This window comes from Phragmites australis, chromosome 14, assembly GCF_958298935.1.
Source record: "Phragmites australis chromosome 14, lpPhrAust1.1, whole genome shotgun sequence".
In the NCBI taxonomy this organism is placed as follows: Eukaryota; Viridiplantae; Streptophyta; class Magnoliopsida; order Poales; family Poaceae; genus Phragmites; species Phragmites australis.
Genome location: NC_084934.1, coordinates 20,485,625 through 20,557,389, shown reverse-complemented (window position 1 = coordinate 20,557,389; position 71,765 = coordinate 20,485,625). Strand labels below are relative to the sequence as shown.

General features: G+C 43.5%; 4 protein-coding genes, 1 long non-coding RNA gene and 1 pseudogene across 8 annotated transcripts in view; 3 read left to right on the top strand and 3 right to left on the bottom strand.

The window, feature by feature from the left end:
• Positions 1-4,140, top strand: part of LOC133891291 (autophagy-related protein 8A-like) — an 8,306-nt pseudogene extending 4,166 nt beyond the window's left edge.
• Positions 4,141-16,029: 11,889 nt separating this feature from the next.
• LOC133890061 (uncharacterized) lies at positions 16,030-19,100 on the top strand. Its single transcript, XM_062330500.1, has 2 exons — positions 16,030-17,659; positions 18,625-19,100. Exons 1-2 carry the CDS (start codon positions 16,175-16,177, stop codon positions 18,964-18,966), a joined length of 1,827 nt encoding a protein of 608 aa, XP_062186484.1. The 5' UTR covers positions 16,030-16,174; the 3' UTR covers positions 18,967-19,100.
• A 29,264-nt stretch (positions 19,101-48,364) lies between these two features.
• LOC133891799 (putative GPI-anchored protein pfl2) lies at positions 48,365-52,683 on the top strand. The gene is made up of 10 exons (XM_062332554.1): positions 48,365-48,588; positions 48,725-48,931; positions 49,234-49,515; positions 49,628-49,662; positions 49,747-49,836; positions 50,431-50,560; positions 50,646-51,283; positions 51,377-51,673; positions 51,769-52,068; positions 52,163-52,683. The coding sequence occupies exons 1-10, from the start codon at positions 48,483-48,485 to the stop codon at positions 52,571-52,573; spliced, it is 2,496 nt and encodes an 831-aa protein (XP_062188538.1). The 5' UTR covers positions 48,365-48,482; the 3' UTR covers positions 52,574-52,683.
• A 3,196-nt stretch (positions 52,684-55,879) lies between these two features.
• On the bottom strand, positions 55,880-57,454 carry LOC133891761 (uncharacterized). Its single transcript, XR_009904257.1, has 2 exons — positions 57,195-57,454; positions 55,880-57,107 (listed from the first exon to the last, which is right to left on the bottom strand). It is a non-coding gene; the product is annotated as an uncharacterized LOC133891761 (long non-coding RNA).
• Positions 57,455-57,605: 151 nt separating this feature from the next.
• LOC133890122 (uncharacterized) lies at positions 57,606-63,243 on the bottom strand. 2 transcript variants are annotated; one of them, XM_062330568.1, is made up of 2 exons: positions 59,681-63,243; positions 57,606-59,539 (listed from the first exon to the last, which is right to left on the bottom strand). In XM_062330568.1, the coding sequence occupies exon 1, from the start codon at positions 62,508-62,510 to the stop codon at positions 61,452-61,454; it is 1,059 nt and encodes a 352-aa protein (XP_062186552.1). In that variant the 5' UTR covers positions 62,511-63,243; the 3' UTR covers positions 57,606-59,539; positions 59,681-61,451. The 2 variants fall into 2 exon arrangements, with proteins under 2 accessions (XP_062186552.1, XP_062186553.1); XM_062330569.1 differs by having other exon boundaries at positions 60,239-63,243.
• Positions 63,244-70,662: 7,419 nt separating this feature from the next.
• The window catches only part of LOC133890820 (uncharacterized), a 10,789-nt gene continuing 9,686 nt past the window's right edge, over positions 70,663-71,765 (bottom strand). For all 3 annotated transcript variants that reach the window (XM_062331395.1, XM_062331396.1, XM_062331397.1), the window contains one exon: positions 70,663-71,765. This exon is cut by the window's right edge and continues 1,014 nt beyond it. In XM_062331395.1, coding sequence (XP_062187379.1) covers positions 71,244-71,765 — 522 coding nt within the window. In that variant the 3' untranslated portion in view covers positions 70,663-71,243.

Genomic DNA, 71,765 nt, shown 5'->3' with positions numbered 1-71,765 from the left:
GCTCCATTAACAAAACTACTGAAGAAGGAAGGCTTCACATGGTCTTCTAAGGCAACTCAGGCATTCTTGATGCTCAAGGCTCTCTTTACAGCTGCTGTTTTGCAGTTGCCAGATTTCCGTCAGGTCTTCGTGGTTGAGTGCGACGCATCAAGCTCCGGCATGGGTGTTGTACTTCATCAAGGTGCTGGACCAGTGGCTTTCTTCGATCGTGTCATGGCACCTCGCCATGCTGGCTTAGCTGCGTATGAGCGTGAGTTGATCGCCCTCGCCCAGGCTGTGAAGCATTGGAGACCTTACCTTTGGGGGTGTCACTTTGTGGTTCGCACGGATCATTTTTCTTTGAAATCTCCTCGATCAACGATTGTCGACCATCCCTCAACATCGGTGGATTAGCAAGCTCATGGGTTTTGACTTCGTTGTGGAGTACAAAGCACGAAACACCAACATCGTGGCGGATGCCCTCTCCCAACGTGATGCTGACTTACCTAATGCAACGATTTCTGCAATATCTGTTACGTCCCTTGCTCTCTGGGACGAATTGCGGCAGTAGTATGCGTCCAACGCTGAGGTGTGCAAGTTGCAGGAGGATATTACAGCCGGCAACAAAGGTCCTGACTGGGAATTACGCAATGGCCTGATCATCAAAGGTCACCGGGTTTATGTTCCTTCTTCATTTCCGAGTGTTTCTAGCCTTATTGCAGCTGCACACACAGGTCATGAAGGTGTTCAACATACGCTGCACCGTCTTCGTGCTGATTTTTACATTCCGGGTGATAAGGCTTTAGTTCAAGATTTTATACGCTCATGTTATGTCTGTCAACGCAATAAAACAGATCACATTCATCCTGCTGGTCTTCTACAGCCTTTGATCGTACCAACTTAGATATGGAGTGATGTTGCGATGGACTTTGTCGAGGGCTTGCCACACATCAATAATAAGTCTGTCATTTTAACAATGGTGGATCGTCTCTCCAAATACGCACATTTTATTCCCTTAGGACATCCATACACTGCTAGCTCGGTTGCTCGAGCTTTCTTTGATGAAATTATGCGACTTCATGGACTGCCGGCGTCCATTGTTAGTGATCGTGATTTTGTCTTCACCATCAATTTCTGGCCAGAACTCTTCCGTCTATCCGACACCCGGCTGCACATGAGCTCAGCTTTTCATCCTCAGAGTGATGGTCAATCGGACGCCACAAATAAGGTAATAATCATGTATCTTCGTTGTTTAACTGGTGATCGCCCCAAACAGTGGCTTTGTTGGCTTCCTTGGGCAGAATATTGCTTCAATACAGCTTATCATTCGGCACTTCATGACACTCCGTTCAGTGTAGTGTATTGTCGTAACCCTCTAGCATTACGTGCATATGAGAAAGGCGAAGCTCGTGTTCCGGCTGTCGAGCAGTCTCTATTGGAGCGTGACGAGTTCTTGCGTGATGTGCGTGAACGCCTTTTACAAGCTCAAGTACACGCCAAACTGTATTATGATGCCAAGCATATAGAGGTCAGTTTTGGTGTTGGAGATTGGGTGTGGCTAAAACTTCTTCATCGACCTATAGCTTCTTTACCTTCACATGTTAAGGGCAAGTTGGCACCATGATTCTACAGCCCTTTTCAAGTGTTGGAGCGCGTCGGCGACGTTGGTTATCGTCTGCGACTTCCGGTCAAAGCCAAAATACATGATGTCTTCCATGTAGGAGTGCTCAAGAAATTCAGTGGACAACCTCCTCAAGCAACACCTAATCTACCATCATTGCTTCATGGTCGTGCTGTGCCAACTCCAATAGCAGTGGTGCGTAGCAGGTTTGCTCGTGGCAAATGGCAGGTTCTTGTCCGTTAGGCTGGTTTGTCAGACGCCAACACAACATGGGAAGATGTTTCTGACTTTAAGCAACGATATCTTGAATTTCAGCTCGAGGACGAGCTCTTTCTGAAGAAGGGGAGAGATGTCATGTACGGTATACAATACCGCCGTAGAGCCAAAGGAAACGCGCAGGCGCAGGTTCTAGAGTCCTAGTTTCTTTTGAGTTTGTTTAGATATAGTTGGAAGGAGTATATGTCGGTTTAGGTAACAAATCAAGTTGGTTTAGGAAACAAACTCTGGTTGGACAGCTATATATACTAGTTAATGTATCAGTTTGAAGGCAAGAAAGAAGTATTCATCTACTTACTCATCTCTTTCTCTACATCTCATCCCCTTGCTGCACTCGACGATCTCCATCGTCGACAACTCCACCACGGGGAGGAAACCGGCCAAGGATAGGCCGGCGAGTTCTCACACTTATCCTATACGTTCATTGCCACACAGCCGTGACAGATGGTCTACCTTTTCTGTTGATGCTAACGTAATACATTGGTTCTTGGATGGATGCACAAGATTTGAATATATGATTGCCATTATGTTTGGTGTTTGGTATTTTGCACCTATCTTTTTCTGGGATAGGCTACTATTGATTCTGTACAATTGTACCTAGTTTCATGCTATGTCCTGGCCTAATTTATTTGCACCTTCTTTGTGCATCTTTCAATACCTTTTTTCTTAACTTGTGTTCCGAATCTTGATTAATATTACAGAGAGGAGGCAGTCTGAATCTGCCAGGATCAGGGAGAAGTACCCAGACAGAATTCCTGTAAGATATATTTCCTAATGCTTCTTTTCTTTTTCTGCATACATGCTTCCTCGGTTGCTCATGTCTGTGATCGATAATTTCAGGTGATTGTTGAGAAAGCTGGCAAGACTGATGTCCCAGAGATTGATAAGAAGTAAGTTCTCATCTAGATATCTCCTGTATTTTGTTGAGAGCTGTCTACTGCTTTGTTCTGTTGTTTGCTTAGCTTGATCATGCTCAGCATATTGAACATATTGAATAATAATGTTGAGCATAGTCAGTCGTCAGATGGTATACCATAAGTACTTGGTCCCGTATTTTTATATGTTTTAAGTGTTGGCCTGATTGGGTCCTTGAAAATGTCTTAAGCCATCTATTTCTTTGGTTTCTGGGTCTACTTGTTTTTATTCACATTGCTGTTATCTGTTAACACCTTTCTCTTATGCAGGTACTTTGTTCCTGCTGACCTCACTGTCGGCCAGTTAATCTACGTGGTGAGGAAGAGGATCAAGCTTTAGCCCAGAGAAGGCCATCTTCGTCTTTGTGAAGCAAACCTTGCCTCCAACTGGTATTACTCACACATTGTTTATGATTCATCCTTGACCATATGCCTCCCACTATGATCTTTCTCCTTATCTCAATTTTCTCCGGGAAAAATGCAAAAAAAAAACCCCAAAAATTTGATTTTGTTGCAAAAAAAACCCCAAAAAATTCAAAAAAATAAAATAAAAATCGAAAAAAAATTCAAAAAAAACTAGAGACAATTCTAAGACCTTCTGTGAAATTTGTTTTCAAAAATAATATCCTTTGCATCATATTTCATGGAGAGGAAGTTTGGAAAAAAGAAGAAAAATGTGCAGCTCATTTATTAACTCATGTTATTTTAACTTTTTAATGTCTACCATTATTTTTTCTACATAAATAATTATTTAAGTAAACTAATAAAAGTGGTTTCACTAATTTTAGGGGTGTTATGGATTAGTTATGAATTAATCTATCTGCAACACATTTACTCAATCATGCACGTTACAATAACTATTTCAAAATTTCATGTATTTTTAGAAGATAGAGGATCATGTAAGAAGACTAAAAAAAATTGTTTCATGATTTTTGGATTAGTAAATAATTAACTATGCATTTAACTCGAATTAATAAATGAGTTGCACGTTTTTCTTTTTTTCAAACTTACTCTCCATGAAATATGATACAAAGGATATTATTTTTGAAAAAAAAAATTCACAAAAGGTCTTAGAATTGTCTCTAGTTTTTTTTAGAATTTTTTATGATTTTGTTTAAATTGTTTTGAATTTTTGGGTGTTTTTCAACAAAACCAAACTTTTAGGGGTTTTTTCAACTAAATAATTTTCAGGGAAAGTCAAATTCCAAGTGGCTTTTGGGGGGTTTTGCATTTTTCCCATTTTCTCCCTTGGCAGACTCTTTGATGTCTGCGATCTACGAAGAGAACAAGGACGAGGATGGCTTCCTTTACACGACTTACAGTGGCGAGGGCACGTTTGGCTCTGCTTAATGCAGGCACCCGCTACCGCCACTGTAAATAAACGAGCATGATCAGGCTGTTGCCGCCATAAACATGTGTACATATATCTCGTCTCTTATGCTGCGGGATTGCTTCCATGGTTTAGTGCGTCCTTAGCTTTTCAATTGTCTGGAATTCTCATATTACTGAATACTTATTTCTTTGGGATCGATACATTTACCTATTCCACTATTCGTGTTCTCGCCTTTGGGTCTGGTCTGGTGTGTGATTGGCATTATCTGTGTTCCTAAGATTGCAATTTCTGTGGACAAGTGCTCAAAGTATACTCTTGGTTTGATAGGTGGATTCCCATTTCCTGATATAGGTCGTATTGCTGTTGTGTTGCTGCTGATGACAAATTTAGTCTGTCGTGTTGCTATTGGCTTGACATAGGTCGCGAATAGAGAATCTGCAATGTTCACTATTCAAATTGTAGGAGCCTAAGCTGCATGTTGGAGAGGTTATATTAGTCTGTTTTAGCTAAGAATAGCAATCGGTGTAGTGGATATAGGCAGTACTCATCTATATTTATTAATTTTTATCTGTCAGCGGGTATACCCACGAATACCCATGGTCGAAGAGTCAGCATCAAACCTGTTGTCCGTGAGGTACCTTCACAGATGTGCCTGTTTACTCATTGGCCATTTAAGTATAGCATTACAGCAATAACAAAGTACTCCCTCTGTTCTTGTTTATTTGACAATTATGACTAGAAAGTTATTTGCAAACACTCCCTCCGTTTTCAATTAATTTATAGCTATGACCCTGACACGGAGAAGTAGGTAATTATTTATTTGTAATTTTGTGACAAAATTGCCCCTGAGCAAATTAGCGGCTGTTGAAATTTCAGAACTGACAGGCAATTCTTGCGCTCGTTTTCTCTGCTTTCCTAGCTTACGTGCACCACACAATCTAGCAGGCTATTCAAATTTCAGAATTGACAGGCAATTCTTGCGCTCATTTTCTCTGCTTTCCTAGCTTCTCCTCTCCCCCTCACCTTCCTTTCTCAACCATGGCTTTCTTTGACTTGAACAAATACCCTGATGAACATCACGATGGGCAAGCAAGGAGTGATGTTGTACAATACTTTGATTTGAACAAATACCCTGAAGAACAAATACCCCATCAAAACTATACCTGTCAACTGGTTCTGAGAGATTTCGATTTGAACCTTGTACCCCAGTAGGAAATAGAGGTGGAGCATCCCTATCAAGGTTCGGCAGCTTCCACTGGTAAGCTCTGTTTTCCTAGTTTGCCCTCCGTATACATTGCTCTTCCCCGCACGGAGCTTCGATGGCCACCCAGCTCGCCTGACGCATACATCAAAGTGGAGGCAAATCGGCGTGGCAAATCACATCCCCTGTAGACACGCAACGACGCAGAGGTAGCTCGATGCGGCAAATCGCACATCCGCGACGGAGCTGGTCAACTAACGGGCCTATGCAATCTCAAATCATGACTTGGTCTTGCAAATTCTACATCTCATTTGTTAATGTAATTGTGGTTACGTACATCGTGGTTCTATTATGGAGCGTTGCAAGGCATAATCAGTTCTATTTTAGTTTCAGTGCCCTGCAGCGCATGTTCCTATTGCACTCTGTTGTTTTCTTATCCTATTTGATCTTTTCTTCAGGTTATGTTATCCAATATTCTTGCAAGAAGAAACTCACTAATGATCAGTGGAAGGAAGTGTATAAAGCTCTTGCTTTGAGAAGTACAAAAGGAAAAATATCACGACAGATAGTTAGAGAGATTGCCGCATCATTCTCAGTTAGCCCTCGAATAGTTTGGCGCATTTGACGGTGTGCAAGTCAAGTTTCAAGCAGGGTGAAAACATAGATGTCACTAAAAAGAGGTATAATTGTGGTCGTAAGGATGTCCTGGTTGATCTAAGCATGCTGCAAGATATCCCTGTTGCCAAGAGGACAATATTGGACGATCTGTCAAGACATTTGCATGTTAGCAAAACCAAACTTTGGAAGCTTAAACAGCAAGATCAGATAAAGAGACACTCAAACAGCATAAAGCCGTTGTTAAAGGATAAGAACAAGAAAGAAAGACTGGGGTAGTGTATTTACATTCTTGATCCAAGTAGCATAAATTGTGACCCAATTTTTAAGTACTTCTTTGATATTGTATATATAGATGAAAAATGGTTTTACCTTACAAGGAAGACTGAAAGATATTATCTTCTTCCAGATGAAGAGAGCCTATTCGGACATGCAAAAGTAGGAATTTCATCCCAAAGGTAATGTTTTTGTGTGCTATTGCTCATCTAAGGATGGATAGTGAAAGAAATTGCACATTTGATTGGAAAATTGGGTGTTTTTCTATGGTTACATATGAAGTTGCCAAAATGTCAAGTAAAAATCGGGTGACGGGAACCTTAGAGATGAAACCTATTATGTCTATTACGAAAGAAGTAATGTGGTCCTTTATTATTGAGAAGGTTCACCGTGCAATTCAAGCAAAGTGGTCATCCGAGGACATTAGAAAACCAATATTTATCCAACAAGATCATGCCCGTCCTCATGTTGATCCTGGTGAACCAATATTTTAGATTTTTTAGCCGATTTATTAATGTAACTAATATTAATTTTGCTATTTTTCTAGAATTTCTAAAAAGAAAATTATATATATATATATATATATATATATATACACACATATATACCTAGGAGCACTGCTACACTAGCAAGGGACTCAGAGCTAGCGGATTCCGCCTTATTGATTCCAGACACATCTCTGGAGGCTCCAGACGAGGCCATCTTCCAGAGGCAGCTGAGGGATTGGCTGCTTCTGATGCTTTACAGGCTCCAGGCACGGGAAGGCCGCGTGCTGAAGCTACGGCACGGGCTGGAGGACGGCAAGTGCAGGTCGCTCGAGCAGATCGGCGGCATCTACCGTGTGCCATATCGGCTCTACCGTGGTTCAGAAACTTTCAGCTAAACAAAATGGAAAATTTGACTGGGTTTCATATTGCTTTCATTCTTGGCACGAACCCTGATTCAGTTGTGCTTATTTTGTTGTTCATGATTGTATTTTTGGGTGAGCACGCGCGAAAAATAGCTGATGATGATTCATTGTCAGCATACTTATCTGGAACGTTAACTCGTCATCAATCTTGTAACCAAAGCAGACGAGCTGGTAGGTGCTTGGCACTAGGTGGGCATGAATAATTGCTGCCGGTGCAGGCTCTCACTAGTCACTTCCCCCTAACAATGGCGATGGGCACGGCAGGCCATGCCACCTCGGTCTTGTCTCTTTCAAGAAGCAGTGCTGGTAGTAACCAAGATCTCCTGCGCCGAACTCCCCCTAAGCCCATGGCAGCAGCTGTGGCAGCCGGCGAGTTCGCATGCGAGCACAGGGGTGAAATGGGAGAGAAGATCCAGGGTGTGAGGACTGAGGTGGAGTGTGTGCAGAGTGCAGACAAGGCCGGCCCATTTCCATCGTGCAACGTCTATCTCCAACCCCTGCCTCAGTTTCCTACTACAGTACAAGTATTCTATCCATCATCCGGTCATTCATCTCCCTCTGATTTTTTTTTTACTCGCTGCTCCAACCTGATTTTTTTTACCCACTATTGTTGTGTACCGCTAGTGCTACTTCTAACCTACTGCTACTACAGTTGGACCTGGTACAGTGCCTATTTTCTCTTGAATGAAATGGTATATATTGTAACTTGTAAGCACGCCTTGGTTAGAATAACATGGATTCCATTTCCAATCATTCCCCTCGTGGATGGTATTGATATCATATATGGTTGGTAATTTGGAAAAATCCAAAAATAGACAATAAATGATATCGTATTTATCAAAATAGATAATATATCGGTGTATTTGCAAATTTAGCATTTGTATTTGAGATCTTAAACATCGAAAAATCGATTCTGACACCTAAGGTACCAACCACTCCTGTATTCGGTACCTAAGATACCAAATACGACATTGTTATCGTATTCGATCCAGGTGCCGAATACGATATACAATATCATATTTGGCACCTCAAGTGCCGAATATAGGTCGGTTCAGCTCAGTCTCATCACGTCACGTCGCGTCTGTCGTGTGTCATTTCGGGGCCGAATAGAATACAGTACCGTAACTTTGTTCCATTAGAACACAAGCGAATAAATAAATAAAGAAATTTAATAAGTGAATATGTGTCATTTTATGTCTTCTTTCTGTATAAAGTGCAGTAACTAATAGTGATAGTAGGGTTGAATAGAGTACAGTGGCATAATTTAGTTTTATGAGGGTATGAGCAAATAAATAAAGAAAGGGACCGGATGAGTGAGTGTGTGTAAATTTGTTTTAATGTAATTTTGTCGATATTTTATTATTCATTTAATGTATTTACGTAGGTAACTTGTTGTGGAAGTAACGTCTGGAAGATATAAAATCTAATTTATCGAACAATAATAGTTGTGAAGTATGATTACTATATAACCCGATATAGAGGTTACATACGCTGATAAATATTATATGGGATATAGGGTTTTTCATCATTATGCGAATGAACCTTAGCCATAAAGAGACGACGATAATAAACGTTGGCATGTACGGTATGACTAAAGGCTAACTTAATAGTATGCTGCTGCTAAACCAAACATACCTTAGCGAATAAAAATAAATTGGGTTGCAATAGATGCTCTCTACTAAGTGCATCTAGGATATTTGCCTTTTCGCAAGGCATCAGGACCCTCTGCTTTAGCACGATGGACCCTCTCCCGCTTCTTTTCCCTCTTTGCTTCACGTGCCTCAGCCGTAGCGTGCTCCTTCACTGCATTTCTCATACACTCCTCCTGACGCTTTCATGAGTCATAGTTCCTCCTGTTGTTACTCGTACTCCCAGCGTTCGTACGCTTCCCTCCTCCACCGCATGCTCATATCAACCCATCACTTCTGGTGCGTATTTTGCTCTATGTCCAGCTATTTCATGAAGTCATAGATAAGTGGAGGAGACTGAAAAAATGAAACAAGAGGGTAGATTAGTAAGACAATGCATAAAGTCGTATGGAAAGTATCACATTAGTGATATACGTCGTTATATCAGTGGGTACTAGTACGATCCATGTTGAGGTTTATCGTACTGATAGTTGGCACACATGAAGAAACGTAGACCATATATGTAGTAGATGTCCTGGGACTCACGAAACCTACAAGGGTCGTCACAGAAGCACATCGGTGGTTCGACACCCTAGGGAATAAAAATCCTCCAATGTTTCTTGGGTCGGCTTGGTGGAGCTGAGGAAGATATTGCAGTTGAGAGAGCTGAGGAATGAGTGGTATATCCATGGATGAGGGTTGGGTTATTTATGGTGGTTGTGGGCTGGTGCATAGACCGAGTGTATAGGCTTAGCTGGGGGTTGGAGCATAGGATTCCCTTTGAAAGCTGAAAAAGATGTGGCATTGATGCTTAGCAGAGATTCCCTATGGAAACTGTTGCTTGGTATGATCATTTCATTCTACAAAAATTTAGCAATGAGTTATTGTTACTTCTATATGGAGGCGTAGAATCCTACAAAAACATTCCCTGTGGAAGCCGTTGATTTTGAGTGGGTGTAGAAATAACATATATCTCTTTGATCTTAATTCAAAGTCAAAGCCTGCTTTAAGCATTCATCCTAAAGCAAGCACAAGCTAAGATTGAACGGTTCATACAATCACATTATTAATTTTAGAGTTGTAATTAATGTTAATCCCCGAGGTGTTGGTGATATATTGGCGTATCTAAAGCCTGAGTTCACAAATACCGTTCATATGTTAAAAATAATTGTGTTTGCGTAGTATATTAATATAATAAACTTATCATCATATTGATTAGACAAATAGTTTATAACAAAATAAATAGTCATGTCGGTCATTTGCATAGTTCATAATGTATAGATGTTGAATACCTAGATCATCTCAAGATGACAGAGAAAAGTGGCAACGCAAATTAGTGGAAGAATGCTAGCTGTGCCAGTCAATGCTATCAAGGTAAGATAATTGTCATCTCTGATGTGGTAATATGAAGTGTAAGGATGGGTACCAGCAAATCCACCATCATTTTCAGGTCATCAATGTCCTCTAGAGATGGATGCCTCGGAGAGAGGGGTTGTTGTGGTATGAAATTATCATCGTCATCATCATCTTGAGCTATCACGGTGTAGCACGTCCTATTTCCTTATCGGTTGTATGTCATCTCGATGTGATGCATGAACGTCCTCTTATAGTGATCATTGAACCTTTTCCTGTATTGTTGTTGGAACGTTGAGGTAATAGGGATATGAAATCATCATCATCGTCGTCCTCGTCATTTTCTGGATAAGTAGTAGAGGGCGCCCTTTTACCCCTTAGGTTCGCTGACCGTCGTCTCTTCTACGCAAACAAGGCGTGACGCCCCCCCCCCCCCCCCGAAGAGCATATACATCACCAAAAAGTTTTGTGATATCTTTGTTGATCAACTTTGCGTCTTCTGGGAACATCTAACACAAAAGAGGAGCATTCGTATCAATGGAAAAAATATAAGTAGGGTGAGTACATAGGAAATTACAAATCTGAATGTGGGATACATACTGGTCGGGCAACATCATTATCGTTCTTTGTCTCCTAGAAAACCTAGAACAGAATGATGGTCGTCTAGTTTACACACCCTGAGATACGTTTGACACTGCTCGTGTAAGAGGACCCTAAGGTCATCGGTGGTTATATGTTGGAGCGGAGCGGTTAACGCAGAACAGAAGAGTCTTGCATGCAATTTGGTCACGGCTTAGATTAGGTTGCTCTCCTTGAAGGGATCATTCTTCTCTTCACGCATAACCTGTAATGAGTATTAAGTGTTATATGGATCGTTGTAGTTATACATGAAAAGTCTGTACTCGAAGATTCCACTATAGATTTATTGATCCTTCATTACAACGTTATGGCTCTACACTAAAACACGAATCCTTGATTATTAAAGAAAAATTAAAGAAGTATTAAATATCATAATTATTTGAGAAACATTACATAAATATGTGCTAGAATTATTTAACAAACATTACATAAATTAAAAATAATTAAATTAATAATACAGTGAATAATATATAATAGGAATGACTACGATAATAAAGTCAATAATGCATGTGTCATTAACAAGTATTATTGTTAAATAATCAACGTAGTCATTCCTATTATCCACATTATTCAATGGAGTACATCTTATTTGAATGGTATAAGACCATCCCAACAAAGTCACTTTGCGGATGAGAATCTCTTCGTAAAAGAATTTTCGTTTCTTTTAACACTCCAACGGTTTCTCTCCATGATTATCGTTACGAAGAGATTATTGAGGCTATTTCCTCTAGGACGGAATTATATCTTATTTCTTTTAAAAAAAATCTCTTTAAAAAGAAATTGTCGAAGATGAGAGAAAATAAAATAAATATGAATGAGAAGAAAAATTGAAAAAAATAAAATAAAAAGAATATGATTGAGGATTGTCTTAGATACAATCCATACTCTGGGATCAGATCTGTTGGCGTGTCGGTGTGGTGTATTTGCCAAGACGATCGATTAAGGACCATCATCACAGGCCACACAACGCCATGAACAGAGAGACGGAGAGCGCAGCGTCCCCGTCCGTCACAGGTGACCGGCGTGTGTGCCCTGCCCAAAGCTGTAGCAGTTCGTACTAAGCTGGAGGATTCAAGGCAGAAAAGAAAAGGAAAAGAAAAAAAAAAGAAAAGAAAAGAAAATAAAGTGATCTGATCCAAATCCAACCGTCTCCCATACCAAACAAAGGAGATCTCATGGAGCTTGTAGTAAATATTATTATCTCCATTTTTATTTATTTATCATTAGTTTATTATTGTAGTAATTTTAATTTTGTGTTTTTCAACAAAAAATTATAAATATTTAAAAAAATTATAAATATTTAAAAAAATTATATCATTAGATTCGTCATACTTTATTAGTATTATATATTTTTAAATATTTATAATTGTTTGTAAAAATACAAAATCAAACTTGCTACAGTAAAATGGTGACAATAAAAAACGGAGATAGTATCAAATCGAGTTCACAGGTTCGGACTAGGTGAGTGCCGACCTACCAGTCTCGAAGAAGACGAAGAAGCAGCATGATACTCGTACGTAACAGAAGGAAAAGGCAAAAGCAAATCAGATTATCAGAGAGAGAGAGAGCTTCACGGGTTTTGCATGAGCCACCTCCTACGGTTGCTGATGTTTCTATGAAGAGGAGTTAAAAAAAAAAGTAAAAGGAGTATGCAAGCAGTTGCCGAGCAGAATCGAGAGGAGAAAAAAATTACCAAAAGAAAAGGAAACGCAGGGGATCAATAAAGCGAAGAGGGTGGGTGGGGCCCACAAGATCCGGCCCAGCCCAGCCCGGACCCACGCCATAAAAGCTTGATTTGTCGTGCTGCTCCGCACACCCCACCCCACGCTGGTGCATCGAGCGACTGTAGTACTCTGCTTTTGGGTATTTTGACTCCTTTTTTATGGTGTTTCATGTTTATCCTTCTCTAGCAAATACGTTGCATAAACTTTATCTCTGGATGACGCAGCGATCCGTTACGGTGCTTGACTACCACGTCATAGCGCTTCATCTTCATCAATGTCCATGATTCGAGTTGGTGCTCAACGAAATGTTTGGAGGAGCTATGTAGTCACCAATGAAATGGATCTAATACTTTCATTTGGCATTTGGCAATGCCAATTGCTCACACATCTAAAGGTTTGAACAACCATAGGTTGGTTGGTGTGAATTAACCCATGCCTGTATTCGTACTTTACACTTTTTTCACTAACAATATGTTTGTGCGTGGCAAATGTGGATCCATTTCATATTAATATGAGCATGCAACAACACCCTTTTTCTTCAATTGTAAAATCTAATATGATATTACCACTGCAAGGTACGTCACAGAAGTAGAGTAGTGATTAGGTAAGTCAAAATATTACTTCAACACTTGCTGCAATACACAGGGGGCACATGCCCAAGTTCACTTGTTTTCTTCGTTTGCCAATAGACTTAATATATCTAAAAAATACAAAGTAGCATGTATACAACACGAGAGGCCCTTGGCGATAGCCCCTCTTGCCATGCCTAGAAACGACCCTAGAAGTTTGGGGCCTAGTTATTAGTGTCCTTTATAGGACTCGTGTACTGAACTCGTAATATTATTAAAGTGGCTATCAAACGGATGGCATTAGTAAACAATTTCATTTGGATTTTTCTTATATGTAGAATGCAGAAAGGGTGAGCTTAAACTTGAAGATATGTTATTTCACATCGTAAGAACTATTATGACGCTTAATACAACAAATCTGTCGGTGTATCAGAAACCAAGGGTCCCTGAGTCTCGAGACCGGGCCGGCCATCCGCCACGCGTCACCATCCCGCGAGGTCCACCCTGCAAGATAAGAAGAAGCTAAGTCCCGGGAGAAGGTGCTCGGGGCCGCCGCCTCTAGTTCTCGAGCACCCCAGTTCCCCGATGATCCACAGAGTTCAACTACCGGGAAGGAAGTGCTCGGAAGGGTTCTCGCCTACCCCCGAGTACTGTAGTTCCCCGATGATCCAAACATCCAAGGTTCGCGCAAGATCGTCCGCTGACCCGAAGGGTCCCATCATCGGGGTGTCAGCCAGTCAAAGGTCCAATGCCGTATTTAATAGGCACGCGCGGCCTGACATCCTGACATCCTGACATTCTCAGCTGCCCACGCCCTAGTGTCAGACCCTGCCATGCTCTGACAGGGGGGCGTGGGTCCATTAAATGCACGGGTCCCATCCCGTTTCACCCAGGTGCCTCGGGATAACGTTGCCAAAATCGAAGCGCTCCGCCTGCCACCCTGCCCTGGCAGAAGAACAAGACAGGGTGGGCGCACCGGGCACCTCTGTGGCTGCCCGGTGAGCCCTCTTAATGGCGCCGGAGGACATCCACAGTGGCGGGTGGTCGGATGCACGCCGCAATTTTCCACCGCCCCTGTCACTTCGCCAAGACGGAATGATGATGCCTTTCTCCATGGCGCCTTGGCATTCGCGCCCCCTCTTTCCCATTCTGGATAAGTCGAGGTCGGCGCGCCTATAAAAAGAAAGGATGTAGAACACATAAAGACAGACCAAAAAAACAAGGTGAACAAGGCAAGAAAGCCCCGACAACCCTCAAGAAGCACCCGAAGTCCAGATCAAAAGGCGAAGAACATCACAAACAAGCTCAAGCCAAGCTAGAACACGAGAGCCTCAAGCTCTCTGTAGACAGCTTACCCCTGTAACCAGATACATCCTTGAAGAATTCCCTTCAAGGAGAGATATAACACTCGCACAGGAGTAGGGTGTTACGCCCCCGTGCGGCCCGAACCTGTCTAAACCTCGATGCACCCATCTTTCTTGCACTAGGTCGATCATCTCCCACCACTCGCCACTGCATTCATTTTCGTTCCCGTTTATTTCCTAGACAAGCTCATTCAGGATCATCCCCCGGCCGAATCTTTAAAAAGGGGTCTCTCGGGATCCCTGCGACAGGAGTTCATCCTCCGACAAAACCCTTCGTCAACCTCTTTACTGCAATATTTAATATCTCTAGTATATTACATAATAGGGTAAACTAGCCTAAGTAGCTAAGCCACACAATCCATATGGATGTGTCTCTACATCCTTCCTAGTGTATATGTAGCCACCGTCGCCCCCATTAGGTCCTCACGAGCCACACAATCTAAATGCCTCTGCATCCTTCCTAATGTATATATAGCCACAATCGCCACATTAGGTCCTCACGACTTCTTTACAATTCAGTAGGCATAGCCATCTGGATCTTGCCTGTAGGCTACTATAGTGATTTCGTGGTTTAGGATAAGACTACATGGGTCATATCATAGACACCACCTCGATAATGTCCAAAGTTTTGCCAGCCAGAACCTTCATCAATGATTGCTCGATGTAGTCCTCGACAACTCCGTAACCAACAAACACAATATGGATGCAATAGATTACTTATAATTCTATAATGGAAACTTTATATGAATATTTATAGAGGAATCAATGACTTACTTATGGATAGTGTACGGATAGTAGGTCTCGATGATAATGCCTATGCTTTCTAGGATCCACTAGAAAGCCTTGTACAAAGATTCACCCACGAAGCCGTCGTTCTGGGATGGGGGAGGGGGCATGTGCCCCAAGCTCACTTGTTTTTGCCCTGACCCATAGACTTAGTATATAAAAAATACATAGTATCATGTATGTACAAAACAACTGCATAAGGGTGTTTTGAGTCACTATTACAGAAAAACGCTAGCAATGTTGGTTCATAATTGACATCACTATCAGTTTTTGAATTCATAATTGACATCACTATCAGTTTTTGAATCAACACTGTGAACTTAATAGTGATAGTCGCTGATTATCGCTATCGGTTAGAGAAACGACACTGATAGTCGGTTCTTGAATCTAGTTTTTTCGAGGTTGAAAAAAATCTAACCCCAACCACCGCTATGCTATGTACATGATCGTGTGTCGCAAATCATAAGTCGCAATTATGGGGAAAAATTAGAGAAAAATACTATATTACAATGGTGTAGATTATATTAGAGTTGCTACATTTGTGAAGCCAATGCATATTAGAGAAAATTGTATTTTGATTTTAGCCCGCGGGCTAAGGGCTAACATGCTAGTTAGAAATAAATAAGTCAATTCAATGCCAAATGGATCCCAAATCATATAGACATACCCATGATACACATATATTTACACAAATTACACCGCCTTTTCTCTGAGAGGATGATACACGTACATTGCTGACGCAGTGATTTCCTTTCGCGCGGACCATTAACAAACCCCCTGAGCCCAGCCCGGCCCGGCCCATGCACCAGTCCGCCACCTCTGCCCTTTCTTCTCCCCCACCTGAGCAACGGCAGCTCACTACCCCAGTCCCCCCACTCCACACCAGACGACCGCACTAGACACTGAGCTCAGCTGCCGAGCTCAGAACCCAAGAAACCGCGAGAATCCTAAGTGCGCGGCCAAGAACTCCCGCCCCTGAGCAGGCAATGCCCGTCCAGAACCCCTCCGACGGCGGAGGCGCCGGTGCGCGGCCCAAGCGCACGTCGTCGGCGCCGATCCTGCCGACCGATTACGCGCACAGCCCGGCACACCGCTGCGTCGCGCTCCGAGACGCCGCTGGGCTGGCGTCCATCCTTGCGGGCCTCCCGCCGCTCGCGCACCCATCCCGCGTCCTCACCGCTGCCGACGCCGCCCGCGAGGCCCGCCTCGCGGCGTCCGTCTCGGCGGCGCTCGACCGCCGCGATGTGCCGGGGGGTGACACCGCGCTCCACCTCGCAGTCCGGCTCAGGCTCCCGTCCCTCGCGTCCGCGCTTGCCGCCGCCGGCGCGGACCCCACGCTTCAGAACCACGCTGGGTGGACCCCGCTCCAAGAGGCGCTCTGCCTCGGGTGCAAGGACATCGCCGCCTGCCTCCTCCGCGCGCACCGCCTCGCCGCCTGGGCCAAGCTACGGCGCCGGGCGCCCGCTCTCTCCGCTGCGCTTCGCCGGGTCCAGGATTTCTACCTCGAGGTGGACTTCCACTTCGAGAGCTCCGTCGTGCCGCTCCTCTCGCGCGCTGCGCCCTCTGACACCTACCGCATTTGGAAGCGCGGCTCAAATCTGCGCGCGGACACCACGCTCGCCGGATTTGACGGCCTCCGCATCCGCCGCGCCGACCACTCCTTCCTTTTCTTCGGCGAGGAGGCCAGCGCAGGCGGCCGCCGCCACCCTCCGGGCTCGCTGCTCGTGCTCCACCGCGGCCGGCGCGAGGTGCACGACGCGTTTGCGGCGGCCGCGGCCGCTGGCGACGAGGACGCGGCCACCTCCGACGCGGCCGCTTACCGACCGGGGCTCAACATCTCCTCCGCGAGGCTTGTGCCAAGAACCACATGGCTGCGGAAGGAGAAGACGGAGAACGTCGGGGAGTGGAAGGCGCGGGTGTTCGACGTCCACAACGTCGTCTTCTCCTTCCGCACCCTCAAGGCTGCGAGTGCCGGGCGTAAGGATTTCACGTTTGAGCTTGCCGGAGATGAGGACGACGAGGAGGAGGACGACGAGTTCCTGCCGCTGGAGATCCGGGACGACGACCAAGACGGCGACTTCTTGGTCGCCGACATCCCTCCACCGACGGCGCGGCGCAGCTGCTACGTGCCTGGCCGGCGCAGTGTGGCGGGCCCGCCCTCGCACATGGGGACCCCGCAGAAGCGGAGGAACAGTGTGGACGTGCCGCGGCGGCTGCCGGCGTGCGCGTCGGTTGGGCGTGGTGAGGATGGCATTTTCGGCCGGCACGCAGCGTCGACGGGGGGAGCCAAGTGGAAGGAGGAGGAGACGGTGAAGACGCTGCGGCCGGCGGTGTGGCTCACGGAGGACTTCCCGCTGAGCGTGGACGAGTTCCTGCCGCTGCTGGACATCCTGTCGAGCCGTGTGCGCGCCGTGCGCCGGCTCCGCGAGCTGCTCACCACCAAGTTCCCACCTGGGACCTTCCCGGTGAAGGTAGCAACGCTCACTGCTCAAATTTGCCAAGAATTCTGCGTTCTATGTTTCAGTAATTGTCTAATTTTGCCAACAATTCAGAATGCTTCGGTAATTTAACTAAGTTTTTGGATCAGTTCTTGAAACGGGCATTATCTAAAAAAAGTTCTTGTAACGGTAATGCACCGGCACAGATGATGCGCTAATAACTCAACAGAGCATCTCTGAACAAGGCAAAGTAAATAGATGTACCATCTGCTATTTAATCCACATCTGCTTGCAGATCCTTGTCTTGTGATCAGAGAGCTTTATGGCCTTGTGATTTTCTTCATTTACGGCATTTGGGACAGTTTATCTGTCATAGTGGCAATAACATAGGAAGTTGAGGCAGAATTGTGGTGTACTGGCCTGCAACCTGTGGAGAATGGTAGTTCCAAGTGTCAACGGTTCTTCACTGTTTTGTATTGCAGAATAATTCACATTTGACCTGAGTAAATGTGGGACAGGCATTTAGGGCAAAAATTCAAGTTTATTCACTTAGTGCAGGTGCTCACCTTAATAGTGCATGGCACATAGACAAGGAAAGAGGTAACTTCCCAGTTTGATGAATGCTTGGGAATTTCTAAGATAAATGATACTAGCTCGTAGGAATAACTATCTGCCGTGCTAGAAAGTAAAAACTGGTCTGATACAGCATGGATCGCTTAAAATTTGCTCCATGATTCACAGAAGTGGTGTTCATTGAGGTGCACACACTACACCTGCTGAAATATATTAGTCTGTCTGCACCTTTTACTGTTCATTGGCATAGTAAATTGTATCATCATGTTCTGAAGGCTGTGTATCATTTTGCCTGTGGAGAATTACTATTCGTGGAATTAGTTTGTTGCACGTAGCTCATTTCGCTACTCCCAGATGCAATGCAGCTTTGGGGTAATACAATCCTTGTGCATTCAGCTGACTGGTCGTTTTTGCCGTCTGTGCAGGTTGCGATCCCTGTTGTTCCGACCGTGAGGGTGGTTATAACTTTCACTAAGTTTGTTCCTCTCATCGAGCCAGAGGAGTTCTTCACGCCGATGTCAAGCCCCAGCCTCTTGGCGAGCCCAGGGCCAGGGAGCATCATGGCGAAGTCCGACACCCACAAGAGCTCCTATTTGAAGTGGAGCTCAAAGAATTCCAGATCAAAGTCCGTGAATCTGTCGCAGGTCGCAGACAATACCGACCCCTTCACGATCCCGAGCGACTACACCTGGGTGAACAGCCTTGGGTCCAAGAGCCATGACAAGAGGTCATCCAAGTCTAAGAAGGGCAAAACAAAAGAGATCTAAACACTGCTCGAGTGGAAATTAAATATATGGGTTTAGCTTATTATATTTGTATAATTCTAAATAAATCTTAAAGGTCTATGGTTAGAGGTGCATTCTTTAGTCTCATCTTGCTAATAGAAGTGGATGAAGATCAATTTAAAATGGTTTCTCCGTTTTATCTACTTAGCATATATGGATAAGGACTAGAAGAATATGTTTGTTTCTCATGCTGGGTTGTGACCGGGTCGAGGGAGGCTGTAGGCACACGACATATGTGTGAATGGTAAGTTGAAATCATGTCTAGTTGTTTGCGTAGGTTCGCTCAAGTTTGATCTCTTTTTGCGGTTTTTTTCTTTTTGCTGTGTGGGCAAATGGATAAATTTATAGAAATTATGTTTGTAAAGTCTTTAATCATGGCAGCGTAACTGTCTTCGATCGTGGCATGTCTTAACTGTGTGAATCTCTCTCTATATATATTTGTCAGTCGTCGCATGAAGGATAGACTTGAGACACTACACATAATTAGGGTTTTACTAATTTATCTTTACTATGTTACAGTATGTAGTCTATTTTATACCGTTGTGCCGATATGCACCGATAAACGGGAGAGGAGATCTTCAAAACTCACCGCCCTTGGAATCCTGCACCAAAAGAGGACGAATAAGATTTTTGGGAAGCGCTCGTCGTGACTAACATGCTTCCTCTACATAATCGCGATCTACATCGACTATTTCGTCTATGTCATCGTCTACTGGATCGACATCATGGTGGCTTATGCATCGATTACTTTATCTTTATCATTATCTACTGCATCGAGCATCGACACCACGAGGGCATATGCGTCTCACGTTATCATCGGGTATGTATGTAAATCCTATTCGAGTACCTAGTCGAGTCATTTGCTGGTCGAGTATCTAGTCGAATATCTTGCCGATAACATATTGTAGTCGTGGCATGTTGAGACTTGTCGAATCCTACTCGAGGCTAGTCGAATTTAGTCGGGGTTAGTCAGAGCTAGTTGGAACACAATCGTTATTAATTATTTGCATCTGTCCTTGTTCATTTTATATCAGGAATTAAAATAAATTAAATTTGAAAGTGCTATTACTTCCAACAATCCAAAAACCTTATTGTAGGCACTTTAATTTAACGATAGTTGGTTTTATCGATGCACTGAGGCCGGACAAGTTTACCGGTTTGCACTTTAAGAGATAGCAGATCAAAGCCACTCTGTGGTTTACAGCTATAAACTACTATTGGGTCACAGCTAGCAGATCTGAAGGAACTCTTTCCTTTGATGAGAGAAAAACTTTGAGAAAGCCAACACACTCTTTATAGGATGTGTTCTTAGCACTCTTGCCGATCGTCTCTATGATATATACATGCACATAAAGGACGTAAATAAGTTGTGGGATGCACTGAATGTAAAATTTAGTGCGTCAGATATAGACAGTAAATTGTATATCATGCAGCAATATTATGGCTACAAGATGGTCGATAATCGATCGGTAGTCGAGCAAACTCATGATATTCAGTGCATTGTAAAAGAACTCGAGCTCCTAAAGTGTATGTTATCTGACAAGTTTGTGGCTGGGGGCATCATTGCCAAATTGCCTCACTCGTGTAGTAATTTTACCACTGCTCTAAAACACAAGAGACAAGATCTTTGTTGAAAGTCTGATCACGTCTCTTGATATTAAGGAGAAAGCTCGAGCTTGGATGTGTATAAAAAAAGGAGGCAATGGACAGTCTAGCACAAATGTGGTGCAATAATCCTCTAATGGCAAGTACAAAGGAAAAAATAACAAGGCCAAATAAACAATAAATTTCAAGAAGAAGAAAATGAACAAAGATGATAAACCTTACTCTGTATGCGGCGAGGTTGGTCATTGGGTTAAAGATTGCCGAGACCGCAAAGGAATAAAGATTAATTTGCCTATTAGTTGGTGGAACTAGTGAGTATGGTAATTTACCTATTGTTCTTTCAGTAAATCATTCTATTAGTTGGTGGTTTGATATTGGGGCTAATGTATACGTGTGTGTTGATAGTTCAATGTTCTCTTCTTATCAAATTGCTAGAGATTCTTCCGTCTTAATGGGAAATAGGTCTTATGCTTTTATTCATGGTGTTGGTATGGTAGATCTGAAGTTTACTTCAGAAAAGATCTTGTAGCTGAGGAACGTGCAGCATGTCCCTTCAATAAACAAGAATCTAGTTAGCAGTTTTCTTCTCTATAGAGACGGGTTTAAGGTGACACTCAAGTCTAATAAAGTGGTATGCCGAAACATAGACTTTTTATTAGTAAAGGCTATAAGTGCGGAGGCTTGTTCCATTTTTCTCTTTCTAATTTCTGTAATAAATATGTGAACCATATTTGTGGCAATATTAATTTCGTTAATTTCGTGCCAGCCCCCGGGGATGACTCAGAGGATTCAGCCGACGCTTCTGCCGCCGACTAGATCTTTTGTAGCCTCTTTTCTTTTGTTTGTAGATGTAGGAGTGAACCCTTAGAAAATGCCTTGGAAGTATCCTGTGAATATTAAATGGCTGTTTTTCCCTGGGCTCGCAACTCCAGTTTCTCTGTGTGTTCGATGCTTCTTCCGATGTTTTACTTCGAAGTCCCGGGGAGTACTCAGTCGGGCCGTTCCCGACCTTCCCGTCCCCGAGGATGAAGTTGTCTTTGATCGCTGTTACTGGCACAGTCGGCCTTCAAGCTCGCACGAATCCGTATTGCCTAAGTTAAGAACAAAGACAGAGACTTCCTTGTCCGGGAGATGGATTGATCCCGCGCGGAACACGCCGTGCCTGATGAACACTTTTTCACTTTGCGACCACTCAGTTAGTAGAAGGGAGACGCGTGCGGGCGAGAATGTGACCAAGAGTCCTCGCGGTCCGGTGGTGCCCGGGCTTTAAACTGGCCAGGCCGAGCACTGACAGCCCGCCCCCGAGACCTGAGCTCCGGACTACCCGAGTAGCTCGAGCGATAGGATTACCCAGGGCACCCGAGGACTCGGTAGTGCTCGGGGTCCTTAAAAGCGGACCGAACACCACGACCACCACGAAGGGCTTTGGTCAGACGTTATCGCGAGCACGCTACTCTTTTCTGCAAACCGTTCTGTCGTTCTGGGAAAAAATAGTCACGCGGCAGGGTTTTGCGTGCGAGGAGGCCACCTCGCCGAACAGATTAAACCGCGAGGGCCCCCGAGAGTGACTCGAGGACATAAATTTACTTAAAGCAGACTTGTCTGAATATAACCACTCACCGGACAGCTGTCGGCCTTCCAGCTCATCGATCCAGGAGGGATGTGCTTCTGAGCTCGGGTGCCCGGGGACTCGATTCTTTCAACGGAGTGCCCGAGTGCCCAGAGGCATACGAGGCTCCTAGGGTCGGGTGATCTCGACCACCCGAGCCTAAGTGGTAGGACCACCTGAGGACCCTTGGGGCCGACCAAAGGCCGGGGCATTAAAGCCCTCGCGGCCGAGCTGCTTGCGATCGCCAGCCTGTGACTTAAGAGAAAAAATAGGATTTCTTTGTCTGGTGCGCTCTGCCAGTGCGGTACTTGTTATAGACTGCTCTCGTTTTCGACCCGAGACCTCTCGAACACCCAAACCGGCGGACAAGAGCGGGCAGAGGCATAACCCAGAGGTCCTATGGTTTGGTGGCGCCCGGGTATGACAGACCAGACCGAGCACCGACAGCCCGCTCCTGGGGCCCGAGCTCCGGACTACTCGAGCAGCTCGAGCGATGGGATTACCCGGAGCACCCCGAAACTCGGTAGTGCCCGGGAGCCTGTCATGACACCGAACACCACAGCCTACCATGGCGGACGTAAGTCAGCGGCGACTGCTCGCATGCATACCGATCGGGATTCTTTTGTCAGCGGGGGAAAAAAAAAAGAGAGCGAACTTTTTCTCGCACAACCGAGCTCCTCACCAGACAGATTAAACATACGGAATCCAGAAAAAGTATTTTGACATAGCGATTGCTTATTGAAAAACTTAATGTGCAATATTTACAAGGTTGGGCGACAGCGACTTACCCCACGGGGCGAAGCCTTCATATTGCTCGGGCAGGGAGAAGCCCCCGGCCTTACTAACCTGAACCGTGAACACGACAATCTACGGGTAGAAGCGTCGAAGATGCTCGATGTTCCACGGATTCGGGAGTGGCTGTCCTTCCTCCGTCGCCAACCTGAAAGAACCTGCCCGGGGGACCGCGATCACGGTGAAGGGACCTTCCCACACAGGGGACAACTTATTCATTCCTTCGCGCGACTGGACGCGTCGGAGAACTAGGTCCCCCACCTCGAGAGACCGGGCCCGGACATGGCGCAGATGATAACGCCGCAGACTCTGCTGGTACCGAGCCGCCCGGACAGCGGCACGCCGCCGGCGCTCTTCCAGGTAATCCACGTCGTCGCGTCTTTGCCGCTCCTGCTCACCCTCAGAGTATGCATGTACTCGAGGGGAGCCCAGAGTGAGCTCGGAGGGGAGGACGGCTTTAGGCGTCGGGAAGATACTTGCAGCTTCTCAAAAGCCTCTTTGGAAAGGAGGTTGAGGCCGGCACCACCGTCGATCAGCACTCTGCCGACCTTAACATTGCAGATAGTGGGAGACACTACCAGAGGTAGCCGTCCCACGGCTGCAGTACTGACGGGGTGATCAGCCATGCTGAACGTGATCGGAGCATCCGACCACCTCAGGGGTCTTGTGGCCTCCTCGCTCGGGGTTGCCGAGCACACTTCGCGCCGCATGACCTTGATGCCACGGCGCGAGCAGGGTGTGTAAGCGCCCCCGTCGATGAAGGCGACCGCATGCTCGGGCTCCTGGAAGCCGAGCTCGGCGTTGTTGGGGACGACCTCGGTATCGCCTCCTCCGCGGGACTCGTCGCGCTCCCTCTGGCGCTGCTCCACGAGTCCTTTGACCGTACGACACTCCGTGAGGTCGTGCCATCTGGTCAGGTGTATGGGACACCATTTACCTGGCTCGGGCCCCGCGGGAGCGGGGGCCCTTGCTGGAATAGGAGCTCGGCCAGGGGCCGGGGCTCTTGCTGGAGCTGGCGCCCTACCTGGCGCGCCAGCTGTCGGAGAGTGAACTCCTGTCGCAGGGATCCCGAGAGACCCCTTTTTAGAGATTCGGCCGGGGGGATGATCCTGGAAAAGCTTGTGTGGGAAATAATCGGGAACGGAAATAAATGCGATGGCTGGTGGGAGACGATCACCCTAATGCAAGGAAAAGTGGGTACGCCGGGTTTTAGACAGGTTCGGGCCGCACGGAGGCGTAACACCCTACTCCTGTATGAGCGCTATATTTATCCTTGAAGGGGATTCTTCAAGGAGATATCTGGTTCTAAGGGGAGAACTGTTTACAAAGAGCTTGAGGCTCTTCCGTTCTAGCTTAACTTGAGCTGGTTCGAGTGTCTGTTGATCTATCTTTGGCCTGGTTCGCCGGAGATTGTTGGTTGTCTGGTCTCTTGGTCGTCTTGTGGTCGGGGGCTCTTCCTCTCTCCTCTCCCCTTTAGTGTTCTCCATCCTTTCCTTTTATAGGCGCGCCGACCTCAACATATCCTGAATGGGAAAGAGGGGACGTGAATGCCAAGGTGCCACGGAGAAAGGCGTAATCATTTCATCTTGGCGAAGTGACAGGGGCGGTGGAGAGATGCGGCGCGCATTCGACCACCAGCCGCTGCGGGAGCCTCGGGGTGCCATGAAAGGGGCCCACCGGGCAGCCTCAGAGGTGCCCGGTGCGCCCACCCTGTCTTGTTCTTCTGCCAGGGCAGGGTGGCAGGCCGAGCGCTTCGATTTTGGCAACATTATCCCGAGGCACCTGGATGAAACGGAACGGGGCCCGTGCATTTAATGGACCCACGCCCCCCTGCCAGTGTATGGCAGGGTCTGACACTGGGGCGTGGGCAGTTGAGAATATCAGGATGTCAGGATGTCAGATTGCGCGTGCCTATTAAATGCGGCATTGGGCCTTTGACTGGATGACACCCTGACGACGGGACCCTTCGGGTCGTTGAATGATCTTGCGCGAACCTTCGGGGAACCGAGTCCTCGGGGGCTGCCACGTGCAGCCCAGAGCACTCTCTCCCGAGCACTTCGGTGGGACCTTCGGGGCACCGAGTCCTCGGGGGCTGCCACGTGCAGCCCCGAGCACTCTCTCCCGAGCACTTTGGTGGGACCTTCGGGGCACCGAGTCCTCGGGGGCTGCCACGTGCAACCCCGAGCACTCTCTCCCGAGCACTTCGGTGGGACCTTCGGGGCACCGAGTCCTCGGGGGCTGCCACGTGCAGCCCCGAGCACTCTCTCCCGAGCACTTCGGTGGGACCTTCGGGGCACCGAGTCCTCGAGGGCGGCCACGTGCAGCCCCGAGCACTCTCTCCCGAGCACTTTGATGGGACCTTCGGGGCACTGAGTCCTCGGGAGCTGCCACGTGCAGCCCCGAGCACTCTCTCCCGAGCACTTCCTTCTTGGTATTTGGGCTCTGCGGATCATCGGGGAACTAGGGTGCTCGGGAACCAGAAGCGGCGGCCCCAAGCACCTTCTCCCGGGACTTAGCTTCTACCTACCTTGCAGGGTGGTGATATGTGGTGGATGGCCGGCCTGGCCTCGGGACTTAGGGACCCCTGGTTCTAAATACACCGACAGAGTGTCATGTGAGTTATACAGTACTGGTAACCCAACCTATGTGATCAAAGATCCAGTGAATTAGAATCTGGGAAGAAGAAGTTGTTGGTTAATTGAAGAGAGTGCCACACAACCCACTCGAGTAAAGATGCAAGACTCTCAAAATCTGTAAGGCAGGTTGGCTATTATCTTAATATATTCTGTTGACTTTAATTAGCGAAGATGCTAACCTACAGGTTATTCTTGAAAGAACACACTTATATGAGCCTTACTATTGGTCGTAGTCTATGAAACTTGGGTGATTTCTAATAAACTCATGAAGAGACCATAAAGTATGACTTATATGCTCCACCCGCAGGGTAGTCTATTGGCAGTCTAGTATCAGTTATGACTTCAAGTGAAACTTGTTTGCACAAGACTTGTAATTCAAGGCTTAGTCCATTGTCTAAGTTGTGAACGAGTGTATCTTGATGTTCTAGATGGATGTTCAACTTAACAGTCTCCACTGAAACACTGGTATATCAAACAGTATTGAGAAAAAGACAAATCTTTGTGGGACTTTGAGATCTGGTGGAGGATTGTTAGAATATATGGGCTTAGCCCATTATATTTGCATAATTCCAAATAAATTTTAAAGGCTCAACCATGTGAGGGATGTGTGTATTAAAGGCTCAACCTTGCTAATGAAAGTGGAAGGAGACCAATTTAAAAGGTTTTTTCTCCTCCACCCACTTGGCATGTGTGGATGAGAGGACTTGAATAATACACGCACGTGCTTGCTGGCTCGCTAGGCCATGACCGAGGCCAAGGCTGGTGGGGGGAGGGCGTGGGCACACGGCACCTGTGTGAATGGTCCGTCGAAATCGGATCTGTTTGCTTGCGCAGGTCTGGCCTCTTTTTGTGGTTTCTTTCTTTTTTATGTGTGGGCCAACGAATAAATATATGAAAATCGTGTTGGTCAAGACTCCGATCATGGCGGCATAACCGTCTCCGATCATGGTACATCTCAACCGCACAACTCTCCCTTTATATATATCTACCAGCCGCCACACAAAGGAGACATGAGACACCACACACAATTAGGGTTTTGTTATTTTCTCTCTGTCGCACCATCGTACGTAGTCTATTCCATCCCGCTGCACCAGCGTGCACCGAAGAACGGGAGAGCAGGTCTTCGGAACTCGTCGCCCTTGGGATCCTGCACTGGGAGAGAGCGAATAAGGTTTTTGGGAAGCGCTCGTCGCGACTGCTCATGATCTGCTTTCTCTACATCATTGTGATCTACTTCGACTACTTCGTCTTTGTCATTGCCTACTAGATCGACATCACGGTGGTCTTTGCATCGACTACTTCATCTTCATCATCATCTACTGCATCGAGTATCGACACCACGGGGGAGTTTGCATCTCATATCGCCATCGGATATGTATGTAAATTCTACTCGAGTACCTAGTCGAGTACATTTGTTGGTCGAGTACCTAGTCGAATATCTTGTCGAGGACATGCTCTAGTCGAGGTGTGTTGAGACTTGTCGAATCCTATTCGAGAGTAGTCAAATTTAGTTAGGGCTAGTCGGAACATAATCATTATTAATTATTTACATCCGTTTTTGTTCATTTGATATTAAAAATTAAATTAAATTAAATTAAATATAAAAGTGCTATTACTTTCAACAAGCTATGCATAAGCCATCACCCAGAATCTGTAATTACCAAGTGCGACGGTTTAGCTGCCAGAGAGGGATTAGAGAGGGTTAAATTAGGTCTGCCATGTTCCTTCTCTTGTGTTCCTCTTTTCACTGATTGTTTAGCAATGTGTTGTAAGACTGTGGCACTACCAGAATGCAAGGGCATATGGTGTCTCTGGCACACACACATTATCTGGTGTATCTTTCTGGTTTCTGCAAAAAGTTTCTGGATGGAAGAACAGGGCATGGCACTATAATTGTTTGGAAGAGGAAATCTGAACCGTCTGAACTCTGAAGTGTGCATTTTGTGCTGCTTGAGACGGGTCTCCATTTCCTTGTGCATGTCAAAGTACAAACTACAAATCATGTATGCATGAGATTTGACCATGAAAGCAAGGCGATGGAATGACATGTTGCTGGGATCGATGAATCGACGGTTCCTTTTCTTGTGCAGGGCCTATGATGGCAGTGCTACTGCTGCGCCTGCTAAAGATGTTTTGCATGCAATCCCTGTGCTGCGTGTCTGCACTTTGCAGGGTAGAATCATCGGCCTAAATGCATACTTTAGCGTGCATGGCTGGCACAAACATTCCTCCCTGTGAAAAATGGCACTGCAAATTTCGACCACCGGATCTAGTGCAGCTGAAACCTCTGCCGAGCACTAACCATGGCTTTCCTTACCATGGAATTCTGGTAATGTTAGGTATTTGTCTTGTTTATTTACAGAGGACACAGACGCGATGGTTCTTTGTTTCACTAAAAAGGTAAAACAAGACAAATTTGCCTTGCTTGTTTCTAGTGGGCCATACACGTGATAGTTCTTTATTTCGGGAGATCAATGGAAAATGTAATGAAACAAATAACTAGTACTCCTATTGTGTATGTTTTCCAATGGAATAAACAAGGCAAACAGTCCCTCTGCCAATTTATCGCTTTTGACCACGGTGTGATTACCAAGGCAATCAACGGCTCGCTGAATCTAAGGGGCTGTTCGGTTTGACACCAATTTTATTCCACCAAACCTTGCCAAAGTTTAGCATTGCAAAAAATCTGTCACCAATTTAGCAACCCATGGGTTTGCCAAACTTTGGCGAGGAAATGAATCTTACCAAATTTTGGCAAGACAACCATTGGCAAACATCGGTGATTTTGCATGGAACCAAACAACCCCTAAGAATATTTTCAACCATATTTCTTTCATTTCGTTCCCTTCCTAATTCCCTTTTCTGTTCTTATTCTTTTTATTTTCTCTCATCTCAAACAGCTTCTTTTCAAGGAAAATCGTAAAGAAAAAAAGAGAGAGAATCTCAACCTGAAAGGAATAATCTTAAAAATTTATTTGTAACGAAAACCGTGAAGAGAAACTATTGAAATGATGAAGAGAAAAAAATCCCTTCACAATAAGAATCTGAGTCAGTGAAAGAAAACAGTTGGCAATGGTCTAAGGCCAGCCACTGCGTGCTGGCGATGCTTGAAACCAATTTTCCAGTTGAGGGCTTGTGGCTTTGCTCCAGCCATTAACAATGGATGCCTCCACTTGCTTCGACGCTAATGGAACCAAAAAAAAAAAGATTGGGTGCTCATGTGTAAGTGAAAGTGGTGGAGAAGAGAGCGAATGGGATGAGAAGAAATATTATATTTAATTCAACTGTACGTCCTGGTCTAGAGAGAGAGAGAGAGAGAGGATGTTATGGTAACCACTGTAGGAGAAAGGAAGCAAATCAAACGGTTTGTGCGACGTGCTAGTGCGGTGGAATTTCGAGCTCTGGTCTTTCTACGCTGTGATGTGAATCGTGTGAGTGCTCTTGAGCGTAGTAACAATCTCTGAACCAAAACACCCTGAGTGCAGGAAGTAACAAGCCTTGGGGTCACAACTTGAGGTGAGGAGATGGGAGTATTTCGTAAGGATATGGTGGAAAACTACGTGTTGGGAGTTTTGTAATGACTAGTATGTATATACGGGATATTTTTGTTTTTGCCATTAGCAAACACCCTAGTTTTGTTTCTGCCAAGGTGTTTTTATCGACTTTTATTTTTGCCATCAGTTTTGTAATTTGTTGTCTGTTTTTCCCACTTCCAAGTGTTTTTCCAATGGCAAAAACAAAAAACAAATTGCAAAATGAATGGCAAAATGATAAACAAATGGCAAAAACGAACAACAAGTACAAAACAGATGGTAAAAGTGAAAAGTCGTAAAACATGATGGCAGAAGCAACACTAGGATACTGCTAATGGCAAGAACAAATTTATCCCTTATATATAAATAAAGCAACGAGGGATGACCACTACTAGGAAAACTATTTTTCGACATACTCAGCATGTCTTTCCACAAACAATTCATATAAAACCCGTCTGAGCAGTCTGTGGTTGCTCTCTGCAGTTTTGAATCATATGTGAAAATAAATTTTCACAGTCAGTTGCTTATATGAACCGTATGTGGAAATAGGTTAATTTTTAGAAACAGATTCTTATATGAACTGTCTGTGTAAAAGGTCATTTTCACAAGTAGTTCCTTATGTGAACTGTCTGTGAAAATAGATGGTCATTTTTAGATACAGTTACTTGTGTAAACCGTATCTGAAAATGGATGATAGCTTATCTTAAAAATTCATAACTTTTTCGTACGAACTCGGATGGGGACAAATTTTATATGAAAATTATAGCCTTGTTGAGATCTATAACTTTGTAGTTGATTTTTTTTATTTGAAATCATTTATATATCTAAATAACCAGTTAAAGTTTCACACATAAGTTTCGATGACATATGCTATCACAAGTTCTATTAATGCAAGTAAAAATCAAGAATAAGAAGAAAAAAAGAATACTACTAATTTTAACATCTCCACCAAGATCAACAAGAAGAAGATCAAAGACCTTCACTATCAACAATAAGACTTCGCTTACAAAAGTACTAGTGATAACAATAGATATCAAGTATCATCAAACGTCAGCACGGATATAAATATTTTTTATTTTTATTTTATTTTTCTCTTATTTTTTCTCACCTCAGCAGTACTAGAATAGAAAATATTATACATTTCTGCTCAATTTTGATATAAGGGGTGACAACTATGGACACAAACCCACGTTCCAAAAACGATGCAGAAAAGTCTCGGAGGAGAACTTAATCTCCCAAGCTATTTTTTGCCTCGAAAAATATGCCAAACCTGACAACGTTGGTGAGAAACGGGTGTAACTTTTTCTGTAGATATCCGTAGAGTAAAAAAAAGTCAAAATCAAAGTCAATATGGAAAAGTTATGCCCATTTTACCGAACGTACTCAGAGTCATTGTAATGCTTTGGCAAAAAAGTTCAGAAGGATATTTTATCTGGTTTATATCACAGGTACTTGATAGGTGAGCTGGTAAGGAGGTTCGCATGCGAGTGGAGGGTCTCGGCTCGGGACTTGCGACGGCGCGACAGCTTCGGGTTTTATTCCTACCAAACGCAAATGCTGAAAACAATGTGAAAAAATAGCGTGGCTTGTGACTTACGATGACACGACAGAGAGGGTTCCTCGAGTGATTTTTTTCGTTTTTTTGGCAAAAAAACGTCGATTCGGGGACCGACTACCATAAACGGTTCACTTAAAAAACTGCATGTAGTAATCAATTTTTACAGACGATTCTTTAAGTGAACCGTATGTAATAATTGATTTGTATAGATGACCCATTTAAGAAATCACATGTGTAAATATATTAACACAGGTGGTTCACTTATATTAAATAGGTTTCCACGTACAATCTCTTTTGCGCTTGTAAAAATCATCTATTTTTACAGGCCTTCGATAACAGGTGGGTTGGCTAAACGTATGTATAAATTAGTTATGACTCGTCTCAAAAAATAGTTTTTTATAATAGACAGAATGCTAAATATATTCACATAGCAAGGATCACATTTTTGGTGGCACACTAAAATGTTTCCGTTCGTCCTAGAATTAGTTATTCAAATTTTAACATTATAGGACCTATTGGTAAGTGACTCGTGGGAGAGAACCAACATATGTTAATTTAGGATGTGTTTGGTTAACTGTATAAGTGTCTTGTCCTGTATAGATTATATATGTAAGCTGAGAAAAAGTAGTTGAACGGAGTTATATTTATTAAAAAAATATTTAGTTGGTTGTATCTGTCTAGATAAGTTGAGTCGAGTTTATATTTGGTTGGTCGAATATGAGGTTGCATGAGCGGATATAAAATTTAAAATTATGATTGATTGCTCATATAAAGATGATTTTATGACATTAATAAGTGAACCATCTTGCATGAGCGGATGTAGCCTGCGTAGTAGCTAGGCTTATGTCGAATCCTGCATTCGTCGGATTGGACTGCACAGTAACCATACTAAAATCTTATATTTACATGTATTGGACTAGACTAGTTATAGATATAAATAATCAAATTCATTTTTTTCTGAAGCTTATATGTATCAACAGATCAGGTTAGAGTAAATTTAGACAACTAAACACAGCGTCAGTGTTTCAGGGAGAAACATTCTCAATTTCTGGGTCCCAATGCAGAGACAATTACATGTACTGCATCATCTACACTAGGGTACCAGACCACTATGGTCAACTAGACAAATCTTGTTGGAAAAAGCACAAGAATTCAGCCAGACCCGGTTCCTCTTTGGACGTCCTGGTAGGCAAAAGAAGATGCAGCCATGCAGGTAAGGCGATGTGATACAAGTACTTGATGCGATCGTGGTGTGGTGTTCCCGTACTTCACGAGAGATTTCTTCGTTTCTTTCTCTTGCATGCGAGGCAAAAAGGTGACGCCTGAAGTCTACACCACCTGTTCCGTACGAACAAACAAGACGCAGGTAACGGACAGAATAAAAAATAACCAACTAATCGTATTTATTAAAAAGATAACATATTATTATATTTATATAATTAATATGTATATTTGGTATCTCGTTTACTGATAATATGTTTTTGGCAAAAACGTGTTTTCGACAAAAACGGCTATATTCGACATATAAGATGCTAAATATGATACACAGTTTTATATTCAATATCTTAGTTGTCAAATATAGTCCATCCTTTCCTGTATCGCGCTCGCGTGCCTGAAGAAGCTAGCAAGCAGCTGTACGCGCTTGTTTAAGTATTTTTATTTAACTCGATTTTATTTAGAGTACAAAAATAGTCTAAAAATTCTAAATATTTTTATGAGTAAACTATAGCTCACTAGCAACCTATTTTAATTGATTTGATAAAAAAAATCATGAGCCAATATTAATTAAAATTCTCCAAATACCTACTTTAATAAATTCTAGTAATTTTTAGCGCCTCAAATAAATTCCCAAAAATCTAGAAAAATTCATTAATATTCTTCTCATGTGTTGTAATAATTTATAAAATATTTCCAACCCTATGTTATTTAGTGAAAAAGTGAGTTCTTTTGTAATGCTCTATTTGTATGCATTTTTATCATTTCATGTGATATTCTCTTTTTAATTCAATTTGAATAAAAAAATTCAAACATGTACAAAACATTGGTTCTCAGATAAATATTAAACGTTTATAATGCTCCATTTATATGTATTTTTATCATTTCATGTGATATTATCTTTTTTAATTCAATTTGAATAAAAAATTCAAACATGCACAAAACATTAGTTCTCCATATAAGTATCAAGTCCTTGTAATGCTCTATTTATATGTATTTTTATCATTTCATATAATATTCTTTTTTTAATAAATTTGAATGAAAACAAATTGAAACATGCGCAAAACCTTGGTTCTCAGATTAATTCAAACATGCTCCATTTAATATGTTGTCGGCACCAAGCTGAAAACGTCAGGTAACCTCTCATATTAATATTAAGTCTCTTTTTGTTGTTCTCTGTGCTTTATTTTCTTCATTGGTTCTCTCTTCCTGCTTTGAGAGATGACATCCCCATCTATATGCTCCTTATCTGGTTGTTTAAATTTAGGATATATCAGTTACCATATTTAATTGATAAATTTTAAAACTTGTCGTATCACAACCTGCTTTGAAAAGATGAATGTAAATATAAATATTCACAATTTATGGATTTTATGCTTCTTAAGTGTCTGGCTTTACCATCTTAGTAGTAGTTGTCAATCTGTCATATATCATATGATAAGAGTATTAGTGAATATATGATTTTTGGGTTCCATTCATCAATACGAATTTTGAATTTTTTTTATTCAAATTGAATTAAAAAGAGCATATCACATGAAATGATAAAAATGCATATAAATTGAGTATTACAAAGGAACTTATATTTTTACCAAATAACCTAGGGTTCAAAATATTTTTATAAATTAGTACATCACATGGGCAGAATATTAGTGATTTTTTCTAGATTTTTATAAATTAGTACATCACCCTTCACCGAGGCACGGATGAAGGGTGCGGGGGCACGACATCTGCATGAATGATCCATTGAAATTAGGTCCAGCTGCTTATGCAGATGCAGTCTCCTTTTGCGGTTTTGCGATTTAGGGTTTTGCCTTCTCTCTGCTACGCTCTCAGGGTAGAATACTTCGTCCCACTGCACTGGCATGCACCGGGAGATGATGAATAAGGTTTTTGGAAGCACTTCACCCGACGGCTCACAATCTACTTTCTCTTCGCCATTGACTGCTTGTGACTTACTTCTTCTCCGTCGTCACCTTCTGCATCATCATCACAAGAGCCTCTGCATCTCTTGCTGTCAATTGATACACTTTATTTTTTATTTAATCATGTTATGACGAGTAGTACTCTGTTGCTCCTGTTATTGAGTACTCCCATCAGTCCAAAATAAATGTCGTTTTGGATTGCATGCGGTCAATACTTTCAAACTTTGGCTATAAATTATTTTTTATGTATTGAGTTTGGATAATTGAAAATAACACGGGTACATTTGTCTCGAAAAGTACTTTCATAATAATATATTTTTCATATGTTTTACAATATATTATAACAAAAAATGGTAATTAGGGTTGTATTTTGGGGACCGTGTAGTAACGTCTCAGTTTTTAGCCCAAAAACCAAACTTCAAAATTTGTTCAAAATCATTTGGTTCAAAAAATTTTCAAATCAATCTCCAAATATCAAAATCTTTTTCTTTCTTCTAGGGATCAATCCTTCCCTCTCTTTCCTTTTTCTTTCCCTCCAGCTCAGCTCCCTTTTGTCATTTGGGCTGACCTCCCTTCCTTTCCTCTGGCCTAGCTCCTTTTCCCTAGCCCGCTCTCCTTTCTCGTCCCTTCCTCTCGTGGATGCTCACGCCATCCTAGCCTGTTGCCCTTCTTATTCCCTCCTGCCACGTGCGCTCGTGCCGAGCCCGCCCAAGCAGCACTGCTGGACCCTGCTACCCCATCGCCTCTGCCACCGCCTGCAGCTAGTAGTGCCGCCCTCGCCTCCTTGACTCCCCTCACTCTGCATTGTAGTTGTGCACCAACCACCGCCTTTCCTCCCGCATTCACTCCTCTGTGCTCGTAAGCATATGCCGATCATCTCGCAGCCACTGTAGCTAGTTGACGCCGGCAGCTCAAGCTCACGCACGCCTACACCGAGACATACCTCGCCACCCTCACCTCTGCATTGGTGTCGCCCCCTCCTCCGCCTATTTAAAGGCCAACTTGAGCTCCTCCACACCTCACAGCCCTCCATCGAGCATGCTCAGGCAAGCCTCACCCTCTCTTCCTCCCTTCCCCGCTATTCTTCCTATCCGCCATCGGTGCCCACAGTGGATCCACCACTGGAAGCCACCGCTAGCCAAATGGGCCTCACGGCAAGCTACACCGAGCTCCTTTTCACCTTCCCAGCCCCTCTATCCAGCTCTTTTGCCCCTCTCCCGAGCCACCACCATGAAACCATGGCCTATTGTGCCCCTCTTCTGTCACCGGCCGCCATTGGTGCTCCACCGGCCAAACCAAGTCACAGAAACCTTCCCTGCCCCACGTACATGCTCCCAGAGTCCACAAACTCGAGCCAAAGAGTGTCTCTGCATGTTTCTTGTGCCAACTACCGCCACCTCAACCTCCGGTGTGCAATCGGCCATGTTCTGGCCACTACCTGATGAAATGCCCCGCATCACCTCCGTTGTGCCAAGATGATCACCCTGAGCCCTTCCCCGTCCTAAACAGAGGTCGGGAGCCACCGACGACGAGTTTTCCGGTGAGTTTCTGCCATGGACGCTTCTATGCTGCTGTCCTCACACCGCTCCGATGATCTTGCCACCTCCCATCGTTTCCCTCTCTCTCTATGTAAACCTAATAGGTGGGCTTGGTTGCTAACATCGTCCCCCACTGCCGTCACCATCCCTCGAGCTGAATGGATCGCCTCAGCCTAGAAGTTGGCCCAACTACTGAAGCCCACACACAGTAGCCAACCCGCCGAGCACAGTAGCTTTTCTCTTTTTCCTAAAATACGATTTTTCCAAAGAATATTCCCCCTTTTCTTTCTCCTAATTTATTTTGCCGATCAACTTCCAAAGTCCATACCTCCTCCGTTCCAACTTCGTTTTTGACGATCTTCCACCGATATTCATCTAAATTCAAACTCCATATATTCATACCAGTTTCATATTTATTTCAAATTTATTTATATTTTATTTGTATTTATTTGTGTGTTTATGTTGCTTGTGTGCCCGCATTTTAGAAATCGGAGAGTTCGAGGAGGAGGGGGAGCCAAGAACGCAGAAGTTCGAATAGGACCCTCTCAAGGACTTCAACGAAGGCAAGTCTCATGAAAATGAAAATGTACCCTTACATGTGTAAAATTTTCCACAAAGTTAACATTACAACTTATTTCCTTATCGATCTCAAATGCATATATTCGTACCCCTGCCGTAGGGTAAGGGTTGGGACTTGCCGAATACTTTTGTACTCACCCTTGCTTGTGCTTTCAGAGGACGTTCTGGACTTCACCGATGCAGACGGTGAAGCTGATAAGTAGGCTTGGTCGCATCCGCACTGAGTTGCCTGTGGAGTGGCGTGATCATCATGTTCTCCCTATTGTGCACTCTAATGTCGTGGACTATGTTGTTCCTGCACTGCTTTTTAGTGTTGTATGTTTTATTAGGGTGGTGTAGTTATTTCACCACTCCTTTTGTTTTATGAATATGATATCATTTATTGTGAGACTCTTATTTATCAGCGGCTGATCCAAAGACTGGTACAATAAAGGTTTTAAACACCGGAGATGACCCGAGACGCTTTATGTGGTACCAGAGCCATACTTGGCTGTAGGACGCGACCATAGACCTAGACATGATAATTTTCTCAAACTTCTTATACTTCCCCTTTCCATTGAAAACCCCTTTTTGACAAGCGTCGTCTTTCTCTCTACAGATGGAAGATCAAGGTTGGGTAACCGAGTACTGCTTGGACACCCCTAGTTTCCTGAAGGTGTTGTACGCTGCCAAAGCCCAACTCGCAGAAGCCAAAGCCCAAGCTGCAGAAGTCGAAAGCCTCACCGTGATCGCAGAAGAAGCATCAAAGGCAGTAGAAGAAAGCCACAACAAGCTGATCAGCAAGGCCTACCTCACTGGTAGTGCCGACAGGTGGACCCTCCACCTCCCTGAAGTTGAAGGGTGCCCAATGCTTGATGGAATCCCCTCTTTACCAGGTGGAGCTTCAAGAGGAAATTCTCATAAGTAGTTTCTGTTCCACAACTGTCGATGCCTCAGGAAGCTACCAGTAGAGCAGAACCTCTCCCTTTGACCCAGTAGAGTCCCAACATGGATGAGTACACTCCCCTCACCCCACCAGAGAACCTTCTCCCTAAGGAGAATGAAGACCACATCGACCCCGCAAAAGCCTAGAGCTCCGGAAGAAGTGGGATGAAGCAACTTGGTCTGATCCAAGTACGAGTAGGTCTATGTGTACCCCCTAATGTATCATAGTTCTGTCGCGTGTAGTAACCACCAGTGTTGTACCCCTCTCCCCTTTCTCCATTATATCGAGTTCGTTGTGCTAAGTTTGCTTGTGTGCTTTGCCTTGAGTGAAGTTTTCTCTTATGTGCGAAGCAAGGCTTGAAGCCTTACTATCTTCCCTAAAAAGGTTTTACATTTTAAAAAATAAATTCTAGCCTCTGCTCTCAGCTTATGCTTCTCCTCTTCCCTCTCGAGCAGATGACACCCAAGAAGTTCGCTAGGATCCAACATCGTGAAGAGAACCGCGGGGTTGAAGAATAAAATCAAGGTGATAGCGAAGCAGAGAACCAAGGAGGAAATGAGAATGGTCAAAGACTGCCAGATCCTCCCATCAATGACCTGGTGACAGTTATGGCACAATAGACCTGTCTGTTAGAAGCTTTAGCTCAAGGAATCAACCAACCCCTTAATAACTAGATCACCCAGAGTTGGCATTAAATATCATTCGGGCTGCTCTCGGGTAAGGATCACCTTAAGTAGGGTAGTACTCCTAGAAAACCTAGTGGTGCTTAAGTCCAAAGGGATAGATGCAATCATAGCTTGTGCAACTAGGACAGTGGCCTTGACCAACCATGAAGGGACACGAGTAACCTGTCATACACTTAGGGGTAAGCCAGATCTCATAGTTTATAGCTTAGAGGCTAAGACTCTTGAAGAAGTACCAATAGTTGATGAGTACTCGAATGTCTTTTCAGAGGAGTTACCTGGTATGTCACCAGACCAGGATATTGAGTTCATCATTGATCTCATTCCTGGAATAGCCCCCATAGCTAAGAGGCCCTATCGCATGGCAGCCGGAGAGCTAGCCGAGTTGAAGTAACAGTTGAGAGAATTTGAGCAGAAGGGATACATCAGACCCAGTTCCTCACCCTGAGGATCACTAGTTCTCTTTGTCAAGAAGAAATATAGAAACATGAGGATGTGTGTGGACTATAGATCCCTAAATAAAGTCACCATCAAGAACAAGTACCCTTTGCTGAGAATAGATGACTTTTTTGATTAGCTGAAAGGAACCAAGTATTTCTCCGAGATTGACTTAAGATCAAATTACTACCAGCTAAAGATAAGGGAAGCAGATGTCCCGAAAACAGGTTTTGTGATCAGATATGGACAATATGAGTTTATAGTGATGTCCTTTGGTTTAACCAATGCACCTGCATATTTAATGAACCTTATGAATAAAGTATTCATGGAAGAGTTAGACCGGTTTGTCGTTATCTTCATTGACGACATACTGATCTATTCTAAAAGTTCCCAAGAGCATGAACATCATTTGAGAGTAATCCTGGAAAAGCTTAGAGCCCATAAGTTGTACGCTAAGTTCAGTAAATATGAGTTCTGGCTAGAGAAGGTTGCCTTCCTTGGCCATATCCTGACAATAGAAGGAATTGTTGTAGACCTTGAGAAGGTAGAAGCAGTTTTCCAATTGGACGCAACCAACCAATGTGTCTGAGATTAGGAGCTTCCTTTGATTAGCTGGATATTACCGCGGATTCATTTAAGGGTTCTCCAAGATAGCAAGGCCTATGACTGAGCTACTCAAGAAAGGAAATAAGTTTGAATGGACCTAGTCCCGTGAAAATAGCTTTCAAGAGTTAAGGATAAATCGACAACTGTCCCAATGCTTGTCTTACTGAACATCTACCAAGACTTTGCGGTATACTATGATGCATCAAGACGAGGCCTTGGTTGTGTTCTAATACAAGATGGCAAAGTAGTAGCATATGTCTCTCGGCAGCTCAAACCTCATGAATAGAATTACTCGACCCATGACTTGGAGCTAGCAGTAGTAGTACATGCCCTCAAGATTTGGAGGCATTACTTGATTAGGAACAAGTGTGAAATTTATACGGACCATAAGAGTCTGAAATACATCTTCACTCAATCAGACTTGAGCTTAAGGTAGAGAAGATGGTTGAAATTGATTAAGGATTATGATCTGGAGATAAACTATCACCCATGAAAAGCTAATGTTGTGGCAGATGTCTTAAACCGAAAAGCTTACTGCCACCACTTAGAGGTCCAGAGTGCCCCATTGCAAACAGAAGTACAGAAGCTAAATTTGCAGATAGTACCCCAAGCATATCTCCATAACTTGAGTATACAACCTACTTTGGATGAACAGATCAAACAAGCTCAACATAAGGATCAAGATCCAACAACACACAGGAAAAGACAAGGCCCCAAATTCAAGAGTAGATGACAATAAAGTCTTATGGTATAAAGATAAGCTTTGTGTTCCCTAGAAAGGGAATTTTCAGGAAGTGATCCTAGATGAAGCCCACAACTTAGTGTACTCCATTCATCAAGGTGCCACAAAGATGTACATGGACCTAAAAGGGAAATACTAGTGGAATGGGATGAAGACCAATATAGCCAAGTTCGTTGCCCACTGTGACACCTGACAGAGAGTTAAGGCAAAGCACTAGAAGCCTGTCGGTTTACTTCAACCCTTACCAATCCCTATATGGAAATGGGACAAAGTAGGCATGGATTTTGTAGTCAGTTTCCCTAAGACAAGAAGGGAAATAACTCAGTATGGGTAATAGCAGACCGCCTCACAAAGGTTGCTCACTTCATACTTGTATGGACCAATTATGGTAGAGATAAGCTAGCTCAATTGTACATCGACAATATAGTGATGCTACATGGAGTCCCCAGCAGAATTATCTCTGACAGAGGTACTCAGTTTACCTCAAGGTTCTAGAAGAGTTTGCATACAGCCTTGGGAACCAAGTTGGACTTCATCACTACTTATCACCCGTAGACTCACGGCCAAATAAAAAGAGTTAATCAGATATTTGAAGACATGTTGAGAGCTTGTGCCCTAACCTATGGAAAGGATTGGGAAAAAAGCTTAGCCTATGTCGAGTTATCGTACAACAATAGTTACCAAGCCAGCTTAAAGATGTCCCCGAGCTATGTAGACAAAAGAAGAAGAAATCTGGAGTTCAAAGTTGGAGAGTATGTGTACCTTAAGGTCTCACCAATACGGGGAAAGTGAAGGTTCCGTATCTATGGAAAGTTAGCTCCTCGGTATATTGGACCTTATGAAGTTCTGAGAAAAGTTGGTGCAGTGGCCTACCAGATACAACTACCACAAGAACTGGCCGATGTGTACAATGCCTTTCATGTCTCCTAGCTGAAGAAGTGTCTGAGGATACCAGAAGAACATGTCACCATAGAAACACTAGATCTACAAGATGATCTTTGGTATCAGGAAGTCCCGGTGAAGATCTTAGATATAGTCACCCAACAAACCAGAGGATCAATAGTACGTCTGCGCCGAGTGCAGTGGAGCAGACACACCGAAGCAGAAACCACGTGGGAATGAGAGGATGTCTTGAGGAAAGAATTTCCCTTCCTGTTCAATGAGAGGATTCTTTTCAAGCGAGGTAGGTTTGTAACATCCCAATTTTTAGCCCAAAAACCAAACTTCAAAATTTGTTCAAAAGTATTTGTTTCAAAACATTTTCTAATCAATCTCCAAATATCAAAATCTTTTTCTTTCTTCTTGGGCTCAATTCTTCCCTCTCTTTCCTTTTTCTTTCCCTCCAACCCAGCTCCCTTTTCTCCTCTGGGTTGACCTCCCTTCCTTTCCTCCAGCCCAGCTCCTTTTCCCCAGCCTGCTCTCCTTTCTACTCCCTTCCTACCTTGGATGCTCATGCCAGCACAACTCGTTGCCCTTCTTCGTCCTCCTATCGTGCGTGCTCGCATCGAGCCCGCCCGAGCAGCGACGCTGGAACCCGCCACCCTGCCTCCTCTGCCACCGCCTATAGCTAGTCATGTCGCCCTCGCCTCCTTGCCTCCCCTCACTATGTGTTGTCACCGTGCACAGGACCGGTGACATGTGCACAACACACGTGTAGGCTGTGTAGTGTACAGCCAACCACCTCCTTTCCTCCTGCATTCACTCCTCTGTCCTCACACACATACATTGGTCATCTCGCTGTCACTATAGCTAGTTGACATCGGCAGCTCGAGCTCACGGACGCCTACGCCTCACCATACCTCGCTGCCCCCACCTTTGCATCGGTGTTGCACCCTCCTTCGCCAATTTAAAGGCTAGCCCAAGCTCCTTCGCACCTCACCACCCTCCATCAAGCATGCTTAGGCGAGCCTCGCCCTCTCTTCCTCCCTCCCCTGCTGTTCTTCCTCTCTGTCGTCGGTGCCCTTCGTGGATCCACCACTAGAAGCCACCGATGGCCAAATGGGCTTCACGGCGAGCTTCATCGAGCTCCTTTTCACCTTCGCAGCCCCTCTATCTAGCTCTTCCGCCCTCTCCTGAGCCACCACCATGCAACAATGGCCCACCGTGCCCCGCTTTCCTCGATGGCTATCATTGGTGCTCCACCGGCCAAACCAAGTGCACAAAAACCTTCCCCGCCCCTACATACATGCACCCAAAGTCCACAAACCTGACCCAAAGAGTGTCTCTGCGTGTTTCCCATGCCAACTGCCACCAACTCCGACATGCAATTGGCCTTGTTCCAGCCAATGCCACTAATGAAATATCCCCCCATCACCTCCATCGTGCCATGACGATCACCCTGAGCCCTTCCCCGTCCTAAACCAAGGTCGGGAGCTGCCAACGATGAGTTTTCTAGCGAGTCTCCGCCACGGACGCCTCTATGCTACTTCGGCAGCCCCGCCGCCTAGCACCATCAGCTTGAGCCACCGTTGTGCCCCCCTCTCTATGTAAACCCAACATGTGAGCCCAACCACTAATGTCGTCCTCCACCGCCGTCACCAACCTCGGCCTAGAAGCTGGCACAACCACCAAAGCCCATACACAATTGCCAGCCCATAGAGCACAGTAGTTTTTCTCTTTTTCCTAAAATCTGATTTTCCAGAGAATATTATGGGAATATTCCCCCTTTTCTTTTCTTGATTTATTTTGCCGATCAACTTCTGAAGCCCATATCTCCTCCGTTCCAACTCCATTTTTGGTGATTCTTCCACCGATATTCATCTAAATTCAAATTCCATCTATTCATACTAGTTTCAAATTTATTTATATTATATTTGTATTTATTTGTTTGTTTGTGTTGCTTGTGTGCCCACCTTTTAGAAATCATAGAGTTCAAGGAGGAGGAGGAGCCGGGAACACATGAGTTCGAGCAAGACTTCTCGAGGACTTCAGCGAAGGCAAGTCTCAATCTATTCCCTTTTGATCATATTGAACCTAGATTTATCACCATGACCCGTAGCAACCATTTTTCACCAAATGTTGGATGATATACTACTAGCTGGCATAATTTCAAACTATTAATCTAGTTACGACCTAATGTAGATTAGCCAGCCTGTTTGTGATATCCTGAATATATCTTGGTAACCCTAGGACTTTTATCTCGGCTACTCTACTTATGCTAAGATGATTATCTTGCTACTAGTATGCTTAGATAAAAATCTTTGTTGTTACTTTATGCTTAATCACAACTAGTTTTGTGAAATGTGTGAGACTTGGTGTTTTGGTGTTGCGTGGTTTATGGGACGGGAAAACCTTGTAAAATAATAATCATGATAACTAAGATTGGTTTAGAGCTGGGGAAAATCAGGGTTTCTACGGGAATGCCTTGAGAGTTTGGGCGCTGTATGTGTGGTAGGCTTAGTGAGGAGATATTTGCCTTGGCTCGATTAAGGACCGAATTGATTTGACATTCTACTTAGTCTTTACAGTACAACTACTCGACCCTATATAGGCAGAATTTAGTCTAAACCCCGTCAGCTAGTCTACTGATCGCCCAGAGGCAGGTGTGCAACAGGAGGCCATGTAGCAGATGCAGACAGGTGCAGGCTTGGTGACCCGGTTGGAGGCCTAGTTAAAGGTCAGGAACCTCTAGTTAGCTCCTGTGGGTGCTTAGTGAGAAGTTTTTGTGATGGGTAATGACTTTGTTGAGTCGCACTGCCACAACCATGGTATGTTGTTGAACTTAGCCTATAGATAAAGTGTACCACTCTGCAGAGGTAAATTTATTTGAATAGCAGTGTCCACGGTCATAGACGAACTATGATTCAATCATAGCAACTAGCATGGGTTGTGTGTGTTTCCTTGGTATGTGAGAGGGCATGGTGTGCCCATTTTGGAAGATAGGTTCGGCTGTATGTCATGGGTTACCACGGACGGAGTGTCCGGAAACATTAAAACTTGGACCCTGGTGACCTTCCGCCATGGCCGACCCCCCTTCATATAATAATCATGTTATGATATTTTCACACAACGCGCCTTATGAAAATGAACCCTTGCATGTGTAAACTTTTTCGAAAATTCCTTGTCGATCTCATATGCATATATTTGTACAAGCAAGGGTTAGGACTTGCTGAGTACTTTTGTACTCACCCTTGCTTGTTCTTTCAGAGGACGTTCCGGACTTCACTGACGCAGACGATGAGGCTGACGAGTAGGCTTGGTCGCGTCCTCACATGAGTTGCCTATGGAGTGGCGTGATCATCACATTGTCCTTGTTGTGCCCTCTGATGTCATGAACTATGTTATTTCTGCACTGCTATTTAGTGTTGTATGTTTTATTAGCTTGGTGGAGTTATTTCATCACTCTCTTTGTTGTATGACTATGATATCATCTGTTGTAAGACTCTTATTTACCAACGACTGATACAATAAAGGTTTTAAGCACCGGGGATGACTCGAGACGCTTCATGTATCAATGTCAAAACGACACTTATTTCGAACCGAAGGGAGTATATTAGATAGCTACATGTGTAGCACTGTTACATACATGTCTAGAATATATTCTTGTTGCATCATAATATTTTTGTTCATGTTTCATCTAGAAATTAAATTAAATCTAAAAGTGCACATTTATCCACAATCCAAAAACCTTACTAAGAACTTTGATTTAATGATGCCTAGTTTTAGAATTTTTTTAATATTATTTTTACGGATATTGTGAAAATAATACCAAAAATGAGTAAATTCCAAAATTAATACATGTTCATCCAACGGTTGGTGAAAATAAGTTTTCGCCCTACCGTTTGGCGAAAAAATTATTTTCACTAAACTGTATGGCGAAAATTGGAGACGTGGCACCGGCGGAAGGTTTGGGGTGCCCGACGGCAGTTTTGAGAAATTTTTCGCCAAACGGTTTGGCGAAAATTAGTTGTCGCCAAACTGTATAGAGAAAAATGTATTTTCACCAAATGGGAGGCCGAAAAATCTGGGCCCCTCATATCCCCTCACTCTTGCGCTCGCACAGCTGCTCCTGTTGCATTTCACTGCCACGAGTCACGAGCAGAGAGTGGGGAATGCCAGCAGAAGAGTGGAGAAGAGAGAAGAGAAAAGAGGAAGGAAGGAGGAAGAAGGGATGAGTGAGAAGAAGGAGGAGGAAGGAGAAGGAGGAGAGAGGAGGAAGGAGAAGAGGAGGAGGAAGGGGAAGGGGAAGGGGAGGAGGAAGAAGAACATTAAGGTAAATTTTTTCCTTTATATTTGTGTTTTAGATGGATGTTTATTGCTCTATGTGTATTTACATTAAATTAGGGATTTGAAAAATAATTTTTCCTTTCTAAATGTTGATTTTAGGTATAAATCTTTGTATTAGATTATTTTTAGTATTATGTTAAGAAAAATAAAATATATGTGCATATAAATATTAGAACTCGGTACTCTAGTTATTTTGGACTTAGGACTAGTGGTTTGCAACATAAAACAATAAAACAAAGAGAGGATCCAAAAAGCAATGCAGTACCAAAGTATTTATGTTAAAATTTTAATATCAAATGGTATTAATTAATAAGTTCTTGAGAATTAAATATATTCAATTTGTTGGTGCTAGTAATATGTTTATTTAATAATGATATCTCTAATGTAGATTTAGGACAATAATATTGATTAGATTTTAGGCAACGAAGACTATAATACTTTTCATTGTAGGACCAGAAACGATGGGTCGGCATGACCATTGCGTTAGTCAATTTTATGTTAGTCGTATTGTATAAATGTAATTTAATTTCATTCCTAATTGATATATTTCTTTAGGTGACAGTTATGTCAAACTCTATAAATGTATTATATGAAAATGGTCAAATCCGTAATGATCTATCAGGTGTTGATTTGAGAAATTTTCCATTTACTATCTTTGAGCACCCAAACCCGGAGGGTACAAGGATGAAGGAGATAAAAATGTGGTTCACCCAATACTTTTAGCTTGACCCTCAGATTTATTCTATTACGATGCAATGCATGCATGTTAACTCGTATGTTAAATCCAATTTGTCGGGAGTTAAAGCCGGTGTATCGGATGGACAAGTGGTTGAAATGGTTAGAGTGGTGCAGGCGACGTCGGGTTCAATATCCTAGTGCAACCATGTCCAAGAGAAGCAGATGATAGTAGCAGTGCAGCAACACCAGTAGAAGAAGAGGATGCACGTGGGCATGCAGTGTCGACGGGGGAAGTTGAACAAAAGCATACGACCGAGGCAGGGGTTGTTGTGCATAGGCGAGCGGCAGAGGTTGAGGAGGGTCACGTTGATACAGGGGAGGAAATTGAAGAAATCATTGTTGAGCTCGAGAACGTGGACCGTAACACAATTCATGAGGAAACAACTTTATTGGAATCTATAAATGTAGGTGAAGATGATGGTGATGATGAGTTTCAGGCTTCTGCGACGATCCTTGTAAGCTTTGGGAGTCACATAACATATCCTACACCTATGACCTACGCTTCTTCATATGCGCTAACTACCAGTATGATAAGTCTCGACATGGACCATAAGAGTATCCACCGGTATAGTGACATAGATCACTCATGTGGGCCTTTTTATACGATTTCATGCACTCTCTTACTAATTTCTCCTCTTGTTTCTTTTGTCCAGTCTCCTCCACCTATCTGCAATTTCAGGCAATAGCTCTATATGGAGCAAAATGAGGACCAGAAGCAGTGGGTGGACATGGAGATGCGGTAGAGGAGGCAAGCTTACCAACGTCATGAGTACGAGCGACATCAGGAGGAATTACGGATAAAACAACAGGAGGAGGAGAAGCGTATCAAGAATGTCGCGAAGGACCGCGCCGCGTCTCAAGCACGCGAAGCAGAGAGAGAAAGTAAGCGTGAGAGGGCCTGTCGCGCTAAGACGAGGGGCCTGATGCCCTAAGAAAGGGTAAATATCCAAGGTGCACTCAGTAGAGAGTATCTATTGTACCACGACCTATTTCTATTCCCTAAGAAATGTTTGGTTTAGCAACGACATGCTATTAGGTTACTCTTTAAGCGTACCGTACATGCCAATATTTATTGTCGGCAACTCTTTATGGTTAGAGTCTATCCGTGCTATGACGAAAAATCCAATGTCACATGTAACGTTCATCAGCGTATGTAACCTCTGTACCGGGTTCTATGCTACTTATTCTTTACAACTTACTATTATAGCCTTACATACCAATTCTATATTACGTTCCATTGTCAGACAAATAATTCTACGATTTATTTTACATCTTTCCATTCCGTATCAGAAATAAGTTCAATTGAATAATAAAAATGCGATATAATATTTTTCAACGGAAGAAATAATTTTGGCCAGTCAGACGTGGGAGATATGGTTCACACTGAGCTCCCGGGCTAGGAGACATGGCCCACTGACCTCACGTAGTTTTTTCGTTCAACTGTTTGATAAAATTTAATTTTCATCCTACGGTTTGGCGATAATTAATTTTCGCCAACGGTTTGGCAAAAATTGCCTCGATGCTGCAGCCGGGCACTCCTAACCTGCCGTCGATGCCACGTCTTCTATTTTTGCCGTACAGTTTGGTGAAAATATTATTTTCGCCGTACGGTAGGGAAAAAAAATGTTTTGGCTAAACCATTGGGCGAATCAGTATTTTTTTTTTGAAATTTCCTCATTTTCGGTATTATTTCTGTAATATCCATAAAAAATGTAATATTAAAAAAAATTCCTCTAGTTTTACCGAGACATTACGGCCGAACAGTTTTCCGGTATGTACTATAAGAGATGACAAATCGAAGCTATTATGTGTGGCTTACAACTATGAATACCTACATGGTTGCATTTGACAAACTTAAAGGAACCTTTACTTCTGAATAGGAGAGGTTCGAGGATACCAATATATTTTTTATAGGATGTGTTCTTAGCATTTTTGTCGATCATTTCTGTGATGTGTACATATATATAAATGATGTAAATAAGTTGTAGGATGCACCGAATATTAAATTTGGTATATCAGATGTAAATAGTAAATATTATGACTACAAAATAGTTAATAACCGTTCTGTAGTCAAGCACTTGCACCAACATGACGTAAATACATTTGGAACAAGACATCAAATATTTAATCTCAACAGGGATATAGATGGTCACTTTTTTTATAATAAAAGTATAATTTTCGGTATCTGTATCAACGAGACGTTCGTAATGTACAAAACTTTTTTGAAAATAGAAATTCAAATTCATGTATAAGAGAATTCGAATTTAGATAGTCAGATGTAGGTACGAACCTGAACTAGAAGAACTGAAGTGCGCATCTTTCGCTAGCTGCTCGAGGCTCATTCCCTTGTCCACCTGAAAGTACGAAGCACGCATGAGATGCGTCCTGGAAAGCAAGGAGAAGAATGGAATTCCATGTTGGCCGCGTGTGTGTGATCGATGGATCGTTTCCTCGTGCAGGCCTAGCTACGCATGATGATGATGGCAATGCTACCCGATCGATGGATCCTTTTCTTTGCAGGGCAGAACCATTCATTCGTGCATGGCTGCCACGGCACAAACAATCGTACCCTCTGTGAAGACGCCACGGCAAATCTCTAGAGGCAGAGTTTGTGAAGTTTTGCAACAAAAAAAAAAGCGTGGTAAACAGTGTAGTTTTGTGGTCGTTTATACTGCGTATGTGTAGTTCTCTGAATTTTGGTCTCCTGAAAGTTGAACGGTCTCGTACGTACCATCCAGGAAAAAAGGAAAATTGAAACAGTAAAGGAAAGCCGTTTGAGTTTGGGCCCCAAATCCAACCCTAAACTACGGCCCAAGAGGATTACGGCCCAAATGCCCCAAAATTCAAACCATCCCGCCCATGTAATAATCACCCAGGCGCCTCTCAAAAAAAAAAGGAATAATCACCAAAACGAAATTCCAGAGCCGCGCCCCGGCCCCACCCGTCAGTGTCCCATCGAACAGTCAGACGCGTCGCTGCCAGCGGCCGCAACCCCCCTCCTCCCAGGATATTTTTTATACGCAGCCTAACCCTCACCTCCCAACGTCTCTCTGAGCTCCTTCCAAAAAAGCGTCGCCTCCTCCTCCGGGAACCTGCGGCGAGGATCTAGGGTTTGGTCATCGGTCTCCGGCGACCCCGACGCCGGCCTCCCCCATGGAAGCGCTCTCGCTCATCGACGTTTCCGCCGAGGACGACCTCCTCTTCGACCTCGCCTCTCCGCCCCCGCCGCGGTCGACGCATCGCGATCCGCCCCACGAAGGTGAGCGAGCGAGTCCTCTGGGTTTTGTTTCCCCACGCCATTTCGGGAGTTGGGAGTGCGGGATCGCGGCGTTGGGGGCGTTGATTGGTGCCCGTTGTGGCGCGATTTGGGGGATCTGACGCACCGCGATTTCTAGGGTCTCTGGTGGGCGCCGAGGCAGCTTCTGATTTGGAGCCCGTCGGCGGTTCTCCGGCCGCGGAGGGCCGGGTTGCGGATCCGGGCTGTGTGATGGAGGAGCAGGCGGCCCCCGAGCGGACGGAGTCCCCGAAGCAGCGAAAGGCCAAGACAGGTGTGAACCTCCGCAAGAGCTTGGCTTGGGACAGCGCCTTTTTTACCAGTGAAGGTTGGCTTTGGCTTTACCCCGATTCCCATATCCATGAATCCAATGCTTCATTGTTGTATTTCTCACCTTCTGTGAGAGACTTTTGTGTCATGTTGTGTGCATAAGAGCTCATGAATAAAAAATGTTTCCTTTTTTGTGTCACAATTGTCGTTGTCGCTTGTTGTGGCAGACTTGCACATATTCACTAGCGAAGGTTGGCTTTATCCTGTTCACTGCCCATGAATCAAATCTTTCATTTCTGTAATTGTCGCATATTCTGGTGCAGATAGATAGTGGCTCTTAACATTTCCTAATCTGAGTAGGTGTTCTGGATACCGAGGAATTAGCCATTGTAAATAGCACCTTCCGCAAGACACAGGGCTCCAGGCTTCCCGGAATTGTGGAGGAAATGAGGAGATCAGAGGAATCAACAACCTCAACTCTGGAAAGCGAAAGCTGGTCAATGGAAAGCATAGAGACCGAGCTGTTTGACAATGTCCGTGCTTCAATCCAGAGGTCACTTGGCAAACCTGATAAAGTTCCAGGCAGGCCTGCTGCTAGCTCAAAACCCCCCAAGCCCACAGCAAATGCGCCTCATGTTGCAGGTAACAAGCCACAAATGACGACACAACGTGTTATGTTGCTTCTAAAGCTGTAACTCTAAGGAGCTTTGTCTGTTGTTTGTAACTGATGTATCTATTTTATTGCTCCTTCCAGCAAGAAAGGGGGTTGATCGGATGCCTCAGACTAAGGTATGTTAACTCATTTGATCAATGATTTAGTTCCAAATTTCTGTACTCCGTGATCATCACTAGCCAACATTTGCTTATGTTCAGATAAGAGCACCTGTTTCAACAAGCCAAGGAGTTGTTGGTGGCAAACAAAGGCCACAAGCCTCCTCCAAAGAGCCTAAAGCTGCAAGAGTGGTATGTCCTATGCTGGTAATTCCTCAGTAATCATGACGTTTGCCGTAGTTTATCCATTCACCTATAATTGGATATTTGTTTCAAAATTTATTATAGTATACTAATGATGTTCATAGGTAATGTATGATATTTCCTGACTTAGCAATTGATTGAAATTATTGTGAGAATGTGAGCAGAACCACCTAGGCTTCAGTATGTCTTGTCTAAGGGCCAAAGTATTCCCCTTTTTAATTTGAAGTCTGAGTTACGTACCTGCACATGGAATCAACATCCCAGTAACTAGGATTGCCTCTTGTTCTTGCTCATGAAGTCTGAGATATGTACCTTCACGTGGAATCAAATACCAATAACTAGGATTGCCTCTTGCTTTTTCTCACAAGGCTAAGTATTTTTGTTCACCAAATTTATATCATTGGACTACACTGAATTAAATTCGAATCAGCCAAGTTTTGTAACGTTTCACTTGAGAAACCTATTTTCTATTTGCTTGCTTTAATTAAAGTTCCTCTTGTATAATATTCGATCTGAATTTCATATTTAGTTTCAAAAAGTAAAAAAGAACTTGTTTCATATTTATTCTTTTTGCTTGAGAAGACTTTGCCACGAGCTGCAGAAGCAAAATCATCCTCAAAACCTCCGAAGGCTCTGCCAAGAGTTGCTACAATGAGGTCATCAACTAACACAGCTATCACTTCTGGGATATCAGAGAAAAGAAGCAGCACTGGTGCGTGAATTGACATACATTATTTCTTCTGCCATAATGTTAATACGCAGCATATAACAAGCCTAAGATGTATTTCCTCTTTCAGGGGGTGTAGTCAGCAGACAGGCAGTTGGGAAATCTGCCAATACTTCAGCTAGTGTACGACCTGGTGGGGTCACAAAGTCCAGCTCAATCTCAAAATCAGGTGCTTTCACATCAGCAGTAGCTTCTACCTTCCATGGTGTTTCGATGGATACAAAGCCAGATGCAAAAACCAAATCAGCAAGCCTAGGCAACAAGAATAGGACAGCTCAGAGGGTCCCTGTCCGTTCATCGTCAAGATCTGATGTCAGCAAATTTAACCCATCAAGATCTTCAGGAAACAAGATCTCAGCTAAGGGTCATGCTGACCGTTCATCGCCAAGCATTTCACCTAGCAGTTCTATAGACAGCATGAGTTCTGTAATTTCTGGGACTTCAACAGCTTCTACTGTAGGCAAGATGAGCCATACATCCGAGAGTTCGAATCCACTATCCTCTTCATTGTCCCCCTCCCTCAGAAAGAGCAATGACCACCCTCCAAACACAAAACTTAGGCCTCCTATTGTCACAGAGGGTCATTCTTCAGGAACAGCAGCATCTGGGGATAATGTGAAAGCTACTGCAGACACAACCAACCAGGGAAAAGGTTTTAAGCCATCAGGGTTGCGAAGGCCTACACCCAAGATAGGATATTTTGATGCTGTGCGTGCATTTATTTTTATGTTCTTTCCCTTGCAATAATGCAAATGTCCCTTATTGATGCGCTTCTAACAGTCTTACCGTGTATGTCTTTAGGAAAAATCCATCGACCAAAACATTGGTGCACAGTTGCAACTGCAACCCATAAAGTTCCAGTGTTCGCTACTTGCCACATCAAAATCTCAACCATCTACTCAGATCATGAACACTGCATCAACTAGCTTTGGTCAACAGGAATCAAAATCTACTGCAGCACCTCATGAGGAAAGCTGTGCATCCAAAAGTAAGGTGGTGCCTCCCAAAGTTGCACAAATGGAAGTAGAGCCTGTTAAGGTGTCCGAACCTGAAGTGTGCACGCACCAGACGGACCCAGTTGTGGCCGAACCTGAAGCTGTATGTGCATTTTATTTTTTATGTTCTTTCCCTTGCAATAATGCAAATGCCCTTTATCGATGTGCTTCTAACAATCTTGCAATGTATGTCTTCAGGAGAAATCAATTAACCAAAACATCGGTGCACAGGTGCAACTGCAACCCATGAAAATCCAGTGTTCGCTACCTGCCGCACCAAAATCTCAACCGTCTTCTACTCAGACTACGAATACTGCATCATCTATCTCTGGTCAACAAGAATCAAAATCTACTGCAGCATGTCATGAGGAAAGCAGTGCTTCCAAAAGTAAGGTGGCAAAGGTGGTCCCTCTCAAAATTGTACAGATGGAAGTAGATCCTTTTAAGGTGGCTGAACCTGAAGCATGCACTGGACCAGTTGTGGCCGAACTTGAAGCTGTAGGTGCACTTTATTTTTATGTTCTGTCCCCTTCAATAATGCAGATTTCCTTTATTGATGTGCTTCTAACAATCTTGCTGTGTATGTCTTCAGGAGGAATCCATTGACCAAAGCACTAGTGCACAGTTGCAACTTCAACCCATGAAGATCCGGTGTTCACCACCTGCCACACCGAACTCTCAGCCATCTTCTCCGACCATGACCACTGCATCATCTACCTTTGGTCCTAAGGACATCAGTGCTTCCAAAAGCAATGCAGCGAAGGCGGTGCCTCTCAAAGTTGCACAAATGGATGGGGAACCTTTTAAGGTGGTGGCCGAATATGAACCGTGCATGCACCAGCCCAGTCCGATGGTGGCTGCAGACGCTTCAAAAGAGAACATCCTGGCTTTGCACCAGAATATCCAGGCTAATGGCGACGCAAGTTCGTTAGCAATCAAGTTATTAACCCAGAAGTTGTCCTCCGTTTCTCTTGGGGAGGCCACCCCTGACCTGGCGTTGTGATCTGGCAGCAAATGAGTTTCGTGTGGTATGCTGCTGGTTATTTCTGATTACATCCTTGTTATCGGAAGGCAACCCCGCAGCCGGTGAACCTAATGTTCCCCTCTTGAGAGAGCATGATGAAACTGCGCTACTCTATTGTATGCATAGACCCTGGTATCAATTGCCGGTTTCCAAGTAAAGGTAAAGCGTATATGATAATATGATTTCCGTGTTGTTTGTCTCAGTTCTACAAAGTATTGGTGTAACACTCGGGTAACTGTAGGATCTACTGCATGAAAGTATAGAATGCTATCTGTACTGAATGAAGATTCAGAGCAGGGGAGACAAATGAGGGGACTCTGGGTCTGGGAACTGAGAAGTACGCTATTCTAGAAATGAAGCTAAACAGGCTGTTCATTGCAGCTTGTAAACCTTGGGACACCACAGCTCCTATATCTGTAATGTCTTTATGCCTCTAATGATATATCCTTAATACTAAAAAAACTGTGGCGGCTTGGGGAACTGAAAAGTACGCTGTTGTACGTTCGCGTTGGTTACTATTTGTGCCCTTGTAGTTCTACTATTATAGGCAATTCAGGCTGAACATTTTGTCGGTGCAGGAAAACGGAATAAAATAACTCAGTTTTTCTGCCTAGGCCAACTTGGAACAGCGTCTTTGTCTCTATAGCTACAACCAAATCGTTAAAGTATCTCCTTTGCTTGAAAAAAAATGCAAGATACAAAAGAAAGGAAAATGCTTTTAAATGATGAAATATGTTTGGATTTTTTTTTGCTTTTCAGACTAACAAGGTGCTGAAACTTTGCTTGATCTAAACATACACTACATTTATATAATTAACACTACAGAGTATGCTGATTATAGGTATGTCGTCCGAATGTAATACACTCTTAACTATATACTCGTACCCACTTTTTTCGCGAAAATACTCGTACCACTTTCTTTGCATTAGACATGCGGTATTTCTCGTTCGGTTCCAAACTATCCTCAAACTCTTTAAAGCTTCTCAGCAGTTCAATGTGGAAGTAGAGCATGTCCAGATAGTCTGGTAAAATAGATACAGAGGTTTCATCCCATCTGCAGATAATGATTTAGGGCCATAAGAAATTTGATAAGTGACCTCCAATTCAAAAAATATATAGTACTGGACAAATGTGCATATCAAATTCCCAAATAAGTTGCCATCCTACCTCTTTGTAGCTTCATTCAATTTATGACACTACCTCTGTGTAACATTTTTTTCAAGAATGATCCGCTAAGCCGTCTTTCTCTTGCTTTCGGAGAGAGTTGCTTCCAGGACAATTTAATTTGCTTAGTCCTTAAGTTGTTTCTACTGTAGACGCATCCAAGTTTTCTTCAAAATTCTTCTCAACCTTAGATTCAGACGACATACCTCACTGAGTACTAGACTATGCAAAAATGTAGAATAATGGAAAAACACATGATTTGAGGTATTAGGCTTATTGAATCTGTAAACTTTGAAAACACGGGAACAAAGAAGAGAAACCCATTGATGCAGTCAGCCTGATTATCACAATATACTAGAATTGCTGGAATTGGTTTCTCTAGCACCGGTAAGTCTGACAAGAGGTCTCTCAACCACTCAACCTCTATTGCTGTTGAATCTAAAGCTACTAGTTCAACCTCCATTGTGGATCGTGTTATCAATGTTTGTTTAGACAACCTCCACGACACAGACCCACCAGCTAGAGTGAATACATATCCACTCGTGGGTCTCTTTTCATCTAAGTCACTGATCCAGTCAGCATCATTGCATCCATCTAAGACCGCTGGATGACTGGTGTATTTAATATCGAGGTTCATCGTTCCTTTTAAGTACCTGAGTACTCTTATCGATGCTTTCCAATGATCATCTCCTAGGTTGAACATGCAACGGCTCAACCTATATACTACATATGAGATGTTTGATCTTGTCGCGCTTACATAAGTGATCCAATTACCTGCTTATACTTAAGCTGGTCTACAGGTTCCCCAATGTGCTTGTACAGCTTGATGTTTGGATCATAAGGTGTGAAGATTAGTTTGGCATCCAATTGCCCAAACCAAGTTAGGACTTTCTCCTCATAATGAGATTGTGTTAAAGTAATCTCATTCTCACCTTTTAATAGCATGCTGATTAAGATGATATCAGCTTCACCCAAGTCCTTATTTCGCGAACAAAAAACTTGCTCTCGATAGCAGCTCAACTTGAAAAGAAAATTGCAAGGTGTGCCAATATACACAAAGTATACAAGTAAAGGAGAATATTGTAACGGAAACATTGATCTTTATCTATTCATTATCGAATTCATAAAGTACAAGTTCCTCTCATTACAAAATGTTACTCCACACACACATCTGACTCTAACTATAGTGATCATTTGGCGATTGTGTCTTCTTGGTTCCTAAGGCTTCGCGAAGCTCTTCGTTTAATTACGCCTGTCTCCTCAGGATACCTCCGATTAGCCTACGCTCGAGTCTATAAGGCTGTAAATAAAGACATATAATAACAAAGTGATAATATTAGAGAATAACATAAAATAGTGGTCTCAGCATCACATCATCAACCATAGGCAACCCAGGGCATCATCGGTCTCGTATCATCAACCTCAACAAAGTAAAAGCGACCATAGCACACTAGGAGCATGGTGTGGTGCGTAGCTTCAACCGGTGTAGCAGCTAGGCTACAACTAGGAGCCTAGTATCATGCTTAGCTCACTAGCCACTACGACCTCAGTATGAACGTCATCGGTCGTATCCGAGGCAACAGGCAACCATCCAGCCCTAGGCAATAGGAGGACATGATCATGCATAGCAAGTCATCAGCAATCAAGGTCAAGCAGCGTGACCATCATCAGCATCAAACCGCAGGCAACACAAGCCATGCAGTGCCATCATCCTCGCAAACCATCAAACAAGTAGTGGGTGGCATAGGGCAAGCACAACCATTAGCTCACCCTCACATTGACCAAAAGCAAAAGCAAGAGCAAACTGCCTAGGATCGGCCGACAACAGAAGGGGCATCGAGCATCAGAACCCACCAGGAACAATAGTAGCAGCTAGCCATGGCCTACTACAGCAACAAGCACCAGGGATCATTTAGCGATCGCGTCTTCCTGGTTCCCAAGGCTTCGCAAAGCTCTTCGATTAATTACGCCTATCTCCTAGAGCTAACTCCGATTAGCCTGCACTAGTCTACAAGGCTGTAAACAAAGACATAGTAACAAAGTGATAATGTAGAGAATAACATAGAATAGTGGTCTCAGCATCGCATCATCAACCATAGACAACCCGGGGCATCATCAGTCTCATATCATCAACCTCAACAAAGTAAAAGCGACCGTAGCACACTAGGAGCATGGTGTGGTGCGTAGCTTAACAGGCGTAGCAGCTAGGCTACAACTGGGAGCCCGATATCATGCTTAGCTCACTAGCCACTACGACCTCATCGGTCGTATCCGAGGCAACAGGCAACCATCCAGCCCTAGGCAATAGGAGGGCATGATCATGCATAGCAAGTCATCAGCAATCAAGGTCAAGCAGCGTGACCATCATCGGCATCAAACCGCAGGCAACACAGGCCATGCAGTGCCATCATCCTCGCAAACCATCAAACAAGTAGTGGGTGGCATAGGGCAAGCACAACCATTAGCTCACCCTCACATTGACCAAAAGCAGAAGCAAGAGCAAACTGCCTAGGATCGGCCGACAACAGAAGGGGCATCAAGCATCAGAACCCACCAGGAACAATAGTAGCAGCTAGCCATGGCCTACTACGGCAACAAGCACCAGGGATCACCAGCACGGCGGCATCACCACGGCGGTATCACACAGACCAGGAACAGGGCAGCACCAGGGAAACATCACCCTCACAGACTGGCCTCAAACCTTCATCATCGATCGGCCTGGAGATGCGAGCACGGCGAGTTGTATCTGCCGGCGAATTGCAATCTGCACTGCAAAGACAGCATACCTTCGACGAGGGTCGGGCGTCAAATACATCACTGGCCACTACAAGAAGGACATCAGCAGCGCAACAAGAGTGTAGTAGAATCTCGGTGTTGACGGCCGGCCTCAGGTACATCAGCATTACTGGCCGGCAGAAAACAAGCGGCATCACGGCAGACCGGCAGTGAGCACAGCTAAACAGCACGGTGGTTGCAGCATACACACCGGTGGCGGCATAACAAGACAGCACGTCGACGGCCTCTTAACAGCATCACACGCGCATCAGAACAATACGCGCGCCCTAGAACAACATGCCGGCGGCGAACACATTAGCATGTGTGCGCGATAGTGACTGGAGACCTCACGGCGGCGACGACGCGTGCCTGCCGGAGCACCTCACGGCGGAAACGACGCGCATACGCCGGAGCACGTCGCGGCGGCAGCACGTCACGCTCACGCCAGAGCATCTCGCGGTGGCGGCGCAGCGGGGGAAGGGTCACCATGAACTGTCGGCCCCTCGTCTTTACCACTCAACGGTAGGAAGAGGACGAGCTGAGCCGGCGGCGATGACACACAAGTCCACCATGCCTGCACCAGAGAAGAGGAAGGAGGGGATGACATAGATTGACCGCAAACTAGAACCCACCTTGGAAGGAGCACAGAGAGGGAGTCAACGCGGCAGCCATGGCGGTCGGCGGCCCTGGCAAGACTTCTCTAGAGACGGCAAGATGTAAACGCGTCAGGGCTTCGCCTCAATCTTCTCTCAAAATCCCCTCCGGGCCTCCTCCCTTTCCCCTTCTTATATAGGCAAGAGTCTAGGGTTCCGGAATCAAGCAATCGAGGCCGGTATAGGTGGGATTCAGTTGGAGATCGAGAGGGACTCAGTTTGGATTCAGATGGGAATAGAGATAGGAGACAGGGGCGATTTGATTTTGGGAATTTTTTTTTTGAAAACAAAAACCATACTTATACATCATAAGCAGCTAAATCGCTGCGAGCCAAGTTACAGATGAACAATGGAAAATTCTCTGTCCAAATCACAGGGGCAGAGGATTCCAAACTAGTGCCGTACTTGGCTAGTTCATGTGCTAGTCTATTACAAACTCTCTTACAATACATCACTTCATAAGTCTCAAAATAAATATGCAATAATCTCTTAACTTCACAGATTACAGCAGCATTAACACTGAAATCGACAGTATCATCACGCAGAATTTGGCATAAGTTTACGGCATCTGTTTCTAGAATGACTCGACTTACCCCAAATTGGTTAGCCAGCTTCAGTGCTTCAGCACATGCAATTGCTTCAGATTGTGCCGCATCCTGTACATTATCGATCCTTCCGGCTGCTGCAAAAAGAGATTCCTCTTCTTCATTTCTCAAAATAGCTCCCCATGCTCCAGACTTAGATTTCTCACAAAAGGAACCATCCGTGTTTAACTTCAGCATATTGTTTGCTGGAGGTCTCCAATGGCATTGATTGGACTCCTTCCCAGGTTGTTTCTCTGCACCATCAAGCTCCATAAATTCTCTTACAAAAGCATTCACTTGGAAAACCACTTCATCACTCGAAGGGAGGGCTTCCCCAGCATTTACCTTATTTCGTATAAACCACCAGTACCAAAATAAAGTGATTACTTTCAATCTTATCTCTTCATGCAACAACCATATCTCATCTAGCACTTGCAAGGCAGAACCACACAAGGATAGCTTTAGTCTTACCTCTTCTAGATGTAATTCTCTCCAAATTTGTTTAATTTTCTTACATTTCAAAAAAAGATGACCACCATCTTCATCAAGACGTACACAAATTACACATCTTGTATCAATGTCAACACCTCTTCTCTTGATATTCAGAAAAAGGGGAAGACTGTTATGGGCGAATCTCCACAGAAAATGCTTCACCTTATTTGGAACTTTAATTTCCCAAAGGTTACTCCATTTAAAAGTACTTTCTACCATTCTTGAATTGCTTTGTAAGCCTTCTTGGATAAATTTATCATTCATAAATAATCTGTAAGCTGATTTAACTGAAAATCTTCCCTTATTGTCATAGTGCCAGGCAAGGAAATCTTTCATATTTTCCCTAATTGGTATACACTTAATATGCTGAGCATCCTCTTCATTAAAGATGTTATTTATCAGTTCTACATCCTATTGGCCTGACACAGGGTTAATAAGTTCATTTACTTTTGTTAAGAGGCATGTGCTCCTGTCTGTACCCACAAATCTTGAATTTATTTTTGGCAACCATGGGTCATCCCATATTTTGATATGTACGCCATCCCCCACTCTCCATATGATTCCTTTCTTCAGAAGATTTATTCCATTTAGGATGCTTCTCCATGCATAAGAATCCCAGCTTTTGTCTTTGCATTCAGGATATTTCCATCCGGGAAGTATTTTGCTTTGAACACTTGTGCACATATCGATTCTGGGTGCTGTATAATTCTCCATCCCTGCCTTGCCAACATTGCAAGATTAAATCCATTTAAGTCTCTAAAACCCAGTCCACCCAAACACTTCGGTTTCATCATTTTTTCCTTGCTCAACCAATGAATCTTATGTTCATTATCTTGTTGAGCCCACCAGAATCTGACAATCATATTTGTGATTTCATCACAAAGAGTTTTTTGTTAGATAGAAACATGACATTGCATAGATTGGCACTGCTTGTGCTACTGCCTTAATAAGGATCTCCTTACCAGCCTTTAACAACATTTTAACCTTCCAGCCTTGAATTCTTTTCCATATCTTCTCTTTTAAATATTCAAAAATCTTCTTTTTTGATTTCCCAACATATACAGGAAGCCCCAAATACTTTTCATTAGTTGTCTCACCATTAATTTGTAATTCAGACAGCACTTCCTTTTTCACTTCAACCTTTACATTGTTGCTGAACATAACTGCTGACTTCTCTCTGTTAATTACTTGTCCCGAGCACTTCTCATAAGAATTTAGAAAGCTTTTCACCACCCTTGCATTTTGTCGATCAGCTTTGATTAGTAAGAGAGAGTCATCTGCAAAAAAGAGGTGGGTTAAGCTTGGTGCACCATTACAGATTCTCAACCCCTGAATTTTTCCTTGTTCCTCTGCCTTATACATTGCAGCTGAAAAGGCTTCAGCACAAATAACAAACAAATAGGGTGACAATGGATCACCTTGGCGTAGGCCACGTTGAGGAACAATCACCCTTGTGTAGTCACCATTTATCTTCACTCTATAATTCACTGTTGTAACACACTTTAGGATTAGATTAACCCAATTTCTATGAAAGCCCAGTTTTAACATAACTTTCTGGAGGAAGTCCTATTCAACTCTGTCATAAGCCTTACTCATGTCCAGCTTAATGGCAGCAAACCCCTCTCTTCCATTTCTTTTGTTTCTTAGGTAGTGTGTTGCTTCATATGCAACTAGGATGTTATCTGAAATTAATCTCCCTGGAACAAAAGCACTTTGATTCAACGAAATGACTTCAAGGAGAATGCATTTCAAGCGATTTGCTATTACTTTAGCTATCAATTTGTACACTACATTGCATAAACTTATTGGCCTTAACTCCTTTAAATTGGTAGGATTTTTAATCTTAGGAATCAAGACAATATTTGTATCATTCCATGCATTAGGCATTTGACCACCTTCAAGAACCCCTAACACCTCATTTGTTATTTTATCTCCCACAATATCCCAGAATCTCCTGAAAAAGATAGCAGGCATACCATCTGGACCTGGAGCTTTCAGATCCCCCATTTGATCTAGAGCCTTCTTTATTTCTTCTTTAGAGAACTCCTTCAACAGAAAATCATTCATATCACTAGTCACCTTTGGTTGCACTGCATTTGTGAAGTCACAAGTTGTATTCACTTGTTGGAGCCAATTGACATGTGATCTTTGCTTCCAATAGATGTCTTTTTGTTCCTCCAATCTGTCCAGTTTATACCTTAAGTATTGCTCCTTATCAATTCTGTTTTGGGAAACTTGTTCTCTTCGGCACTTCTCAAGATGCTCTTTCAACTTTTTTATTCTCTTCTCTAAGTCTCCCAAGACGTTTCTGTCCCACTTTTTCAGTTCACGGGCAACATCACAAAGTGCTTCATGGACTGTATTATGTCCCACAAAGCCTGCATCATTCCATGCATTGCTAACGATTGTTCTACAATCCTCTTCTTGTAGCCATCTTGCTTCGAATCTGAAGAGATTTGCTTGCCTTTTCCTCCTGTCTCCATACTGTATTTCTCCTGTATACACCACCAATGGTCTGTGATCTGAATGGTAATGATCCCCATGTATAACAAATGCTTCCGAAAATCTCTAACACCATTCCTGATTGGCCACCACTCTATCTAACCTCTCCTGGATATATTTAGCTGCTTGATGATTGTTGTTTCTCCAGGTAAATTTATCTCCACTATAGCCAAGATCAGACAAATGGCAGAATTCTAAAGCTTCCCTGAAGCTATCCATACATTTTTGGGACCTTGGAACACCACCCACCTTCTCATGTTGGAAGAGTATTTCATTAAAGTCACCCAAACAGATCCACGGCATATCTTGTTGATTTTTCAAAACTCGCAACAGTTTCCATGTTACATTCTTTTTGTCTTGTTTAGGTTCCCCATAAATTCCTGTTAATCTCCACATAAAACCATCTTCCTCCTTTATTTCAACATCAATATGATATCTGGAATAATTCCTTAGGTCCAAATTGATTTCGTTTCTACAAAAGATTGCAATACCACCACTTCGCCCATCACAGTCCCTTGCAAGCATTTTTGGCATTCCCAAAAGCCACCTGAACTTTTCCATTCTCTTCCTCGGTAGCTTTTTTTTCAGAAAGGAAGAGAATGTTGGGAGCCACTTGCTTCTGCATTTCCAGAAGCCCTTGAACTGCCGGTCAGTTCCCTAGGCCCCGGCAGTTCCATGCAACAATCCTCATTTTTGCTCGCGGGACTGTCCCTGCAGTCCCGCGTTCCCTTTCTTCAGTTTCTTTGGTAAGTTGTCACCCATCAAGACACCATTTTTGTCATTCGTATCTTTCAAAATGTTTATATCCATTTCTTCTTGAGAGATATCATTTGTCACAAACCAAGACTGACATGTGTCTCCTTCCAAGAGCCCCACTACCGGGCCTTCTATTAAATTTTCTTTTGACAAAGGCTTCCTCTTTTTTGAACTCAAGCTACTCTTCCCATTCTTTTCAGGAAAAAGCCTCCTTGTAGTTAAGGTTTTATCATTTACTTCCACCTTCACTAGAGCCCTTTCCTTACCATTGTCTCTTGTTTGTTCCTCTTCCTTATCCCTTGGATTAAAAGGAGAGGTTACCCCTTGTTCATCACCTTGTCGGGAAGGAACACCCCCAAAAGAACCCACTGAGTAGTGTCTCAGGGGAGAGTCTTTTTTCCCCGAGCCTGACCTTTGGTCACTAGCTTTAGTTGGGTAGCCACTCTTGCTGTTTGAAGAGGAAGCTTTGGATTTTTTCTTCTTTTCATCTGGCGCCCTTAGTTTCTCACTGTAGGGTAGAAAACCCTGAGCATCTCTTTTTGCTGGTGTTGGACACAACAACTCCGAATGTCCAATTCTGCCATAACTAAAGCAAAAGAAAGGAATATCTTCATACTGTAAATCATACCTTTCCTCCACACCCCTGCTTTTTGGTGTGATTGTAATCCATCTCATCAGAGGTTTTGTGATATCTATGGTTATTCTCGCCCTGAGTGAAGACCCCCTTGGTTTTCCTTTTTCATCAACATCCAGCCTAATCAATTCATGGCCGATCTGTTTAGCAATCACTTCTCCCCACTTCTTGTTCATCAGTTTGAAAGGGAGGTCTAAAACTCGAACCCACACCTGGAGTCTATTAAAAACCATCTCTGTTGGTCTCTTTGTTGGGTCCATCTTCTCCAAAACTACTGCATTCCTGCCGACAGTCCAGGGAGCTCCATCAACAACTCTCTCCAGATCTTGTTTTGATTCAAACTCTGTTACAAACATATTGTCTCCAGCAGATCGAAATGTCAATCCTTTCGGATTTCCCAAGCTGGCCGCAATGCAGATGCTATAGTATGGATATGGAGTGTGTTTACTGCAACAACTTTGCCTACCAGCTCCAAATTCTCAGCTGCATCATCCAGATCCTCCACATCGTCTAGAACCAAGTTGAAACTTTCCTCTTCAGTGAGATTTAATCTGCTCATGAGGTCCTCTACCTGCCTATCCTTTTCTATTTCAGGTCCCTTAATACCTTCCCAGCCTGGATTTTCTTTACTTGGATCCATCTCCTCTTTTGCTCCACAGAACTTACTCTTTCCTTCCCCTGTTCCTCTCTCGCAACCAAGACTGTCAGTGTCGACAGCGAACACCAAGGGCGGGCAGAAACGCAGAGGTTTCCCCTTGATCACCCCGAATGTGCTGCAACACTAACAAATATAGTTGATCGAGATACAAGGAGAAACACTTCCGAATCTGAACCTCTCACCTGTATCCTTGCCTCTTGTCTTCCGCCTCTGGAATGATGCAGCTTTCTTCTTCAAACTGCAGCAAACTCCCAATCAAAAACGATTAGAGATCCAATCGGACTCGCTTCCCTTAATTTCGCGCTCCGAAAAACTCCAGAATCCACACCCAAACTTCGAAATCCCGCTTGAAAAAGAAAATTTTTTTGTTTGGGGGGAAAGCTCGCCTCTCTCTACTGTTCACAAGAACTCTCGAGAAGGCAGTCTGTATGCTGTTGACACAGCGGTGTTGGGACGACAGGCAGCTTGATTTTGGGAATTGAAGATAGGGAAGGAGTTTTCTCAGTGCTCGGTCCACCAGACAGCGGCAGTGCTCAGCTTGGAGGCAGCACGTCACACGGAGATAGGAGACAGGGGCGGCTAGGGAAGACCGAACGGACCGGCTGCCTGGGCTGGCAAGAGGAGGAAGAGAGGAAGTCGCAGTGGGCTGGCCCAATCCAGTAAAAGGAGAGAGGCAGGTTTCGGCCTGGGCCAAGTGAGCGGGTAGGGAGGAAAAGAGCCCAGTTGCATCTCTCTCACTCTTTCCTCCCTTTTTTTTTTATTGTGTTACATATATGTATATACATGTTTCCTACGCTATTCATGACAAAATACTGTCTTACATCCATCATATCAAAGTTCTTGGAGAGGTATCTTTTTTTTTTTGCCTCTTGATAATTTCCATGTCAGTACCAAAAAGCAATATGTCATCCACATAGAAACACAAAATGACATATATGCTCGTAATAAAATGATAGTACATACTTGTCCGCTTTGTTTACACAAAACCTAGCAGTGATCAACGTGCTATCAAATTTCTCATGTCATTGATTAGGAGCTCCCTTTAGACTATACAAGGATTTAATCAAGTGATACACTTTCTTTTCCTGGCCTTTTGCTATCTATTTGATGGGCATGGAGTTTACAGGCAGTAGCCAGTTCTAGAAGCACTTGAATAATAGGTAAACGGACCATGGGAGAATAAGTATCAAAATAATCCCTCTATTCTTTCTAAGTAAAACCCTTAGCCACTAAACAGATCTTGTACTTTTCTATAGTACCATCAGTTGTTCTCTTCCTCTTAAAGATCTATTTGCATCTTATCAGCTTGTACCTAGCTAGGAGATCAGCAATTTTCCATGTTCCGTTACTATGATAGAATCTACCTAGCTACGAAGTGCTTCCCTCTAGTATTCCACATATGGTGATGTGTATGCCTCTGCGAGCGATCAAGGTAACTCATCCACTAAATAACTGACATAATCATCACTCAGTGACTTCTCAGTCTATTGTCTCTAACTCCTTCTCAACTCCAACTCAAGAGTAGGAACATGCGCACTCGAAGGAATAGAGTATGGTTCTTGCGAACCACCTGGAGTGACTATCTCATTTCCTCTCATTGAAAAGATGTCTTCGAAGAATGTCACATCATAAGACTCTATATGACATTCGTAGCAACTTCACTCGTCTTGGATTTGACAACTATAAATCTATAGGTTGCGTCATTAGCAACGTACCCCAGGAAGATGCAGTCAACAATCTTAGGTCCTAGCTTTCTTTTTCTTCAGTAAAAGCAGACTAGCTTTTGCAAGACAACCCCAAAGAATTAACTAAGTCACATACAGTTTAAATCTTTCACTCGGCTACCCCGTTAGACTAGAGAGAGTATGGGATAGTGGTTTAATGAATGATCCCACTTTCTGCATAGTATTAAAAAAATAGGTTGGAGAGATACTCTCCTCCTCTATCAGACCTTAAGTGTTTGATCTTCCTTTCTAATTGGTTTTCTATTTCAGCCTTATAGATTTTGAAATGTTCTAGTGATTCATCTTTTGTTCTCATTAAAGATAATTGAGGGCGACTCGGAGTCCGATTTGACTTGGCATAGGTGGGGTGACGTCTAGGTGAAGTTGTGGTTATATGAAGATGGTGACGTCCTCTAAAAAGTACGCCAACTTGGTGTAGAGGTAGCCGGTAGGATTTGCCGTCAATAGAAGATCCACCAAAAAGCAACAATGGGTTGGTGATGGTGTTGTGGGTGCTGCTCCCATATTTCTATATATCAAAATATCACAAGAATTTAGTAGCATCATCACATTCTCACAAATATTAGCATAGACATCGAGGAACGAGCTCACCTCATGATTCAATCGATGTGTACGAGCTCGTGTCATAGAACCTTGTAATGATATAGGGGTTGTATCCGAAGAAGTGATATCCTCATCTGGAACAACCCCTCAGAGTGCCACACTGGCATGAGCGTCTGTTGTGCTTGTGTGGTAATCAAGCTCAAATGACAATGTCCTTCGATGTGGAGACCTTTGGTAGGAGGTACTTCATGTGTCCTGGAATTGACTCTGATTTTATTATGTGTTCCTTTTTTCCCACTCTTTCATACCTGTCAATTCCATATTGTGAACTACACTCATGATGCTATGTTTATCAATGATAGTCTCATCTGTCCAAGTAATGGATTGATGTGGTGAGGCCGTCGTACAATGGGGAATGGATTAGTGAGGCTAAAGCCAAACAGGAGCACATCATCACGATAGAGGAAGCACACTATAGACAGGAGGCATGTCGGGTGTGGCAAGAGGAACATCAGCGGCGAGAACAGGAATGCAAGTAGCAAACTGAGGAGCTTTAAAGGCGGGAAAGGAACGTCACCTCTAGGAGGAGGAATTAAAGAGACGGGAGGAACTTCACATGCGTGAGGAGCTACTTCAGAGATGACAGGCTCTCTTGCACTGCCAGGAAGAGGAGGAGTGCGTGTGCGAAGGGGGGAATATCCCCGCTCCATGTAGTAGAATCCTTGTTCTATCCCTGACATTCTAATGTTGAATATCATGTACCATGGTCTTTGTAATAACTTCTACATATTTATCTGTGAATAAAAACATCAGGTTCTACTCTACTCTTCATAAAACTTGAATTCCTCAAAATAGTTAAAATCCTGTTACAATATGAAAACAAAGTACCACACTTTATGCAATTTTTGAACGAACAACTGAGACTATGAAAAAAACTTGGCGGGAGGCCAGAATAATTCGAGAGAATAGGAGAAAAAATATGACAAAAAATAGCCGCTTCCCACCCTTCCTATGGGTGGGTGGATGGTTCTATGGGGCCCGCGCAACTTCCCGCCCGTTAGATGGGCAGGAGTTACTTCTCGCACATCCAGCGGGAAGTGCCCCTGCTGCCCTCCCTCCAGCCACGTTGGCACGATTATTCTGGTCGTTCAGTAGGTGATTTTTACTTTCCACCTGTTCACTGGGCGATTTTTAATTCTTGCCCAGTTTTGTACTTATTTAAAAAAAATGCCTCATAGTTTTGTAAAATTCAAAAGTGGACACATAGTTTTGTAATTCTTTTAAAAATATATACAAATAAAAAATTGGATACATCTAAAATGTGCATATTTTAGACTTATAGCATGCACATCTATTTTTTGTAAAAAAAAAAGTCTGAGAATGAGCATTTTATTTCTTTTTTTTTTACTTTTTTATATCTTGACTTGCAACATTTATCCGTGACACACTTCAATATATGGCAAAAACAAAGAAATCATTAAATAAATAATATATTTATTCGTCTGCCTCTTAAATGCAGTTATGTAAGTAACTATGTGAAAATCGTAAGTAAATTAAATGTGTCACACCTGATTTTAAAACCAAACTGAATGTAAACTACATATATGCCAGGATCAAGTTACATACACGTAGTGACGTCATAAGTGAGTAGCAGACACAATATCCATTATTACAACGTATTTTATTACATCAATAACCCAAGGGTCTAAAAAAAGATTACAAAGCAGCGGAAAGTAAACTTAGCACGACGCCTAACTCCATAGGTAGTCGACCGAAAAGTCGTCTGCCTAGAAACTCAACTCCATCTTCTGGGAAGTCCTCGTAGTCTTCACCTTCTGAGCAGCAACAAGATTAAGGAGGAGAGAGCAAGCATGACTATATAGAATACTCAGCAAGTGTGAAAAAATTATGACATGTGGGCCAAAAGTTAAGATAGGCTTAACTCAAAGGTTTGTTGGCATAACCGCTATTTTATTAATAAAACAGTTATAAAGGCAACCTACTTCTATGTGAATGATTTTTTTAAGACAAGAGCCAAGGTTCCAACCACCTTGCTCCACAACCGAGGTTCCAACCATCTCTAAACAAAGCTAATTGGAATCACAGTTTTCCACCACTGTGATCCACCAAATCCAACCCGAGAATCACCCAACTAATCATGTGTGGAGTCCATACCGCTCATGACCGTAAGCACGGCTGATATATCAGTTTTCACTCTACAAAGGTCGTACACTTTACCTACAAGATGTGTCCTCCTTTTTGCCCATATCGATCAAACACTTACATACTTCCGAGGTGTACGACCAGGATTTCACTGCAAAGCCTTTCCAACGCCTCTCTCAGCATGTGTTGACCCGTTGAGGTTTCACCGCCGTACATAAGTGGAGTACACCCTCCACCCCATAAGCCCCCTCTTGCGCCTTACGGTTCTAGGAAGTACATCCTTCCGTCCCCGTATCATCAAATGATCTTCACAATACTGAGATAAAAATGAATTATTGAGCTAGGCATGTCCCATACCAGGCTTGTAGTTGTACTATTTTCATAGGTGGTCGCTCCATGAACCGGTCCTTAACATGATCTGGGCAAGAGCGTCATCAACCCAACAATAGGGTAATAGCCAATTATCCGAAAACCAATAATTCTGTCTAGAACACATCCACAGGCTAACCAACATGCCAACTTGCCCAGACCCTACTATCTTAGACTAAGCACATTTACCAAAGTTCATCATTATTAACATAATTTGTCTATGCTACCCATGAGCCAGCACAACTAAGCACATTCTACCCATAACACGAAAACTGATCTACGACTACAAGGAAGATTGAGGAAAACTAGTAAACCCTAACAATGGGATAACACATATTTGATAATGCAATTTATAGAACAAATATTTTCCAAAAGTAGGTGCAATGTGTTCAAGGACACTTGCCTTGCCCGATGGGTTGCTCGAAATCCCCGAAGTCTTGATCCTGGATGTTCTCGAACGCCTCCGGACAAAACTCCTCTACAAGCGAGCAACCAAGCACCACTAAGAACAGACACTAAGCAAAGCAAACACATAAAACAAACACTAGCACAAGCTGGAGCACAATTTCAGGAAGATTTGGGTGCAAGAACCGCCCAAATCGGAGCAACGAAGCGAAAACTACGGCTAAACGAAATTCTAAGCGACTAAAAACAACAAAAACTATTTTCTAGAATTAAACCTAATTTTTAAAAGGCATAAAACATTTATTTAAAATTTTGTAGAATTATTTTATAGCATAAAACTGATTAAAACAATTTTATGAAATTTATTTGCATTTTTGGAAATAAAACTAATTTTTATATGCATAAAAACAAATTAAATGCATTTATTTTATCAAATAATTCATTTTTAAACATTATCAGAATTAATATATATTTTCTAACTATTTTCCAAAACTAAAACATTTATTCTATCCTTAAAACTATTTTTCAGAAATAAAACGGAATTGAAAACCTATTAAAAACATATTAAAACGACTATATAAAGTATTTTCTATTTTCTATAATTTTTCTAATAAAGAAAACCTATTTTCAGAATATTCGAATTATCACGAATTATTTTCTAAAAGAAAATCGAGTTTATTGCGAAATTGCTGACGTTACTGCTGAAGCGGATGGCTGACTGGGCTTGGGCCAGCTGACTGGACCCGCCACGTCAGACATAAGTACACATGTGGCTGCTGACTAGGCTATACTGACTCGGCGTGAAAACTAATTAAATCCTATGTGCACGATTTCAATCAGACGGCCGAGATCATCCAACGCGAAGGGGTATCTACCATCTAATCTACTCCATACATCTAAGATTGGACGGTGGGAGGGCAGGGCTACTCGGATCCGGCTGGACAGTGACGGCGATGAGCTCGGGACGACGGAGGACGGCCGGAGAAGATGCCGCGGTGGTTGGTAGTCGACGGCGAACGGCGGACCATGACCAGACGAGGGCAGCAAAGTCGTTTGAAGGGTCGCGGGACTTCGGGAAAGACCAGAGCAGCTCAGCAACGGCGGGCTTCAATGGTGGATGTTCGGCAGCCTCGGGAGCTCAGCCACGGTGGCAGAACTCGACGATGATTGGTCGCAGACGATGATGTGCGGACAGAGAACACCGGCGGAGGCTCGGACGGTGTCGGGGTGGTGTGGAATGGCACGACAACGGCAGTGGGGAGCGGAGGTAGTCCGGCGACAGCGCAAGGGAGCTCTGGTGAGGGGAACTCGACGGGGAAAGGGGCTTTGAGCGCGGTGTAGTGAAAGGAAGCTCGGCTGGGGGGGGGGGGTCTCAAGGCCATTTATACACGGGAGAGGGAGAATCGATCGATCGATTGGAAATTAACATGGCGGTGAGAAATTCGGCTCCGTTTTCTCTTATCCCGTCGTCAAACCTTTGCAAATGCTCCTCGCTTGATGACCTCCTTCACTGCAGCGTCTGTTACCAAAGAAGTTGGGGCCTCCAGCCATTTCTCGCGTGCAGAATTGATGGGATTTCAAACGGGCAAAAGGCAGAGGAGAGGGTTCGGTGGGGAAGAGGAAATAGCTGACAGACGGGTCCCACACAATAGAGAGAGATAGAGAGGAGAGATTAAAGAGGGAAGGGGGAAAATAGGCATGACAGAATGGATATGTGAAAACTTTAAGAAACAAGTTAAACACAATTTAGATCGGGTGTTCATCAAAATTTGTGCACAAATTAGAACCATTTAATGACAATATTAGATATAGCTGCTATATATTTTCAATAAAAAATAAGAACAATTTATGAACAATTTTGCTGCAAACAAATTTTAGAAAAGCAAATTAGTTCAAACTCACAAACAATTTTATATACTTTTTGAAGCAAAATAGATGTACATATTATAAGGCTAAATCATGCACGTACAGTTTTAAAATTTTACAAAAAAGAAACAAATCCCCCATCCCTAGCACCCAATAAAACGCGGTCCAAAGCCCAGCTAGAGCACTCGCGCTGCCATTCATTGTCACTGGGCTTCTTTTATCTGATTTTCACCGGGTCTCCTACATGTATACCTGATTTTCAAGACCGGCAAAGGTATGCGTACCTAAACCATTCCTACGAACCCTGCTGCGAACGTGTTCTCTCTGTTTTTTTTTTTTTTTTTGATGGATCTGCGAACGTGTTCTGCCACCAAGCAAGCTGCACCCAACTGATGAACAAAAACTTTCGCAAAAAAAATTCGTACGTGTACCAGCGCTCTTTGTAGACGTGTCGTGTCATATAAACAAAAACTTTATCATAATTCATGTAATATAAACAAAAACTTTATCAATCATTCATGTAAATGAGGTTCTATTTATCGTGCAAGTACCTCTTGGTAACCTTGATTAATAGAACAGTATGATGTTTGTGCTGTAAGCTAGAATAATATTCTTCAAAAAAAAACTAGATTAATATTGGGATAAACTGATTTAGTGAATTTTCACCGAGAGAGACTAGGCAACATTTTACATACCAGCATGCCATTTGAACTGAATAGATCATAGAACTCAGTTCCTGGCTTACTGATACAGATCATGAAAAAGAAGCAACTTCATTCAGAAGAGGTAAAGGCCACTGGCCACTGCTCTACTCTAACAATCTATTCAATGCTGAGCCATTTACATCCAACATACATTGTGATATGGGCATTACACAGGTTGACCACGGAACCTACGCTACTGAATGAACCATATGTCCTAAATTCTGGTGCCAAAATTTCCACCGAAGAAAGCTGTAGTGTGGTCAGAGGAGAGCCCCAAGTATCTGGATCATGGACATGCTAGTATGCTACCTACAAATATGCCACCAAAGCATTTCTCCAAATGCTAGATTCTGAGCTCCGGTCAAAATGACCCCAATAGACGGCATGATTTAATTCCAAGCAGTGTTCATCCATCCATTCTCTGATATCTTTGTACAGCGGAGGGATGGTTTGATGAGTCGCAACATGCCATTTGACATGTGAATTCCCATCCCTGTCATTGTTGCTGGGCCATATAATGGATGTCCCAATGCTGTTTTCGCGCTGTTTGGTGTCTGAGCTCCGCATGTCTTTGCATGCTTTAGTGTTTCTGACATACAACCTAGTGGTCGCATGTACACATTGTCTGTTTCCAGCTCATAACTGCAACGCAAGGTCTGGCTGTTGTGCTTCCAAATTGATGCCAGATGACTGTCGAGCTGACGGTGAACCTGGAGATGGGAACCCAATGTTCAAGTCTGGGCGGAGTACATCCTTGCTAGGTTTCTGTTGCATGTGGGGAACCAGTCCTTGCCATTGTGGTTGGCCCTGTGATCTCGAGAAATCTGTCTGGACCAACTGGGGAAATATCACCAATCCCTTGTTTTGAGCCGGGCTTTCTCTAACTACCTGAACAGGTTGCCTAAAGAACTGAGGAACAGCACTCATTTTAGCATCATCAGAAGGATGGGCGTTTGCAAACGGCATCTTCCAACCAGAATTACTGTCAATGGCTGGTTTGTTCTCTGAAGGACCAAATGAGATCCAAGATTGAACTGCTGGAGCAGATGGAATGCTCTGGTTCTCCCTAACAGCTGCTGGAAATGCTGAGAAAATATTCTGGGGAGCATCAAGACCTCTATTTGGTATATTTGCCTGGCCAGGTATTGCAGTTGATCC

Excerpts from the sequence above, each read along its gene's own strand:
- LOC133890061 (XM_062330500.1), top strand. The coding sequence starts at position 16,175 with ATGCCCGTCCAGAACCCCTCCGACGGCGGAGGCGCCGGTGCGCGGCCC. Across the intron at positions 17,660-18,624 it reads CTGGGACCTTCCCGGTGAAG|GTTGCGATCCCTGTTGTTCC; the intron begins GTAGCAACGCTC and ends CCGTCTGTGCAG.
- LOC133891799 (XM_062332554.1), top strand. The coding sequence starts at position 48,483 with ATGGAAGCGCTCTCGCTCATCGACGTTTCCGCCGAGGACGACCTCCTC. Across the intron at positions 49,516-49,627 it reads AAATGCGCCTCATGTTGCAG|CAAGAAAGGGGGTTGATCGG; the intron begins GTAACAAGCCAC and ends TGCTCCTTCCAG. Across the intron at positions 50,561-50,645 it reads AGAGAAAAGAAGCAGCACTG|GGGGTGTAGTCAGCAGACAG; the intron begins GTGCGTGAATTG and ends TTCCTCTTTCAG.
- LOC133890122 (XM_062330568.1), bottom strand. The coding sequence starts at position 62,510 with ATGTTTGTAACAGAGTTTGAATCAAAACAAGATCTGGAGAGAGTTGTT.